Source organism: Poecilia reticulata, chromosome 21, assembly GCF_904066995.2.
Source record: "Poecilia reticulata chromosome 21, P_reticulata-male-v2, whole genome shotgun sequence".
Taxonomy (NCBI): Eukaryota; Metazoa; Chordata; class Actinopteri; order Cyprinodontiformes; family Poeciliidae; genus Poecilia; species Poecilia reticulata.
In genome coordinates, this window is record NC_088850.1 from 491,595 (window position 1) to 560,441 (window position 68,847).

The 68,847-nt window shown below is 49.1% G+C and overlaps 6 protein-coding genes across 12 annotated transcripts in view; 2 read left to right on the forward strand and 4 right to left on the reverse strand.

Annotated features, from left to right (window-relative positions):
* Positions 1-8,153: 8,153 nt before the first annotated feature.
* insm1a (insulinoma-associated 1a) lies at positions 8,154-10,406 on the reverse strand. The gene has a single exon (XM_017302161.2). The coding sequence runs from the start codon at positions 9,749-9,751 to the stop codon at positions 8,576-8,578; it is 1,176 nt and encodes a 391-aa protein (XP_017157650.1). The 5' UTR covers positions 9,752-10,406; the 3' UTR covers positions 8,154-8,575.
* Positions 10,407-10,911: 505 nt separating this feature from the next.
* On the reverse strand, positions 10,912-34,615 carry cfap61 (cilia and flagella associated protein 61). Its single transcript, XM_081602129.1, has 24 exons — positions 34,325-34,615; positions 32,863-33,022; positions 32,684-32,760; positions 32,543-32,610; positions 32,343-32,463; positions 29,711-29,843; positions 28,306-28,425; positions 28,133-28,230; positions 27,264-27,303; positions 26,715-26,851; positions 24,252-24,378; positions 23,652-23,729; positions 23,374-23,580; positions 23,175-23,303; positions 19,297-19,424; positions 18,109-18,201; positions 17,846-18,014; positions 15,342-15,519; positions 13,695-13,987; positions 12,702-13,029; positions 12,356-12,438; positions 11,545-11,750; positions 11,372-11,465; positions 10,912-11,246 (listed from the first exon to the last, which is right to left on the reverse strand). Exons 1-24 carry the CDS (start codon positions 34,456-34,458, stop codon positions 10,974-10,976), a joined length of 3,474 nt encoding a protein of 1,157 aa, XP_081458255.1. The 5' UTR covers positions 34,459-34,615; the 3' UTR covers positions 10,912-10,973.
* Positions 34,616-34,663: 48 nt separating this feature from the next.
* On the forward strand, positions 34,664-40,981 carry crnkl1 (crooked neck pre-mRNA splicing factor 1). 2 transcript variants are annotated; one of them, XM_008396950.3, is made up of 14 exons: positions 34,664-34,855; positions 35,782-35,934; positions 36,047-36,138; positions 36,295-36,453; positions 37,456-37,622; positions 37,898-38,076; positions 38,151-38,321; positions 38,394-38,585; positions 38,655-38,714; positions 38,788-38,868; positions 38,999-39,238; positions 39,444-39,545; positions 39,621-39,869; positions 40,359-40,981. In XM_008396950.3, exons 1-14 carry the CDS (start codon positions 34,808-34,810, stop codon positions 40,701-40,703), a joined length of 2,238 nt encoding a protein of 745 aa, XP_008395172.1. In that variant the 5' UTR covers positions 34,664-34,807; the 3' UTR covers positions 40,704-40,981. The 2 variants fall into 2 exon arrangements, with proteins under 2 accessions (XP_008395172.1, XP_017157783.1); XM_017302294.2 differs by lacking the exon at positions 38,788-38,868.
* Positions 40,736-43,027, reverse strand: naa20 (N-alpha-acetyltransferase 20, NatB catalytic subunit). Its single transcript, XM_008396951.3, has 6 exons — positions 42,896-43,027; positions 42,491-42,515; positions 41,818-41,908; positions 41,612-41,747; positions 41,389-41,534; positions 40,736-40,941 (listed from the first exon to the last, which is right to left on the reverse strand). The coding sequence occupies exons 1-6, from the start codon at positions 42,946-42,948 to the stop codon at positions 40,856-40,858; spliced, it is 537 nt and encodes a 178-aa protein (XP_008395173.2). The 5' UTR covers positions 42,949-43,027; the 3' UTR covers positions 40,736-40,855.
* A 631-nt stretch (positions 43,028-43,658) lies between these two features.
* Positions 43,659-55,410, forward strand: cd109 (CD109 molecule). Its single transcript, XM_081602789.1, is given in 23 exon segments — positions 43,659-43,820; positions 44,546-45,726; positions 45,804-45,832; positions 45,909-46,200; positions 46,202-46,293; positions 46,455-46,580; positions 47,372-47,411; positions 47,487-47,568; positions 47,642-47,735; positions 47,804-47,930; positions 49,614-49,723; positions 49,798-50,043; positions 51,471-51,663; positions 51,733-51,814; positions 51,882-52,110; positions 52,190-52,361; positions 52,432-52,622; positions 52,823-52,978; positions 53,265-53,330; positions 53,421-53,548; positions 54,063-54,219; positions 54,302-54,404; positions 55,137-55,410. Coding segments are annotated over 23 exon segments (4,170 nt in total). The 5' UTR covers positions 43,659-43,749; the 3' UTR covers positions 55,340-55,410.
* Positions 55,411-63,768: 8,358 nt separating this feature from the next.
* Positions 63,769-68,847, reverse strand: part of col12a1b (collagen, type XII, alpha 1b) — a 104,175-nt gene continuing 99,096 nt past the window's right edge. For 5 of the 6 annotated variants that reach the window (XM_081602127.1, XM_081602125.1, XM_081602123.1 and 2 more), the window contains 5 exons: positions 67,430-67,496; positions 67,153-67,341; positions 67,012-67,080; positions 66,430-66,600; positions 63,769-64,297 (listed from right to left, as the gene is read on the reverse strand). In XM_081602127.1, the coding sequence (XP_081458253.1) occupies positions 64,197-64,297; positions 66,430-66,600; positions 67,012-67,080; positions 67,153-67,341; positions 67,430-67,496 (597 nt within the window). In that variant the 3' untranslated portion in view covers positions 63,769-64,196. Of the gene's footprint in view, positions 66,109-66,429; positions 66,601-67,011; positions 67,081-67,152; positions 67,342-67,429; positions 67,497-68,847 lie in introns of all 6 variants that reach the window. The other variant, XM_081602126.1, reaches the window with a different exon arrangement.

The following is a 68,847-nucleotide window of genomic DNA, read 5'->3' on the forward strand; positions in this document are numbered from 1 at the left end:
TTGACCACGTTCAGCCTCCAGATGGCGCTGCAGGTCAGAGAACCAGAGAAGCTGCAGGTTTTACCAAACGGGCGAATTTAAAATTCACTTAGACATGAAAAAATAATAATTTTAAGCTTTAATGCAAAACAATAAAGCTGGTTCTGGTTCTGGTCCAGGTTCTGGTTCTGGTCCAGGTTCTGGTTCTGGTCCTGGTCCAGGTCCAGGTCCTGGTTCTGGTTCTGGTCCAGGTTCTGGTCCTGGTTCTGGTTCTGGTCCTGGTCCTGGTCCAGGTCCTGGTTCTGGTTCTGGTCCAGGTTCTGGTTCTGGTTCTGGTCCAGGTTCTGGTCCAGGTTCTGGTTCTGGTTCTGGTCCAGGTTCTGGTCCTGGTCCTGGTTCTGGTTCTGGTCCAGGTCCTGGTTCTGGTCCTGGTCCTGGTTCTGGTCCAGGTTTTGGTTCTGGTCCAGGTTCTGGTTCTGGTTCTGGTTCTGGTCTGGTCCTGGTTCTGGTTCTGGTTCTGGTCCAGGTTCTGGTTCTGGTTCTGGTCCTGGTCCAGGTCCTGGTTCTGGTTCTGGTCCAGGTTCTGGTTCTGGTTCTGGTCCAGGTTCTGGTCCAGGTTCTGGTCCAGATCCTGGTCCAGGTTCTGGTCCAGGTCCAGGTCCTGGTCCTGGTTCTGGTTCTGGTCCAGGTTCTGGTTCTGGTTCTGGTCCAGGTTCTGGTTCTGGTTCTGGTTCTGGTCCAGGTTCTGGTTCTGGTTCTGGTCCAGGTTCTGGTCCAGGTTCTGGTCCAGATCCTGGTCCAGGTTCTGGTCCAGGTCCAGGTCCTGGTCCAGGTCCTGGTTCTGGTTTCCAGCTAATGTTTCCTTCATATAAAGAAACTGAACATGTGGTCAAAGGTCATCCAGCACAATTACCCTTCAAAATAAAAGCATGACGTCCAAAACTCGTTAATGATCTTGAATCCATTCCAGAACCATCCATGTTTCTGGCAGCAGCTCCTCTGCCTTGTGAAGGGGGGGGGTGGGGGGGGGGTGGGGGGGGGGGAGGTCACCATGGTAACGATGTCTGAGCGGGAAGCAACAAGTGAACAAGAACCCAGAGCAGGAAGAGCTGGACTACTACTGAATGAATGAATGAATGAATGAAATACTGAATGAATGAATGAATGAATGGTGGTAATTAATTCATGTCCTGTTCTTCTTCACCTCTGCAATCAAACTGTTTCGGTTCCATGTTCATGTTGCTGCTGCTCCTCTAAAGACATCATTTGTATTTTTCATTTTCAGATTTGTCATCTATTTTACCCAGAGGATTCATCCATTCATCCATTCATCCATTCATCCGTTCAGCGACATCATCCTCTTCTATCAGTCATCACTGTGATTGGAGAGATTTTCCCAAAAAGATCCAAAAGGCTTTAAATGGATGGATGATGGATGATGGATGGATGATGGATGGATGATGGATGGATGAGCAAAGCTTTCAGTCGCTCTGCTCCCCACCTCTGGACTCATTACCACCTTAGAAACATAAAGTCATTATCACATTTTAAAACCAAACTCAAAACACACCTTTTAAGATCGGACCCAGACGGACCCAGACGGACCCGGACCCAGACGGACCCAGACGGACCCGGACGGACCCAGACGGACCCAGACGGACCCGGACGGACCCAGACGGACCCAGACGGACCCAGACGGACCCGGACGAGGATCCGACAGGGACACAGCTGGGATGAAATAGACGGAAAACCCAAATCTTGCCCCTCGCAGCAACCAGAATCAGTTCTGAGTGAATTAGAAAACATGAGTGAGAGGAAAAGTTTTCTTAGGTTGTAAACTAATAATTCCTCAGATCCGGTTCCAGGTTCTGCTGTTAAACATGCCGGACGCCGGGAACCAGAACCCACTTTGGGCTCCACTGGTCCCGACATTCAGCCAGCTGGTGTCTGAATGAGGCTGTTAGCTTTGGGCCCAACAGCTAACATGCTAACTTAGCAGGTTAAATATTTAGCTTCAAACTAAAAACATTTAATAGTGAAATAAATATGAACTGCCTTTTTCCCCCCGGTCCGTTCTGCGGTTCTGGTTCTGAAGCTCCAGTTAGAATGTAAACATGCTGCCTTCAGGGACCGTCGTCCTCCTGGTTGCCAGGCAAAGCCTCCAGGGCCGGATCTCCTCCTTTGCATAATCAGAAAACAAATTCAGCATTTTCTGATAAACCAACATGTGGCAGCTTTTACCTAAACGACTTTGTGGTGAACAGCAGCTAGCATGATTAGCATCCCAGGCTAATCCAAGAGCTAGCATGATTAGCATCCCAGGCTAATCCAGCAACTAGCATGATTAGCATCCCAGGCTAATCCAAGAGCTAGCATGATTAGCATCCCAGGCTAATCCAGCAGCTAGCATGATTAGCATCCCAGGCTAATCCAGCAGCTAGCATGATTAGCATCCCAGGCTAATCCAGCAGCTTGCATGATTAACATCCCGGGCTAATCCAGCAGCTAACATGATTAGCATCCCAGGCTAATCCAGCAGCTAGCATGATTAGCATCCCAGGCTAATCCAGCAGCTAGCATGATTAGCATCCCAGGCTAATCCAGCAACTAGCATGATTAGCATCCCAGGCTAATCCAAGAGCTAGCATGATTAGCATCCCAGGCTAATCCAGCAACTAGCATGATTAGCATCCCAGGCTAATCCAAGAGCTAGCATGATTAGCATCCCAGGCTAATCCAGCAGCTAGCATGATTAGCATCCCAGGCTAATCCAGCTGAAGCCACAAAACATAAAGACGTTTCTTAAAATTTGAGTTGATGGTTTGAACCCCAGAGCCGCCTCCTCCTCCTCCTCCTCCTCCTCCTCCTCCTCCTCCTCCTCCTCCTCCTCCTCCTCCTCCTCCTCCTCCTCCTCAGCTCCTCCACCCAGCAGGATAAACAGCCAGCAGCAGCTACCTGATAGCAGGATGCTGATGAAGAGAGAGAAAATGTCCCCCAGGTTCAATTAGCGAGCCGCCACAGGTACGCTCAGCCTTCATTAGCCGCCTGCGGCGCCGGGGGACGCGGCCCGACCGCAGGGACGCCCTGATCACAGAGCCGGCTTTCTGACAACTCAGAGCCGCTGCGGTGTGCTAACAGCCCTGGGCTAACAACCATGTGCTAACAGCTGTGTGCTAACCGCTTTTTGCTAACAGCATTATGGTAACAGCAGGTCTTAAGAACTCTGCTGTCCAGGTGATGCTGAGTCACTGGTTGCCATGGGAGCTGTGGTCCAGGTGGGGGGCGGAGCCAAGAGCTCTTCACCAGGCCGGTAAACAGAACCAAGAATTTAAGTAAGTAAGTAAGTAAGTAAGCTTTATTTCTATAGCACTTTTCACAGACCAGGATCAGAAAGTGCTGCACAAAGTATAAAAAATAAAACAAATTAAAAACAACATACAAACAATAAAACACAGTACACTAAAAAGCAAGTTTAAAAAAGTGGGTCTTAAGTTGTTTCCTGAAAGTGTCTATGCAATGTAGAGATCGAATGGTGCAAGGTAGCTCATTCCATAGGCGAGGCGCCACAGCTTTAAAAGATCTGTCTCCACGAGTCTTAAAAAAGGTCCGAGGAACCGTCAACAAGTTCAGATTCGACGACCTGAGGCTCCTAGTCGAAACATAAGGCTGTATGAGGTTCTTAATGTAGTCTGGCGTCTGTCCATGAAGAGCTCTAAAAGTCAGTACCAGGATTTTATAGTGCATCCTGTAAGATACAGGCAGCCAGTGCAGGCCTTTGAGGATGGGAGTAATATGTTCCCTCCTGTGGGTGCAGGTGAGCAGGTGAGCAGCAGAGCTTTGTACCACCTGCAGACGCATTAACTCCCTCTTATTAAGACATGTAAACAGACTGTTACAGTAGTCCAGTCTAGATGAGACAAATGCATGAATAATCATCTCAAGCTCACCAGATTTAAATCTGAAAACTGGAGGAGTTTAAATTCTGCATAGTCAGAACCTTCTGGTTTCCTGCAGGAGGTCCATCGGGTTCAACAGAACCTCAGTTCCTCCAGACGGGGATCTACTGGGCCTGGATGCGAGATTCTCTCCAAACTTCAGAGTGGAGATAAAATCCTGATTTTTCCGTCTCTTGGAAACGGAGCCGCTCCTCATCCTCATCTTCGTCTCCCTGGAGCAGGTAACATTGAATCTGCTCTGTAATTTGGGTAATGGAGATGGAAATGTGATTATGTGTGCTGATCCGACACCTGGGACATTTACCACCTCGGCTCTTTTAGCTGGCGATGGAGGAGATATGAGGAGCTGGCAGCAGACGGACCAGCTCTGCTGCAGAACCTGGAACCGGGTCGAAAAGCATCTCCTCTACAAGTTCTGGTCCGGATCTCCGTCCAGCTGCTTTGGACCTGCAACAGTTCACTTCACTGCTGTTGTGACCAGAACGATTCCTTCCTCCTTCCTGCACAAAAACTCTAAAATCAGTGGTGAGCACCGCTAACTAAAAAGCTAGCTGCGCTAACCCTGCAGGGCTAATCATGAACATTAGCTCCTCTAACGCTAAAGCACTACACCAACACGGTGTTTAGCAGGAGCTAACGCTAAAGTGCTAGCTCAATTCAAACTGTTTTCTAAAACTCGAGCCTTCCGAGCAGCAGCTTCCTGCAGCTCCAGATCTCCCTGCTGGGTTTGAACTGGTCCCAGTGGAGGCTGAAGCCCCGCCCCCTGCGCCTCAGATGGACGTCCCGTTTGAGGCCAGGCTTCTCGTCACGGTCTGCCATCGCAGTAATGCTCTGTGGATCAAGATGTCTGCGTGTGGGGCGTTAATCAGCCTTCAGACGACCTTTCCCCCCTGACCTTTATTGACTGCTCTGCAAGCGGCCGCACCCTGACTCCAGCTGTCCCCGGGGAGCCGGTGGCAGAGCGACATCCGGGTCCAGATCTGTGAACGTATCACCAATAATCTGGTCCATTCAGAGAATCACAGAGGAAAAACATTTAAAATCACATCTTATTATTTAATTATTATAAATGTCTCATATTTAGTTTAAACGTAAATAACTTGCTAAATATCAGGTGAAACTTCTCACCTCTAACGTGAAGTAATTATTATTTAGCTCCAAACCAACTATTTAGCCACAGTACCGGCGGGTCTCCCTGTCGTTGGGTCGTGGTACCATCAGGTACCAGAACCAGACCCGGACCCCCCGGGGGCTCGCCTCAGGCTGCTGTGTCGGCGTGTGCCAGCTCACTGCGGAGCAGCAGACGGCCGCTCGGCCCCACAAGCTGCTGCTGTCAGCCGGGGGCCCCAGGAGCCGCCGTCGTCCCTGGCAACCGCCCCCCCATCTCCGCAGGCTTTTCATTAGCAGCAGATCTGCTGTCAGTCGGATCGGTCCGCTCGTCACCAGATGCTGCCTGGAAGTCTGGGAGTGAAAGGAAAGATCTGGTCAGACAGGTTTCAGTTATAGAAAGTATCGAGTCAGACTGGGAAAGTTCTGGAAAGGAAGAAGGTTAGAAAAAATAAGATGCTGTGCAAAATAATTCAACCTGCAGGTCTGAGAAATAACAAAAGTTTTACAAAGTATCCTGTGTGGTTCATTCTTCAAATGGACTGATCACAAGGACACAAAGGAGGAGAAGCGTGTCAGACATAGCTGCTGAGGCTAACGCCAAGAAGCTAACGCCAACAGGCTAACACCAAGAAGCTAACTCATACAGGCTAACTCCAAAAGGCTAACACCAAGAAGCTAACTCATACAGGCTAACTCCAACAGGCTAACTCAAACAAGCTAACTCCAACAGGCTGACTCCAACAAGCTAACTCCAACAAGCTAACTCCAACAAGCTAACTCCAACAGGCTGACTCCAACAAGCTAACACCAAGAAGCTAACTCCAACAAGCTAACTCCAACAAGCTAACTCCAACAAGCTAACTCCAACAGGCTAACACCAAGAAGCTAACTCCAACAAGCTAACTCCAACAAGCTAACTCCAACAAGCTAACTCCAACAGGCTAACACCAAGAAGCTAACTCCAACAAGCTAACTCCAACAAGCTAACTCCAACAAGCTAACTCCAACAAGCTAACTCCAACAGGCTAACACCAAGAAGCTAACTCCAACAAGCTAACTCCAACAAGCTAACTCCAACAGGACGTTACAGTTCACCTATTTATGTAAACAGCTGCTAAAGCGTCTGGAAGTTTCATTAACAGACAAACAGCAGATATAATAAATGATAAAAAGTATCAACATCTCCATCATTTACCTGGTTAATTCAAAAAAATACTAAAATTTGAGTTTCCAAACATAAGCAGTAAGTTTGAGAAGGTAACACTGTAGTTTTGAAAGTACTTTATAAGTTCTGGAAAGTTGAAGAAACCAGGTTGGTTCCAAATAATAAAGTCAAAGTTACAGTAACCGGGTGCAGCAAGAAGCGCACCGTTGATTGGTGGGCGGGGCAAAAGCCTTTATAGGTGGGCGGGGCTGCAGGCCGCTGCGTCTTTGTTTCTCCCGCTGTTGCTACGGTCAGCGGCTACATGGCGGCTTGTGGGTTTGATCGACTCGTCTGCGATCTGTTGCTCTGATGGCGTTGCTCTGGGTGTTGCTGTGGCGTGCGGCTTCCGTCTGGTCCTCACCTGCTGACCCGCTTCCTCCCGGGTTGGGCTGTTTCCACCCCTGGATAAGCTACCTGCTATTTAGCTTTTGATTTCTGTTATCTGGATCCACAGTAAAGGGTTTTCTGTTTCAGGCACCTGATTGTTTGGAGCTGCAGCGCGTTGGACGCTCTGCTGTCCTGTCTTCCCGTTGTTTGTTTGTTTGTTTGTTTGTTTGTTTGCTCTCAGCTGTTGCTGGTTGGGCCGGCGGTGTGGGCGGGGCGTTACTCCTCTGGCCCCATAAAGAGCATTAGGAACCGGATGACAACGACTTGTTCCATTGTTTGAAGTGTTTTCTTTTACAGTTTGTATTTGTTGTGTATTGAAGTTACTAATTTGTTTCTTTTTGTTTTACTAGTTTCTTTTGCATGTTTTATTTTTTGGAATAACTGAACTTGTCTGTTTACCTTATTTGTTCCAGGTGGAAGTGGACCTGATCCTCGATTTTAAAAAAATGTTTTACAGAAATTAATAAAATATTGTGCACTGATAAATCTGTTAACTTTTATAAAGATCTAAACCTGCTGGTCACATTTGGTTGGTGAACTAGATAATTTTGGTGTTAGCATGCTAATGCTAACGACAGCCTGAAGCTTAATGTTTAGCTTGAAGCTGTGACATAAATAAATATATAATTTCTGACTAACTGCGCACGCAGCGCCCCCTAACGGAGGAACCGGAAATGAACGTAGGTCGTCACCTTTCGATCGTCTCTGACAGGAAATGAGGTATTGATGAGGCCGGAAATAACGCGGCATCGATCAGCTGCTGTTTTCTCCTTCAGCCAATCAGATCCATACCTGTTGACAGGTGGTTCTAACCAATCAGCTTCCAGCGCTGGACGAAAGGTCAGCTGATGTTTTCCATCATGGAGTAAACACAGGTTGACCTCTGACCTCACAGACCAGAGAGGATTATGGCTTTTCTGATCAGAAAACGGACATGATTCATCTAAAAACGTGATAAACTTTATTTTTCTCATCAAATGTATTATTGGAAGCTAAAAGTTTATTTTAAATATATACTTTTATGATTATTGTGATTTTTATTAATGTTCCTATGGCATAAAAATATTAAAATATTCGTTTAAAATTAATTTTCAGGTGAAAATGCACTTAAACTATTTTCATCTTCATACTTTTCACTGGAGCAAAAATGAGTTGAGTCATAAATTAGAAGGTTTTCTGATTTAAAAACCTTTGAATAAAATCAATACATTAGAAATGAGGAGCTTCAGAAATAAAAATCATTTTGTGATAAAGTTTCAATCTAAGTTATTGAATGACTGGAAATCTGAGAATAACGGCTGAAAACAAAAAGATCAAATATGAAAGTAGAAAAATCATCAAGATGAAAAACGGAGCTAATTATTAATAACCTGATTATTGGTGATTATTGGTGACAGGAAAATCCAACAGCAGAAAATCAGATTCAGTTTTTGTTTTATTGTTTTCTGGACATTTAGCAGAAATGAGAAACATCCAGAAGATGAAGATGATGAAGATGATGAAGATGATGAAGATGAAGATGGTGATGATGATGAAGATGAAGATGATGATTGCAGAAGCGGGCCATAACATCACAGATCGTGTAAAAGACACTTGAACGCACCAGCAATAACTTAACAGTGATAATAAATACAGTCATAAATAAATAATATGATTTAAGGCGGTTTCCCAGCAGGCAGCGCGGCTACTCTATGATCCACGGATCTGTTATAGCTACTCAGTGACGGGAACAGAACCGGACCGGACCGGACCGGACCTCTCTTAGGTCTACAGCTAATAGCACTTTAGATTCTACAGGTTCTAAATCTTCTCGACTCTCTGACTGAGAGCCCTTGAGCAAGGCAGAAACTTCCAGGACAAACTGGGAAAATGTTCTGGGATCACTTCCGGTGTGGTCCCGTCCGCACCGGACCGGACCGGACCGGACCGGACCGGAGCCTCAGCAGGCGGGGCGCAGCGGCACCTGCAGCAGGATCACCTGGCGGCTCTCGGACGGGTGGCACTTGTTGACGTGTCGGGTGAGTCCCGGCGAGCTGTGCAGCAGGGCGGGGCAGTGCTGGCAGGGGAACACCTGGGCGGAGTGCAGCAGCCGCAGGTGGCGCTCCCCGCCCCCGCTGCTGCTGAAGCGCTCCCCGCACACCGGACACGCGTGGCTGGGGCCCGCGCTCAGGTTGAGCGGCCGCAGCTCTGCGGGGTTGCGCGGGCCGCGGTGAGCCGCCAGGTGCTTCCGCAGGTACGCTTGGCGCTTGAAGCGCTTCCCGCACCGCGGGCAGTCGTACAGCCCGTCCTCGGAACCGGACTCGGACGGTCCGGGGCTGGAGGAGTCCCGGTCGCTGCTGTCCTTGGCGGGCTGCTCGACGTGCGGCTTGGGTTTGTGCCAGCGGCGGTGGGAGGCCAGGTTGGCCGGGCAGCTGAACACCTTGTCGCACTCGGGGCAGCGGTACTCGACCCGGACGATCCTGGAGCAGCGGTGCTGCGCCAGGGAGAGCGGGTCCGGGTAGGCTTCCCGGCACAGCTGGCACACCAGCCCCCCCGGCGGGGGGCACTCTCTCGCCGCCGGCCTCGGCTCCACCGGAGCCTCTTTGATCTTGAGCCCCAGGACCGGGGACGTGGTGACGTCATCCTCAAAGTGCAGCTTCCGGATGGCTTTGGTCCTCTTGGAGCTGGCACCTTTCCCCCTGCGCTCTGCGTCGCCCGTCGGCTGCTTGGCGCCCGCGGCAAGGGGCGCCCCGGCGGCCGCCGCGCTGGCCTTCAGGTCCGCCGGGCCGAACTGGAGCTCCAGTGCGGGGAAGGACTCCGCTGAGGCCGGGGATCCGAGGCTACAGCGTCGCTCCGGGGAGCCCTCATGGTCCTGGATGATGGGCCGGGTCGGGCTGTACAGAACCCGGTACACCGTCTCCGGGTTCCCGAACTGCACCGGCTTGGCGGTGGGGTCCGGTTCCGGAGCAGCGGCCGCCGCCCCGCAGGTCTGCGCGCGGTTCGGGATGGAGAAACACCGCTGCGGCGGCGGCGCATCGGCGGCGGCGGCTTTCCGCGCGTCCTCCTCCCCGGAGCGGACCCGGTAGGACGCCGGGGCAGGCTTCCGGTTCCGCTTCACCAGGAAGCCTCTGGGCATGTTCGGTCCGGACGGGGAGGCTCTGCGGGGGGCGAAACAAATCCACGCTGAGCCGCGCGTAAAGCCAGACGTCCGCCGCGTGGTTCTGATCCAGTCTCCTCACAACAACACTCCGCTTAAGACCACAGGATGACACCGCGCCGGCCCGCGCCTCCACCAATCAGGAGCCGCCCCGCGCCCCCCGGGGGGAGGGGGGGGGGCAGATGTACCTGAGGGGTTTATTGTGTTATTCACACACACACACACACACACACACACACACACACACAAACACACACACACTCACACACACACACACACACACACACACACACACACACACACACACACACACACACACACACACACACACACAGACACACACGGTTCGTGTCCGGGTCGGTTTGGACTTTTACAGAAATTTAATTTTCTTTTTTTTAATCTTCAAATAAAATCAAATTCGGCTCAGATTAATTCTCTTCCCGCTCAGATCCGAACCGAACCGAACCGCTGCCCCGTGCCTTAACTCCGTCACATCCATCCGGTCCGGTCCGGTCCGGTCCGCTTTGCATCATAATGACCGTCTCCAAATGGGCAGAGCAGGTTATAGGAGCAAATCAAACCGGATCGGAACCGGGTCAGAACTCCGGCCGGTTCTTCGGTGGTTCTGCCTGAGGTCCAACAGAAAGTACTCCTGGTTTGGTGTTTCCGCTGGTTCCTGGTTCCGGTTCTGCTGAACTAGATGTTAACAGGAGAAGAAGGACCAAGCAGAACCGGGCCGGTTCGCAGCAGGACTCCATGTTTGGACCGGCAGCCTGGACCGGTCCGGACATGTGCGTGGGGTGTGGGGGGCACACACACACACACACTCTGCTGAGGAAAGAGGCTGAAGCTCAGACCGGGTTCTGCCAGAACCGGACCGATCAGAACTTTATTCTGCTGGTTCTGAGGAACATCTGGATCATTGCAGGCTGCATCCAGATGTTCCAGCTGGATCCATGTTGCTTTATTGATCGTGGATTATTGATCATGGATTATTGATCGTGGATTATTGATCGTGGATTAAATCCTCTGCTGTGTTTGTGTTGGTGGATCTTTGCATCCCGGCGTCTCTGTTGGTTCTGTGGGTTTAAAGGTTCTACGTCCGTTAAAAGCTCAGAGCGTAAATACAAGACAAAAGGTCAAAGGTCACAGCTTTTTATTGAGCCTTTAGGTGACAATAGTTCCAGTGAAACCAGGAAGGTCAGATCTGAGCCGCAGGTCCGGACGGGTCGGTCGGGTCAGTCGGGTCGGTCCCGGTCGGTCCGGAGTGGTCGTTGTGTCTGAAGTGTCCGTAGTGTCCCGGGGAGTGGCCGAAGTGTCCAAAGGGTGCGGGTCGCTCCGGGATGTAGAACATGGGCAGCAGGTTCTGGTGGTCCACCAGGAAGGCCAGCGCTCGGTTCCTCAGAGCGACCTGGGTCTCAGCGTCCATCCTGATTGGCCGATGGAGGCTGAGGGACTCCAGGTCTCCGCCGCGCTGCAGAGGAGGAAACACTGGTTTCTACAGGAAGTTACCTTTCCTCCTCTACCAAACCGACTCTGAGGAAGAGGAGGAGGAGGAGGAAGGCCTCCTTCATCATCCTCAGCAAGGAGCTGACGCACCTTGAGCCGTTGGGCCAGCAGCTCCAGCGCCCTCTGGTGGAGGTCCGGGAAGCGGTCGTGGAAAATGGGCAGACAGCCCCTCTGTGTGAAGAAACTAGAAAAACACCAGGACAGGAGGAGACGGGTCAGAACCGGGCTCGCTTTGACCAGAACAGGTTTGGTTCCAGTCCCACCTGTAGAGGTCGGGCACCAGGCCCAGGCGGTACCGGTCCAGCAGCTGGCCCAGCAGCTCCTGGTGGCGGCCGAACAGGCTCAGGTAGTTCCCCACTGGGAGGGGCTTCAGGGACAGACAGGTGAGGCTCTCCACCAGCTGCAGGGGGCTCAGCTGGAGCCGGAAGTAATCCCCGCTCCGCGCTGCTCCCGTCACCATCACTTCATCCTGCGGCGCCACACGGAGGAGAACATGCCTGGTTCTGGTTCGTTTCCATGGCAACGGAACCAGCCGGAAACCCGACACAACAGAGTCAGGAGAAATCCGCTAAAGATGGCCGAACCTGTACAACCACTTCCTGTACTGTGGTTCTGCTGGACCAAACCACTGACCCGCTTTGGGTTCTGGAAGTAACTAGTTACATTTACTTTAGGTGTTTAACTTGGCTAACATTATCAGAACCATTAATATTACCAGGAAGTATATAGATATGTGCATAGCGGTTAGCACTGCTAGCTCGAAAGCTACCACAGTCATATTGCTGTTTAGCTACCCTAACCCTAACCGCTAACCCCTAACCGCTAACCGGTTAGCACTGCTAGCTCGAAAGCTACCACAGTCATATTGCTGTTTAGCTAAAGATAACATGCTAAATGCTGATGCCCACTGAATGAAGTCGGACATGATGAGAACCAACAATCACAGACTCATCACACAGCGCTTTTAAAGCCCTGAGCTGGTGCTGGTCAGGTAGATCTCCTCTGTGGCGGCTAATGAATGAAGTAGCAGCCGGTTCAGGTAAAGTGAACCAACCGGGTCTGACGGGACCTCACCAACTGGAAACGACGGCTGGTCTGCGGGCTGGGACTGGGTTTGGTCACATGCAGGAAGTGAAATCCACCAGGAAGAGTCGCTCCTGCAGACAGACGGAGACGCTGGACGTTAGTCCCCGGGACGGACAGGAGGCCCGAGCCGCAGGCCGGATCCAGGGCAACGTGGAGACGTTTAGCCGCTGTTTGGTTTCTGTGGCTGAATGACAGCAGCTGCAGCAACAGCTGCAGCATCCTGCGTGTTGCTGCGTGAAGCAGCCCCTAGTGGCGCTCTGAGCCGCCGGCGCGTGGGCGGCTGAGAGGCCGAGAGCTCGTTGTTCCCGCCCAACGCAGAGACCCTGAAACGGACCTCGGATCCTGGGCCGACAGTAGAGCGGGATGAGCAGCTCGGGCTCGGAGGGCGGCTCGACCGGCGCCTTCCAGGCCGGGTCCAGCTGCTCCAGCAGCACCGCCGCCACGTCGCGGCCCACGTCCCGGGAGCTGAAGTTGGCGTGCGACCATTCGTCTGCGTAGTAGCTGCAGGAGAACCTGGTGAGCGGGCCGGCGCCGTAGATGGAGGCGTCGCTTGTCAGGAAGCGGCTGTTAATCACAAGGCGGCCATCGAAGGGCAGGAAGCAGCCGCTGATGCTGTGGAAGCAGTCATAGTCCACTCCCTCACTGGACAGGTTGAGGAACACCTGCAGCAGGACGAGAAGAGCATCTTGATCCTTTCATTCAGATAATTCTGGATTCTAGTTCATGGAAACACAAAATTCACCTAAAGTTTAAGACTTACCCCAGAAAAATGTAAGATTTAACAGCAGCTAAAGCTGCTAACACCCTGAGCTAACAGCTGCTAACACCCTGAGCTAACAGCTGCTAACACTTTGAGCTAACAGCTGCTAACACCCTGAGCTAACAGCTGCTAACACCCTGAGCTAACAGCTGCTAACACCATGAGCTAACAGCTGCTAATACTTTGAGCTAACAGCTGCTAACACCATGAGCTAACAGCTGCTAATACTTTGAGCTAACAGCTGATAACACTTTGAGCTAACAGCTGCTAGCACCCTGAGCTAACACCCTGAGCTAACACCCTAAACTAACAGCTGCTAACACTCTGAGCTAACAGCTGCTAACACCATGAGCTAACAGCTGCTAGCACCCTGAGCTAACAGCTGCTAACACCCTGAGCTAACAGCTGCTAGCACCCTGAGCTAACAGCTGCTAACACTCTGAAACTTGAACAGAACCGTCAGAGCGTCCGGTTCAGTGTTTAAGCTAGTTCTGAAAAGCAAGAACCGGTCCAGGATCGGTCCAGTCCTGCTCCAGAAACGGCCCCTGGACCAGAGGAGAAACTCACTCCACACTGCAACCGGAGCGGCTTGGAGTCGCTGGTGAAGGAGACGCAGGCGATGGGATCGGGATGCTCGCCGTCATTTATCTGAGCCAGGACGCAGTTCTGATGGACCTGGACCTCGGCGCCCTTCATGGCCGCCGCCACGGCTCTGTCCACGCCCGTGTCCGGGAAAGGGGCGGGGCGGGTCACCGGGGGGGGCCGGACCAGGTGGATCCGGGATCCCTGGACACCGACGGAGAGCAGGGTCTGAACGGTGACGTAGGCGTCCAGGGTGTTTCCGTAGACGACGGCGTTATCTGGGGTCAGAGGTCAAACATCGGGGATGATTAAGAACCAGATTTATTCTTTGTAATTTCTGTCCAGTAAAACTATTAATCTATAATCAATAGACAGGTCTATATAAAGATATAATCCATGTTTCTGTCTCATATTTGTATGGCATTAAAAGGAACTTTAGTTTTTCCACTGAAAGCTCTGGTTTGCACAATAAATGCCACATGAAGTTTTATGGATGATGCTCTGATGTCCCATTCTCCTGAAGGCAGCACAGAGCTGCACCACCAGAAACCCTGAAGAGAAGAAGAGCTTTGATTAATGTAGTTACATTCTATCCATGTTTTAATGCTGCAGCTCAGTCGGTTGCTAATAGATCAGAGTTTAAACTGGCATGTTGAACATCTTTAATCTGGTCATTTAGTGGAATATTTAACAACTAGAAAATGGAAAAGAATAAGAATATATTCTCCACTCTGATTGGCTGTTAGGCCTACAGATTTTAACTTGAATGTTTGTTGCATTTTTTGTAGACGCCTGTGAAAATAATTTCTATTCTCGTGACTTTTTTGTTCTCTGGGAAATTATTTTTGATGATAAAAACAGAAACAAGCATAAAAATCAAAACATCTACAATAGTGATAGTAATAATAATGATAAAATAATAGTCAGGGCAAAGTAGCCTGCAAACTCTTTGGTGGTGGGGGTGGGGGGGGCTGGATGAAGGCTGGGGGGGGGGAGGGGGGCTGGATGAAGGCTGGGGGGGGGAGGGGGGGCTGGATGAAGGCTGGGGGGGTGCTGGGCCAAACAGGGTGAGAAACACTGGACTACAGGAAGGAAGCGGCATGGAGGACAGGATGGTCGCCGTTTATCGTGCTGCTAACGATCCGGCTGCTAGCTACTAGCTACTAGCTGCTAGCTACTAGCTGCTAGCTACTAGCTGCTAGCTACTAGCTGCTAGCTGCTAGCTACTAGCTGCTAGCTACAACATCGATGTCACGCACTTTAAAAACGGATTTAATGGTTTAATGCATCTTTGGATTTATTTTTAATATTGAATAAAAAACCTAAATAATCTGCAGAATGAACCATTTTTAAATCCAATTAATCATCAGGATAATCAATAACTAACCATTAGCTTCAGCCTCACTAGGCCGTCAGACGGTCTAGTTAAATCCCAGAGGTGCTGAACCAGAGCGCAGCGTCACCATGGCAACCACAGAGCGTTTTATTGAAACATTTAGAAACATCTGAGCAGAAAGTTTTTCTTTTGGGAACAGAGGCGTTGAAGCTGCTGATGTCATGACTCCGCTCAGCCAATCAGAGAGCATCTGATCAGGAAGCGGCGCGGCGGTCACACAGCTCAGCGCAACTCACCCTGCAGCTCCACAAAGTTGTCCTGCAACCAGCGGCGGGCGGCATCGGCGTCATGGAGGTCGCTGATGGTCAGCAGGTTGGCGGGGACCGGCCCCGTGTATCTGCGGCAGAACCAGTCAGGATCCAGCTGGCTGTTGGTGACCGGCTGGGAAACATCAACTCCGGTGGGGCAGGGGAGCTGCAACGGCAACCGGCTGGTCAGGCAACCAGAAACATGGCAACCAGAAACATGGCAACCAGAAACATGGCAACCAGAAACATGGCAACCAAATAAAGTTGCTGCTTCAGCACAAACTGGGAGCTATGAAGTGTCCCGGATGATCAGGGGGAGAGCTGGAGGACAATAATATTAATACTCATCATCTGGTTCTAAATACGCTCACGCTTCTGTCTGAGGGCTTCCAGCGGCGGCCTACAGGTGGCGCTGTGCTGAGAAAACAGGAAAACTCCAAAACAAATAAAAGTGAAACATTACGGAGCCCTGTAGGGGACAAAATGTTTCTGTTGCGTTTCCTCGCAGTATGTTTACTGCGATATTTGCTGTTGATTGGAAATCAATGTATTCGCTGCGGGTTTGTTCGTGTTGGTTGGGATGGAAACGACCCTTCAACCACTCAGAACCGTCAGATGATTTATGGTCCCGCCGCCATAATAACGCAGAAATAGTCCAAATAGCTTGGATGTGGTTTTATTCCTACTTATGGAAAGTTTCTGTTTGTATCAGAGGTTTGTGATGCATTTCTATCCTGAAGAAAAAGATATAAAACTTCAGATATTCCACAGCGAGATATTAAGAAACACGGAAAAACCTCATATAATAGCAGAAAGTACGATGGCCACCGTAAGAAAGGCTTACAGTTATAGTCACAGCACATGAGCTGATCAGGACATCGCTGCGAGGGAACGCAAAGGATAAACATTTCCCCTTGTCCCCTACAGGGCTCCGTAAAAAACGATGCAGCTGCAAAAAATGCAGCATGCAGCAAAACCAACAGAAACTTTGGAACTGGCTCCACTGGACGTTAGTCCTCCAGACCACCAGGGGGAGCCGACCGTTATCATCTGGGACCAGACTCAGGAAAGACGGGATGTGAGGAAGAAAGAAAAGGTTTCACTATGCTTCATGTCTTTTTCCGACTCCACACTACCCCTAGCGGTCTGGAGGACTACCGCCTAGCTAGTTTATAACGCTCAGAGCTGGAAACTGTCGCCAACCGACTTTTCCTGTGGTTTAAAATACCACAGAAGAAGTCGGCGGTTTCTAGCATAGACATAATATAAGAGTAGACCCCGCATTGGCTGCTCCGGCGCAGGAAATGCGGCGGCCATCTTGGAGAGGTCGTCCCTCCTACTTTGCTCAACCAAAACAGCAGAAGATGCCTCAGCACTGAGGATATTGTTGTTCTGATCGATGGACTATTGATGTGAGGCTCCACAGACAACATTTCACAAGTAAGATGGACATTTTACTGTGTATATATTGTGATTAGAATATTACTGTATTTATGTCCACCCGCGAGATACCAGCTAATATTAGCTACAGTGTTTGGTGTAATACGGGTTCAGCCGCTATGAAGGATAACTGAGATTCTGTAAATCTAAAATAATTAATTATTCTCTAACATTGACTTAGATTATCTGACACAAGAGTCTATATTAGAAATGAAACAATGTAACATATTATAAAACTTATATTATGTGTTATAACATTCACCAGCAAAGTTTACACAGGTGGTAAAGACTATTATTTATATGTAATTCTTTCACTAGTAAAATAAATCCCAAATCTTCCGTTTTTGTTTTGAAGGTTTCCTAAAGACACGATGTGAGGAAGAAGAGGGAGAATCTATAAAGAGAGACGGATTCACTGATGAATCTCACATCGGAGTTTGGACTCAATCTCAGCTGCTGGATCTCTGAAGAACTCGTTGGGTGGAAAAAACATACATATATAAACATGTATCCCATATTATTCAGTATTAATCATTATTTGTGTGTGTATAGTTATATAAATATGTATTGATCTTACTAAATAATGTATTAAATAAATGATGAACGGCTGTGTGCTTTGTAATCTGCTCATCATTCATCAATATCAGAATATTCCATTCCTATTCTATTGTTATAGCCACTAATATTTAAATATGCTGAACTATGTATTAAAACATATTAAATAATACAAATGTTTATAAATGTAGCTTTGATAGATGTTTGAATATGGTTTCCAGTAACAAAAAAGCTGTTATGATCGATTAAATGCTCTGATACGTCATTGAGCTGCTAAACACGTAACGCTGAGTGGAGTGGTGGACCGCTCCAAGATGGCCGCCCGCTCCAAGATGGCCGCCCTAAATCTCGTCAGCGACAACAGGCGAGAGCGGCCATGAGGGTCTATCCTTATGTCTATGGTTTTGCCTCCTTTAGGTCAGGGTTGATTTTGAGTTCCCATATTTCCCAGCAGCCCCAGCAGCATGCTGGTTCCTGTGGACCGGCGCCCGGCTCACCCGGTACTGCAGGCCCGTACAGAGGACCAGGAAGTCGTAGGCCACCTTCTGCCCATTTGACACCAGGACGTATTTGGATTTCCTGTCGATCCTCACAATCTTCCCCTCCACCACGCGGGTGCAGGACAGCAGGAAGGTCTGGGCCAGGTCTCTGCTGCTGAAGGCGTGGCTGCAGGACACGGCAGGAAGTCACTGTGATGTCATTTCCTGCCTCAGAAGGCTGCAGGAATAAAACCGAACTGGAACATCTCTGCATGCAGCACCTGGTGGACAGGAAGCCAACGTCCTCATGGTCGTAGTTTCCAGGGAAACCGTGAGTGGAGATGAGGGTGAGATTGTTGAACAGCAGATGAGAGCTGGAAGAGGACAAGCAGAACAGAACCGGATGGAACCAGGTCCAAATGAAGCAATGAGACATTCAGACTGCTCACTCTGAGACCAGAAGCAAAAACAATACAGCAGAAATTCTGACCAATTAATATTTATTGGTGCTGAGACTCCATGTTTAGCATCGACATGCTAATTTTGTTAGCATAACTTCTGACAGGCTCCGATCAGATCCGTTAGGAGCAGAAATGATCCGATAGAAGCAGCTGGTGGTGGATGTAGCAGCGCAGCAGATTTACAGTTGTACCAGAAACACAAGAACACAAAGGTTCCGGTGGGAACAAATCTCCGATTAAATGTGTTAAAATGTGAATAAGAAAATCTTTGATGGGAAAATGTCGGCATGATTAGCTAACATTCACTGCAGTCCAGACGTTGTTCTGTCCAACCCGAGACGATGCCGAGGACCGCCATCAGCTCGGCTGCCTGGTTCTGGTCTGGACTTCCAGAACCAGGCTCTGTCCTCTGCAGGTTACACCAAGTCTGATGTCAACCTGTCCTGTAAACCAGGAAGTCGTCTGCTGCCTCCATCAGGGTTGTCATGGAAACGATCCAGGCTCTGCAGGAGGAGCCGCAGCAGAACCGGTTCTGTTTGTTCCGTCTGCAGGTTCATTCTGAAACAGAACCAGATGGGTTCTGTTATCAGGCGACGCGCAGCGGGCCGAGAGGCTCCTTATCTGAGCGACCCGACCCGGTGATGAGGTTTGGGTGGAGCTGATAAGGCCCGGCGGGCCGGCCTGACCCGCCTCGGCAGAACTCTAACTGCCTCATTAGAGGCGGCAAACAGATCCAGCTGCTCCTCATCCTCACCCTGGTACCGGACGGCGGTATCATGGTTGCCTAGCAACTATCTGCAGCCGCAGCAACTCGTTGCTCCTGCTGCGGCGCCGCTTCACCTGCTGCAGCATCAACCTGCTGCAGCATCAACCTGCTCCTAAATCTGTGCTAAAGCTTTAAACGGACCTAAAACATCCGACCCGACCTGACCCGGTCACCAGAAACAACCGGGTTCTGGTTCTGGTATGAACAGCCGGGCGTTTTCACCTCAGAAACCTGAAACTCACCTGAAGCTGAGCTCCTCCAGCAGGGACAGGCCGGTGTCTGAAGCCCCCACCACCACGATGCTGGCGTTCACCCTGACCTTCGGCTCCAAGGTCAACTTCCTACTGATCAGGCTGAGAGCGAACGGCACCTGCAGGGGACAGAGAGGACAGCGTCTGGAGCTGGTTCTGGTCCGGCTGGTGGACTCTGCAGGCTGGGAGATAAAAACTGATTTCTGCTCAACATGAGAGCCGACTGATAGCGCTCCATTAGCCGTTCTGATCAGAAACACGTTTCTGCTGGTTGGACACAGATTTAGTCGTCCTCTCTGTGGCTGGACTTGGAGGGAGCCGTCGTTCGTCCCATCTGCTTCGTCACCCATCACACCTGACAGAATGACGTTAGCAACGCAGAGTCCCTGGGTGTAAAACAGGCTGGGTTACAGCAACATGCTAGTTAGCCAATGACCATGCTAACACGCTAACTTCAACCAGGCTGACCCCATCATGTCGGTAGAACCAATCAGAACGTGGTCCAAACATCACCACCTTTAGGTCTCTATAAAAGAACCAATGATTCTTTTATTTTGAAAGTTTTCCACTGTAGTTTCCTTTCAGGTAGCAGTTTGTAGATTGATAAGCATGTTTTTGATTTGCTGTTATTACCGAGATGAAGACAGATCTTAGAGCAGAGGCAGCAATGGGACTTCCTGATTGCCTGCTGCAGGGCAGCCAATGAAATGCCTGCATGTTTCAATGAAGGTGAGGAGATGATCGGATGAAAACTGATGTCTCATCTGCATGTGAGGTGGAGCAGCTGCTGCTGTGCAGAGGAGCGGGTGGTGTAAATCATCCTGAGGAAGAGGAGGCTGAGACAGAGCTCAGGATGAAGCTCTTATCAGCAGCTCTGCGTCACAGAGACGACCGCTGGGCGTTCTGGGCCTGAGTGACGTGAGCCGGGCCTGCATGGTGAATGTGTGGACAATAAAATAAATCAAAGCTGCAGAGACATCAGCTGGTGAGGAAGATTAGAGGAGACAAAGAGACACGTTTAAACATCAGGAAAATGGTTAATCTGGACCATTACAGACCACACAGTTCAGTCTACAGGCAGGAAATGACTCCAGTTTATTGAGCAGAACCCGCTCTGGAACGGCAGGGGACTAAGAAGCTAGCACCGCTAACCCTAAAGCACTACAATAAATGTTAGCAGCGCTAACCCTAAAGCACTAAAATAAATGTTAGCAGCACTAACCCTAAAGCACTAAAATAAATGTTAGCAGCGCTAACCCTAAAGCACTAAAATAAATGTTAGCAGCGCTAACCCTAAACCAGGGGTCCCCAAACCTTTTCCTGAGGGCCACATAACTTCTCCCTCCTCTGCTGGGGGCCGAGTCAGTTTGTAACAGAAAAGGTGTGACGATTGCAGGAGTGACTACATGTCAAAATGTATTGTTTTCCAGAAAGCACAATCAAATAACCCTCTCTGGGTTCTTCACAGAAAAAATCCAGGAAGTATTATAGTCCGTATTTTCCTAACTACGAGCCGCACCGGACTATAAGCCACAACCCCAAAGTTGCTTTTTAAAACCAACATACACATATAAGCCTCAGATATCTCTGCCGCTCCAGGTTTTCCACAGCGATGCAGCAGCAGCAGAGGAGGACGGACAGCCAACATCTGAGTCATTACAGGTCAACTGAATACCACATTTATTACGTTGAAAAAGAAAAAGTTGCCAAGTTTAGATTTAACTGAACTGATTACGGTAGTTTCTGAACTGTAACAGTCAAAGTGCTGATCCTTCTACTAGCATGAGCTAAACCAGTCAGTGCTCCCAACCTGTTTATTACCGCGGACTGGGGGGATGGGGGGAGGGAGGAGGATGAACAGTCAGATGAGGCTCCTGCATGTTGGTGTCCCACTAAATACTGAATATGCCCTATTTGGGTTGTCTTGGCCATTTTTCCTGACTGGGAACGAAAATCCAACCTGCTGAATGTGACGGCAGCCAATCAGAGCGCGGTGACGTCAGAGCAGAGGGGAATCCCAAACAGCTGACATATCGGAGATGATATGTGGAAATGTTTATTATTAAATCTAAAGATCATTATTATGTTTATTCAGTTAAAAATGTTAACTATGAAAAAACATTCACCTCCAAATCATAGAGCAGCAAATAGAGCGGCTGCTCCCGTCGTCTTTCATCCACCTCCTTTTCTTTTTGTTACGTCTTTTATCTCTTAAAATGACTCCACAAACTATCACTATTGCTTCTACATCGTCATCCGTGTTGGTTATTCTAAATTCCCGCCATGTTGGGGGTTTTACTGGATTATCCTCTGGAATCGGGATGTTCTGACTGGAATCGGTTCGTGTTGCTCCTGCCTTGGACACACGAACCGATCGAACCTGTTGGACTTTATCAGCTCTGTGGTCACAGAGGTTTGGAGAATCGGCCGACATTCTGAAATCTTTCTGTCTAAACCAGACTTAAGACTCACAAGCTCTACTCCTCTCCTCTCGACCCAAACGCTCTGACTCTGGTCGCTATGGTAACGTTTATATATCCCTTCAAAATAAGACACAGATGTGCCACAAAAACTAACATTTTTCTTTTGTGAACATTTTAACTCACGATACTGACTAATGGAGCCCTGAGCTTGTTTCTCTGCAACCAGACGGTTCATCAGGGAGTGATGGGAGACAATAACACCCGAAGTGTTGCTCATACCCACAGCCTGCTTGGTCTCTACGTGGTGAAGCAGCTTGAAGCTTCATTGCCTCATTAGCAGCCGGTTGCTGCATGTTACGCAGAGCGGCTTGTAATGTGGGACTCACCTACCGGTCCGGGATAAATCCATTCTCCTGTCTCTTCTCTGGGCCTTTTCCCCTTTGCAAAGAAACTTTCCAAAGACATCTGATCTGTTTCTTACTCATTTTGCTGCTTGTGGCCTCAATGGTGGAGTGCAAGTAACCAGACTTCCAATGATTCACTTCCTGCTAAAGAGCCCCCTGGTGGTTGAAGAAAAATCCACATATAAACGGCTTATAGTCCAGAAAATACGGTAAATGAAAAAAGAAATCTGAATGCTCTCTGGTATTGTTCAGGGGGCCGGATCAAATGTAGAGGCGGGCCGGATCTGGCCCGCGGGCCGTAGTTTGGGGACCCCTGCCCTAAAGCAATAAAAATAAACATTAGCTGTGCTAACCCTAAGGCACTAAAAATAGTCACTAATTCTGCTAATGCTAATCGCTATTCCATCTATCCATCCATTTTCTGCACAACCTTGTCCCTAGTGGGCTGTTCCAACATGTTAGTTAGGTGAAGATGACACTAAATTCAATCATGAACATGAACAATTCATTCATGTGAATTTCTGTGTATTTTAGTTCCCACCTGTCGTTTGCTCATTATTCTGTAAAATTAATTAAGTTTTATATACTTAACATTTGATGAATGAAAAGAAAAAGTGAGAATATGAGGAGAGGAAGCATAACTGTTGCATAAGCAGTCTTCAACCCCTTCAAAATAAGAGCATGATAATAAACATTAAACCTGAACATTGAACTATGTCAAACTGGAATTTCACAAAGCAACATTTAGGATTTATCAGAAAAAATAAATGCTAAGCTAAGAGTGGTAATCGAAACAAGCTACCAGAAGTTGTGCTGAGAAGTCACATGACTGTGTTGCACCAATGTGGAGCCTTTTAGATAAATCTCAGATCCTGAGGATGAAGGTGAAGCTGCAGAAGCTGCTGCAGGTTCTGATGAACAAACCACAACCAGAACTCCCGCTCAGCATCACCTGTCACCAGGCAGATTGAGAGCTTTTCATTTCCTGGTTTTTAACCCTAAGCAGTGTGTGGCGCCCCCTGGTGGCTGCTGCCCGGCCCACCTGTTCCTCTGTGATCCTGCGGGACGGGGCGTTCATGCCGAGCTCCTGCAGCGGGTACACCACCTGCTGGCGGGGCCGGACCGGCACCGAGTAGTTCAGGATGAACGCCAGAGGGTGGAAGCAGGAGGTCTGAGGGGAGGGGCAAAGGTCAACCAGGTTCAGAAAGGAGGTCAGGCTGGCCCGGTTCTGGTCCGCTCACCTGCTCTCCCAGCAGCGGTGAGTAGGCCCTGTGGTACAGGCAGGACCGTTGGGCCAGCCGCAGCACCTCCTTCAGCCAGTGCCGGGTCACATGGTAGCAGCAGGGCTTCAGCAGGAAGTGCAGCATCTGAGCGTGCTCCTGGTAGCCATGGCAACCAAAGCTGATGAAGCTGTCGATGTCGTAGTGAGCTCGGAGATACTCCACGTCCTGGAAGATGCGGCGTGCGGTGAGAAGGGGGAGACGGCGCGTCCCGCCTGTGGCAGAGGGGGAGGGGCTACCTGTTCGTCCCTGATGATCATCACGCCGACCAGCTGCCGCTCCACCAGAACCACGAAGGCCTGCAGAGGAACACCATCCTGACAGGAAGCACACACCTGGTCAGACGCAGTAACACTGTTCCCACCCAATCAGAGCAGGAGGCACTGCAGCTGCGTTTCACCACGCTAAACTCAGACGAAGGGTTCTATCTTTGTTTTAACAAATAAAATATCTAAACTGTTTAACTCTGCAATATTTGGCCTTGCGAGGATTTGCTGATTTTGCATGGATGTCCACAATAGTTCACAAGAAACTGGAGGGACTGAATGATATAATTTGGTGGTAAACAGAGAAAAACTGCATTGATTTGATTGACAACATAATGGTTAAGCAGTTAATGTTTAGTCAAGAATCTAGAGGGCCGCAAAAAAAGCTGTGGTGGGCCAGATTTTCCCCACGGGCCTTGAGTTTGACACACATGGGTTATAAAACCATCTCACTCATACACGCCCCCCGGTGGTCAGGAGGCGCACTACTGAGCCTTGATCCATACTCAGCAAGTGACTTCTTCAGAAAAAAGCAGCTAGATTTGTTGTTTCTATGAGTTTATCCAGACTCACCGGGTCGCTGTGGCTCCGGTAGAAAGAGCCCAGATCCTTCAGAACCGAACAGGTAAGATTCAAACTCTTCAGCAGATCAGAAACAGCTTTTCTGTCTTCAGGGACCGCCTGCCTCACATCCACAGTCCTTCAACAGAGACAAAATGGTTTCCACTAGAACACTGCTTATGGACCGTCAGAATCTGCTTCTAACCGTCAGAATCTGCTTCTAACCGTCAGAATCTACATCCGACCGCCAGAATCTACATCCCACCGTCAGAATCTGCTTCTAACCGCCATAATCTACATCTGACCGCCAGAATCTGCATCCGACCGCCAGAATCTACATCCCACCGTCAGAATCTACATCCGACCATCAGAACCTACATCCGACCGCCAGAATCTACATCCGACAGTCAGAACCTACATCCGACCGCCAGAATCTACATCCGACCGCCAGAATCTGCTTCTGACCGCCAGAATCTGCTTCTGACCACCAGAATCTGCATCCGACCACCAGAACCTTCATCCGACCGTCAGAATCTGCTTCTAACCGCCAGAATCTGCTTCTAACCGCCAGAATCTGCTTCTAACCGCCAGAATCTGCTTCTAACCGCCATAATCTGCTTCTAACCGCCAGAATCTGCTTCTAACCGCCAGAATCTGCTTCTAACCACCAGAATCTACATCCGACCGTCAGAATCTACATCCAACCGCCAGAATCTGCTTCTAACCACCAGAATCTACATCCGACCGCCAGAATCTACATCCGACCGCCAGAATCTGCTTCTAACCGCCAGAATCTGCTTCTAACCGCCAGAATCTGCTTCTAACCGCCAGAATCTACATCTGACAGCCAGAATCTACATCCAACCGCCAGAATCTACATCTGACAGCCAGAATCTACATCCGACCGTCAGAGTCTACATCCGACCGCCAGAATATGCATCCGACCGCCAGAATCTGAATCCCACCGCCAGAATCTGCTTCTAACCACCAGAATCTACATCCGACCGCCAGAATCTACATCCGACCGTCAGAATCTGCATCCGACCGTCAGAATCTACATCCGACCGCCAGAATCTACATCCGACCGCCAGAATCTGAATCCGACCGCCAGAATCTGAATCCGACCGCCAGAATCTACATCCGACCGCCAGAATCTACATCCGACCGCCAGAATCTGCATCCGACCGCCAGAATCTGAATCCCACCACCAGAATCTGCTTCTAACCACCAGAATCTACATCCGACCGCCAGAATATGCATCCGACCGCCAGAATCTACATCCGACCGCCAGAATCTACATCCGACCGCCAGAATCTACATCCGACCGCCAGAATCTACATCCGACCGCCAGAATCTACATCCGACCGCCAGAATCTACATCCGACCGCCAGAATATGCATCCGACTGCCAGAATCTACATCCGACCGCCAGAATCTACATCCGACCGCCAGAATCTACATCCGACCGCCAGAATATGCATCCGACTGCCAGAATCTGCATCCGACTGCCAGAATCTACATCCGACCGCCAGAATCTACATCCGACCGCCAGAATCTACATCCGACCGCCAGAATCTACATCTGACCGCCAGAATCTACATCCGACCGCCAGAATCTACATCCGACCGCCAGAATCTACATCCTACCACCAGAATCTACATCCGACCGCCAGAATCTACATCCGACCGCCAGAATCTGAATCCGACCGCCAGAATCTGAATCCCACCACCAGAATCTGCTTCTAACCACCAGAATCTACATCCGACTGCCAGAATCTACATCCAACCGCCAGAATCTACATCCGACCGCCAGAATCTACATCCGACCGTCAGAATCTAGATCTGACCGCCAGAATCTACATCCAACCGCCAGAATCTACATCCGACCGCCAGAATCTACATCCGACCGCCAGAATCTACATCCGACCGCCAGAATCTACATCCGACCGCCAGAATCTACATCCGACCGCCAGAATCTACATCCTACCGCCAGAATCTACATCCTACCGCCACAATCTAGATCTGACCGCCAGAATCTACATCCTACCACCAGAATCTACATCCGACCGCCAGAATCTACATCCGACCGCCAGAATCTGAATCCGACCGCCAGAATCTGAATCCCACCACCAGAATCTGCTTCTAACCACCAGAATCTACATCCGACTGCCAGAATCTACATCCAACCGCCAGAATCTACATCCAACCGCCAGAATCTACATCCGACCGCCAGAATCTACATCCAACCGCCAGAATCTACATCCGACCGCCAGAATCTACATCCGACCGCCAGAATCTACATCCGACCGCCAGAATCTACATCCGACCGCCAGAATCTACATCCGACCGCCAGAATCTGCTTCTATCCACCGCCAGAATCTACATCCGACCGCCAGAATCTACATCCGACCGCCAGAATCTACATCCGACCGCCAGAATGCAATCCCTCAGAATCTGCTCCTGGACCCGGCACCTACCTGAATCTGGACCTATGGGTGATGTAGAGGCTGGTGAGTTGCAGGCTGCTAGGACGGGGCCGCACCAGAACAAAGCTCCGTAACCACGGCGACTCTGGACTTGCAGACGGAACGAAGATCAGACAATATTCCAGGTCCTGCAGGAAGCAGAGAGTCAGCATGGAATAATGATCCAGGTTGTGTGTCGGTCAGCAGGAATCTGCTGTGGAAAAGTGAAACTAAAACACCCAGAGTGTCACTTCCAGGTAATTGAACCCTGAGAACATGGTTCTGTCGGTTCTAATTGGTCTCCAGTTCTGTGGTCATACTATCTTGAATTCGATGAGTAAACTGCAAAAACACAAAATAATAACCAAGTATTTCTGTCTAGTAATTCCTTAATATTGATGAAAAAGTTGTAGTTCCACTAACAGATAATGTCACTTATTAACATGGGAAAGTGTCTGTTATAAGTTAAATAATCTGGTTCTTTAAATCAATATTTGGTGATTACAGGCTTGAAACAAGATGGTGTCCTTTTCTGACAAGAGTCCCAGGTTTAATACTTACCAGGAAGAGCAGGAACATGTATGGCAGACCGTCTGTCGATCTGTGGACAGAAGAAGAAGTGAAGTGAGGTTGGAGCCAAGCTGAGCAGAGGAACAACTGGAGGAGCAATCTGCTGCTTCTGGCGCTCCGCGGCTCTCCGCTGGGCTCTGCCGCGCCGGGTCTCTGTGGGAGGCGGCGGGCCCGGCGCCGGGCCCCCTGGGGGGAACAGCTGGGAGGTGAGCCGCGCCGCGGGAGCCAGGTAACACTCCCAGCAGATGACTGGCGCTGGACGGCTGCCACCGCTGCTGCCAAGCTTCAGATGCAACACGGAGCCTCGGGACGGACAGCAGGAACGATGTCCACTGGGAAAGGACGGAACCAGAACCAGCAACACACTCCATTTTTATTATGATGTCACAGAGGAAGTCAGGATGGGGAGATAACGGGAAGCTACCCGGGAAGGGTCAAAGGTCATCCCAAGACCACCTGAAGTCCACCAGACAGAAAACAGGTCAAAGGTCACGACTGAACCAAGCAGCTCAGCACGGTGGTGAAGGAGAGTCAAAGTCCAAATCATGCAGCAGCTCTTCAGAGAGCTGAAGCAATGTTGGACGGAAGTGTTGGGTCAGAGCTCCTCCAGGAGGTTCTGATGGGTCAGGAGGTTCTGAGCCGCTGCTCCAGAAACCAACAGAACCGGGACAACACAGGAAAGTTAAAGTGGATCCTGACTGTGAACAGACTGGTTAGAACTTCTCCATGACCCAGTCAGAACCAGTCAGACCCAGTCAGACCCAGTGTTCCCAGGTAAAGGTCCCAGCCTGAGCAGATGTTTTTCCAGCTGCAGGAAACAGGAAGTGGGCATGGTTCTGGTTCTCATGGACGGCGTTTACCGGGTCTGGTGGTCCTCGTGGGATATGAAGTGCAGAATGCAGAAGGAGTTGGACTTCCGGGGAGTCTGGCGGCTCGATCCTCCTGCCTCCTCTTCCTCCTACCATCACAGGGACAGACATGGTTCTGGTTCTGGTCCAGCTGAATGCGGCTGTGTAAAGTGGAATTACAGCACCTTCTCTGGTACTTTGTGTTTGTAGAATCCATCAAACTCCTTGAGGTTAAAATGCTCCAGAAGTTTCTGGTCGTTGGGAGACGAGGTGGCAGCGATGAAGCCAACGATGCGTCCTTCATCCTGTGGAAGGAAAACCTCAGGAACCTTCACTTGTCGCTTCATAGTAAACATCTGAACTGTGGTCAGTTAGGCTGAATCAGCAACACATTTAGCAAAACTCAACAAAACAGGGTTAGGGTTAGGGTTAGGGAAAACAGGAAGCAACAACCTGGTCCAAAGAATTTCTTCCTGAGAAGCAAACGGTAAAGGTCAGTGTGTAGGGACAGATTTGACACAGTTGAAGGCGCTATGCTATGTTTGTAGCATGCTAAACTAATACAATAACAAAATGGTTGAAGTTAGCACTTTAGCATCGACTTCCACTAAATAACAGGCTAGTACAGTGCTTTAGCTTTAGCTTCCACTAAAGCCATGTTGGTGTAGTGCTTCATCTTTAGCATTAGCATTAGCTTAGGGTTAGGTTAGTGCCATGTTTATCATTAGCTTCCACTAAATGCCACTAAACGCCATGTTGGCGTAATGCTTTAGCATTAGTGGAACTGCTGGTTATAATAGCTGTCCTTGTTGTATAAATATTGATAAATCCTGGCAGATATTTCTGAAGGTGTTCCACACAGGAATCCCCAGACGGTCAGGCAGGCTGAGGTGAAGCTGACTGTGTGTTGTTGGTCTCAGCAGAGCTAACAGTTTTTATTCATTGCGTTTCACTCGAACAGAATGAATGGCTGTGTTTGTTTCCAGTGACGTTCCTCAGTATCCAGAAATGTTACTGAGGAAAGAGGAGCCATAGTTTATAATGATATTCAGGGTTTCGGGGGCACCAGCGCAGTCCTTTAGCACCCCACTGTGGTTGTGTTAAAAGTTACAATTCTAATATGCACGAGCCTCATCATAATTTGGGAACCAGTTCAATGCTTAATCTGTCTTTACTGGTAGTGGTGTATAAAAAGCCTGATTTTAAAATAAGCAAACTATGCTTAGCCTGGTGGGAGGGCCAAGTAAAGACTGGTGGCCCGCCAGGCTTATAATCCTCTGGGGGAAACCCTGATATTACTTCAGCAACATAAAAAGTACTGTGCTGTAAAAGTAAACTTTTCCATGAAGTTACTCAAGTAACTGAACTAGTTATTTAGTTACTTCCTTCTTCTGCAGCTCAGCTAGTATCACAAGCGATGAAATATTGTTGCTTTGTTTTAGTCTCATCCTCCATGCTCCTCATGTTTGGCCAAGCCTCAGCTCATCTGCACCATATGTTACCATGGCAACCAGATGCAGTGGGGGGTTGGTTCCTTCAGAACCGGTCGTGAAGGAACCAACCCAACAGCAGAGACTGACCAGGACAGACCTGGAGGACAGCAGCATGGCTCCTCTGGTGCTGGTACTCGATGACGTCTATCAGGGCGTAGGGCTCCAGAGGGATGGAGCGCACTGTCCTCTGCTTGTTCACGATCATCATGACGTCATCGTAATCTGCAACCCTGGAAGACAAAACGAGCCGAGCTCAGAGCAGCAGAAACAAGGTTCTGGTTTTGGAGAACTCATCAGAATGACTTCCTGTCAGACTGATGAGTTCACCGGAGAAGACCAAGAGGTGAAGTCTTCTCAGACTCCAGGAGCCTGAGAATCATTAGAGGTCAGCTGCTGCTGAAGCAACTACAAGCTGAAAATCAGAGAGCTAACCAAATGTTAGCAAGCTAAACAACCTGGTTGACCATAGACATAAGGATAGACCCTCATGGCCGCTCTCGCCTATTGTCGCTGACGAGATTTAGGGCGGCCATCTTGAAGCGGGCGGCCATCTTGGAGAAGTCCACCACTCCACTCAGCTTATGTGTTTAGCAGCTCAATGACGTATCAGAGCATTTAATCGATCATAACACGCTTTTTTGTTACTGGAAACCATATTCAAACATCTATCAAAGCTACATTTATAAACAATTGTATTATTTAATATGTTTTTAATACATAGTTCAGCATATTTAAATATTAGTGGCTATAACAATAGAATAGGAATGGAATATTCTGATATTGATGTATGATGAGCAGATTACAAAGCACACAGCCGTTCATCATTTATTTAATACATTATTTAGTAAGATCAATACATATTTATATAACTATACAAACACAAATAATGATTAATACTGAATAATATATATTGTATACATGTTTGTACACATATATATATATATATTTTTTTTTTTTCCAGCCGACTAGTTCTATCTTCAGAGACTCAGCAGCTGAGATTGAGTCCAAACTCCGATGTGAGATTCATCAGTGAATCCGTCTCTCTTTATAGATTCTCCCTCTTCTTCCTCACATCGTGTCTTTAGGAAACCTTCAAAACAAAAACGGAAGATTTGGGATGTTTCTTACTAGTGAGAGAATTACATATAAATAATAGTCTTTACCACCTGTGTAAACTTTGCTGGTGAATGTTATAACACATAATATAAGTTTTATAATATGTGTTATATTGTTTCATTTCTAATATAGGCTCTTGTGTCAAATAATCTAAGTCAATGTTAGAGAATAATTAATTATTTTAGATTTACAGAATCTCAGTTATCCTTCATAGCGGCTGAACCCGTATTACACCGAGCACTGTTGCTAATATTAGCTGGTATCTATTAGCCGGTGGACATAAATACAGTAAAGTAATATTCTAATCACAATATATACACAACAATATGTCCATCTTACTTGTGAAATGTTGTCTGTGGAGCCTCACATCAATAGTCCATCGATCAGAACAACAATATCCCTCAGTGCTGAGGCATCTTCTGCTGTTTTGGTTGAGCAAAGTAGGAGGGACGACCTCTCCAAGATGGCCGCCGTATTTCCTGCGCCGGAGCAGCCAATGCGGGGTCTACCACCAGAGATTATGTCTATGTGGTTGTCAAACAAAACATTTAGCTTGGAGCTAAATATTTAGCTTGCCACCTACATTTTATTTGCCAAGCTAAATAACCTAAATATATAGTTTATAAACTTAATCTAGTTTATAAACTGTATAGCTAGGCTATTTAGCTTACCAAGTAAACATTTAACCAAAAGCTAAATAACCTTCAATCCAAATTAATATTTAGTTTGAGCTAAATATTTAAATTCAGACTAAATATTTAATCAACAAGCTAGATATGTAAACTAAATAGTTTGAAACTAAATAGCCAAGATAAATAATTGCTGTGATAGCTGCTGTTCTCACATATTTTATAACCGACAACCTCTGACTAAAGCCTGTTAGCGCGTTGCTAACATGTAAACAATGCCGGTTCCGGTTTGCGACGGAAGTCGTGCCCGTAATTCACGCAAAGCCTCATGGGGGATAGGACTAAGGTTGATAGGTTATAAACTAAATAAATATTTAACTTTGAATGTCCAAACTAAATATTTAGCTTCCTAACTTAATATTTTGTTGAGACTGTGACATTTCTAAATTAATAAAATGGTGAAAATATGACTTTAAAAAACGAACCACTATTTTATTATTGTTCATTTTTGACTGTGATACTTTACAAACTGCAAATCATAAAGATCAACCAGGCCTCCTCATATTACTCAGATATCTGTTTAATTTTAACATCTATAGAAATAGAAAGGTCATCCCTCTGTCAGACGGCGCCCCCTGCTGGTCACCCAAACATTTTACTCACAGCTTCCAAACCAGCTCAGAGTTCTGCTGTTAGTTCTGGAGCTCTGGTCCACCAGGAAGGATCTGATCCAGCATGTTGGAGAAAACATGCTGTTCACAGAGCGAATAGCAGGAAGGAAAGTTTGGTGGAAGGACAAAGCAGAAAACTACAGGAATAACCTGAGCATTGATAACGCCAGGACCGGATAACATGCTAAACCTGTTAAATCATCTCACTAGCGCCTCCTGCCACCTAGTGGCAGACAGAGAGACCTGCTTCGGGGCTGACATGGGGAGCTGCCGGTTCTGGTTCTGGTGCTGAAGGTCCAGATGGGGAGCTCACCGGGCTCGGCGGACTTGCAGCCGCTTGCAGTGATTCTCCCGTCTGCAGATCCGAGCCGAACACGGCGCCTCGCCGTCGGCTTCCCAGTGCAGCAGCTGGAACGCCTTCCCCAGAACCGGTTCTGCTCACAGAACGGGTCGTCAGGGAGGGAGGGCGCGAAAGCAGAACTCAAGCCGGGCTGGGTCAGCAGCCGGTCTCACCTAGAGGACAGTCTTCCGGGCAGAGCAGCAGGACGTGCTCCAGGTCCGAATTGATGCTGAAGGCGGTTCTGTAGGAAGATCAGGAAGGTTCTGGTGACCCAGGACTGCTCAGAGTCTGGTTCTGGTTCTGGTTCTGCCTACCTGAGGATCTTCTCCAGGCTGGATTCAGCCACTCTGGGCTGAGACACGAACAGACGCAGGAACAGAGAGTTCAGCGGCTGCAGAGGAGAAACAGGCAGAACATTATGACCACCTGAGCCGGTGCTGACCCCGTTCTCACTCAGTGGTGAGAGGCGCCCTGACTGCACAGTATTACCCACAGTGCATCTGGCGGCGGGCCAGTGTGAGCGCAGGAAGGCCTCCCAGGCGGTGTGGCCGACCGCGGCGGCGGCGGTGGGGGGGGGCAGGTCGCTGAGGGAGGCGTGAGCCACGACGTTGCCCGACTGGCCGCCCACCGTCAGGGCAAGGGTGGCCTTCTCCCTGCAGGGACACAAACCCTGTAATAATCATGTTGGATCTTCATCTGCAGCCGAAAATGATTTGAACACCAACATGTGAAACGCTCATTAACATGCAGCTGATCTGGATATTAATATTGATTAGCTGATTAATAACTGGATAGCTAAACGTATTTCAGAAAAGATTCATATCCAGAATGTGAAGCTGCCAGAGCAGCTCTACAACAGATTTACAAAGTTTTATCTTTCATGCTAAACGCTTTTACTTTTTTTGCAGTTTTGACTTAATTATGTTGTTAATGTTGAAAGAATATGTTGTTCTTTCAGCAAATTACCTTTAGAGTCTGTGAACTCCAGTTAACGATAAGCAATCACTACATTAGTTGACAATTATTTAATTGATTAATTCATCACAACTGATCTGATTTATCGTTTCAGTCCAACATTAAACCTTAAACTTATACTAACTCCGCCCACGACCTTGATGGGTGACGCTGAACAGGAACCATGAAATACGGAAGCCTCCAGGGGACATGGGATTTTCTGTCTTTTCCGTTCCCTCGCAATAACCTACTGATCAGTTCATGCGGCATAATTGATACTGTAAGCCTTTCTGACGGTGGCCGCCGTACTTCCTGCTTTAATACAAGCTTATAAGGTTTTTCCATGAATGTTAATACCTCATTGTGAAATATCTCACGTTTTATATCTTTTTCTTTAGTATAGAAATGTACCACAAACCTGTGATATAAACAGAAACTTTCCCTATAGGAAAGAAATAAAACTAAACTATTGGGACTATTTCTGAGTTATTATCGCAGGTAATGAATCATCTGTTGTTCGTCTGAATGGTTTAAAGAGCTGCTTTAACCTAACAGACACAAACATGCAGTAAATAAATCGATTTTCAATCAGTTTTCTGCACCAAAGAGTTAATAATTTTATGCTACATTTAATTCATAATTTAATTATGTATTCAGTTATTTTGTCCCTTTTAGCCCTCCGTAGTTTTCTGGTGGGTGGAGGATTTTTCTGTGTGAGTGTGCGATCTATTTCAGAGAGGATCTTTGTTGAGCGCTTCTGTAATCTCAACGTAGTGATGCTCTTACTTTAGCGCCATCTTTAGTTGCTGTATCCACCTATTCAAGCAGTAAATGGCTAATTTGTCTGTGAAACCTTTGAATTTAGGAGGAAATGAGTCACTTGCATCATGTAAATAACAATAAAAGAAAATAAAAGTAGTTTCATGTGCTGACCAGCCCCGCTGCCGCTGATATAAATTATTTTCAGGAATAATACTGGAAGGATGGTGATTTGTTCTCACAGCAGATCATTGACATTGATCCTCCCGAAGACAGCCTGATCAGATGACTCCATCAGATTCTGGATCCACCAAGCGTCCGCTGAACGGCTCCTTCTGACGGTCAGATTTTCCTCCGCGCTCCAGCTCTTCTTCATCCTCTCCTGGGATTATTATTGGATGGAAACTCTGTGGTTTCTTCCTACCAAACCTCGGTTGGTCTTTTTTGATTCAAACTTTTTGACTTTAACTCGATAAACGGCTCTTTTCTGTCTCCTTATGAAGTTCAGTTGATTCCGTTGCTATAGCAACACCACGCCGTCTGCAACGAACACTCTCGCGGCACTTTGGAGCCGCGCGGCATTATGGGTGCTGTCATGGCGGCTACCTGCTGGTGTTAGAGAAACGTTTCAGAGTGTCTCCTGGAAGCTGCTGCAGGTGGTTTTGGGTGGTGTTATTTTCTTTAATAGTTTGCCAGCTACGGTACCGGTTGGAGTCACCGGCAACATGGCGTCTACAGCGGCGGGAAAGCAGCGTATCCCGAAGGTGGCGAAGGTAAGATTAGCAAGATTAGCACCTCGCGGCTAATGCTAACAGCCGCTAAAGAAGGGGGCAGATTTAACAATAGGTAGATTTTATAACTATACACTATGATTTATTTTACTCATCTATATACTATTTAAACTTTGTGGGGTTATTTAGGCTCAAATAATGTTGTTTTCTTCTTACTTCTATTGGTTTGTTCCAACAATGCTAACGTTAGCTTCCGTCTGGACTAAAGAGTTTTTCTACTGTTTATTTGTTTTTGACGTGGTTTATATTAGATAAATATCCGAAGTACATCAAACCTACATCAGGTCATTCTACACTTTCATCAAATTCCTTAAAACACAAAAGACCAGTTTTATTTCCCCTGTATTTTGATTTGTTTATTGTTCCGGGATGCTTCTTGTTTCCAACATCTTGAAGTGAGTGAAGAGAGTCCATCCATCTGTGTCTGTTTAGACATTTTATTGAATACCTGGTTGCAAAAATGTTAAATTCTGCAGCATCGCGACCACCTTCGATGCACCAAAACATCAGTAATTTGACCAGAAAAAACTGGAGTTATTCTGCAAAGTGATGAATGTTCTGTGTTTTTAATAACATCATTAGATGCAGTTATGCTTAAACAGCCGGTTCAAACGGTGAGCTGGGTTATTCTTCATGCTTCTTTAAGTCAGTTTGTGTTCACTTTAGTTGAAGGTAACTGAAGTATCTGATTTTATATTAATTACAGATGTTTTAAAGAACTTCTATGAACAGTTCAGTCCAGGACCACGTTGTCTAAAATCTGTGAATTTCAGTATTTTTATTGTGCTTAAATGATTGTTTCAAATCGGACTCTGAGAAGAAGAGAAGTGCTTTTACACCCACATCCACTACTTTGTGTTTTTCTGAAGTAGAGACAGTTTGGGGCTCAGGTGTTTGTGTCGTTTCAGGTGAAGAATAAAGCTCCTGCAGAGGTTCAGATCACCGCCGAGCAGCTGCTCAGAGAGGCCAAAGAGAGGGAGCTCGAGCTTCTGCCTCCTCCACCCAAACAGAAGATCACTGATAAGGAGGAGCTCAATGACTACAAGCTGAAGAAGAGGAAGGTCGGCTCACTCACCAGACACACTTTGATGCTATAAAACGGTTCAGATTTGCTTCTCATGAAGGAAACCATGATAGCTGCAGGTTCTGATTCTGTCAAACTTCCTCTGAAAGGGCTTTGAAGACAACATCAGGAAGAACCGGACTGTCATCAGTAACTGGATTAAATACGCACAATGGGAGGAAAGCCTGAAGGAGATCCAGAGGTATTCACCTGGTGGCTGGCTTCATTACTGACCCCTGACCCCTGCATTCATTTGCTTTACATTAAAGTTTATGAGGAGAAGCTTGACCTCATTTCCTCCGGTCTGAACTGTTGAGTGAGTTTCTAAACGATGCATTCAAGTGCCGTCTGCTTTCAGAGCTCGGTCCATCTACGAGCGAGCGCTGGACGTCGATCACAGAAACATCACTCTGTGGCTGAAGTACGCAGAGATGGAGATGAAGAGCCGCCAGGTGAACCACGCCCGCAACATCTGGGACAGAGCCATCACCATCCTGCCCCGGGTCAACCAGTTCTGGTAGGACCAGGACTCCCAGTACACGGGCGTCCATATTGGACCCGTTCTGCTTTCTAAAGCTGCTCCACTTTTGTTTGTTATTACAATATAATTCTAGATTTAATTTGTATTATTCAGTGTTTTAAATTAGTTCAGATGTCAGCCTGTTTATAAATGAGCTGATTGGTTAAACTGCTGTGCAGGTCAGCCAATCACGTTAGAGTATATGACATGTTTCCATAAATACTGAAATGATTTAATGTGATGAGTTCAGCACATCTATACAGATGTGTCTTTTATTAGTTTTAAACTATTGCATGTGTAAATATTAGGCCTGTTGTAAAGGAATATTATTTTATGAATAATCAGGTAATCGGATAAAAAAAGATCAAATAAAACATTGGTAAATCTATTATAACAGTTTGAGCTTCTCTACCAGTTACTTTTCTGCACTTTAGAAAACTAACCTGTAATAATAACGACTCACTTTCTAAGTTAACCTGAAGAAAAGTTATACAAAAATCTGAATAATATTCACTGTAATAACCAGGAGGCTCACAGAAAGCCTGTCTGTTGTGAGCAGGTCATTATAAAAATGTCTCCAGCTTTTGGTTTGATTCATCTCCAGTTTAACAGATGAACTCTGACCTGGCCAGACATTTACAGCTTTGTGTTCATGTGACTCGTCACACAGAAACATCTCAGGCGGCCGAACTCCCGGCATTTTAAGGAAGTTTATTGGTCCCCCGAAAACGATGAAAACTGGACGTCATGCCGCTAACACTTGGCTTTGGTCAAGCTTTCGTCAGAGCTCAAATAACACGGTTAGCTAAATAAAACACAACGAGGCTTCGAGGCAGGTCAATTTTCCTCCAGGAATTTTACTAACCGAGGAACTGGAGGAATCGTTTCAGCCCTAGTAAATCTTGTTTGGTACAATATTGTTACGTTGATAATGGTTTCAGACGGTTTAACGGTAACTTGGCTCCAGAGTCTGACGCTGAGCCTCTGCTGCTCCTGCAGGTACAAATACACCTACATGGAGGAGATGCTGGGCAACGTGGCCGGCTGCAGGCAGGTGTTTGAGCGCTGGATGGAGTGGGAGCCGGAGGAGCAGGCCTGGCACTCCTACATCAACTTTGAGCTGCGCTATAAGGAAGTGGACAAAGCCCGCAGCATCTATGAGCGCTATATCCTGATGTTTGGTTTGGTGATGTTTTAAAGCATCCCAGGGACATTTAGGGACAATTTTCAGCTTGTACCCCAGATTGGTGTAGGAGCTGCTCAGAGTTTACGGTCAGGGCGATTCCAGGATTTTCCATCCTGATTTGGTTGAATATTAATGTACCGATACTGCATGATCATGTTCACATCAGATTCTGTAGGTAGAGCACATGGAAGTGGTTCAGAAACCCATCCGAGCGCTTTCAGGTCCACAGCCGTGGTTTCCTTGACTCCTGTGAACTCGTGATGGTCCACCCCGAGGTGAAGAACTGGATCAAGTACGCTCGCTTCGAGGAGAAGCACGGCTACGTGGCGCACAGCAGGAAGGTGTACGAGCGAGCCGTGGAGTTCTTCGGGGAGGAATACGTGGACGAGAATCTGTTTGTGGCCTTCGCCAGGTTCGAGGAGACCCAGAAGGAGGCGAGTTCTGACAGCCGTGACCTTTGACCCGGTGACTGCTCCAGGGTTTTCCTGACTCTGTGTTCGGTCCACAGTTTGAGCGGGTCCGAGTCATCTACAAGTACGCCCTGGACAGGATCCCCAAGCATCAGGCGCAGGAGCTCTTCAAGAACTACACCATGTTTGAGAAGAAGTTCGGAGACCGCAGAGGAATCGAGGACGTCATCGTCAGCAAGAGGCGGTTCCAGTACGAAGAGGAGGTCAAGGTGGGCGAGGAGCCGCCGGAGGCCGGGGCCGACCCGCCGATCCACACTGACGCTCTGTTCGGCTAAACGCAGGCAAACCCGCACAACTACGACGCCTGGTTCGACTACCTGCGGCTGGTGGAGAGCGACACGGACGCCGACACGGTGAGAGAGGTCTACGAGAGAGCCATCGCCAACGTGCCGCCCATCCAGGAGAAGAGGCACTGGAGGCGCTACGTCTACCTGTGGATCAACTACGCCCTGTACGAGGAGCTGGAGACCAGGGTGGGTTCTGCAGCCGCTCAGAGCAGCCAGAACCAGCAGAACCGGGCCTAACCTGTTGATGTTTGGCAGGACCCTGAGAGGACGAGGCAGGTCTACCAGGCGTGTCTGGAGCTCATCCCTCATAAGAAGGTAACTGAGCACCTGGAGCCGCCTGTCTGCTGCCTCTCTGCTTCTGACGGTTCTGGTTCTGGTTCTGTTTCAGTTCACGTTCGCCAAGATCTGGCTGCTCTTTGCCCAGTTTGAGATCCGACAGAAGAACCTGCCAGGAGCCAGAAAGATCATGGTGAGAGAGAGCTGAGCTGGTTCCGACCCGCTCTGTGGTTCTGACCCGCTCTGTGGTTCTGACCCGCTCTGGTTCTGACCCGCTCTGTGGTTCTGACCCGCTCCCTGGTTCTGACCCGCTCTGTGCCCAGGGCTCGGCCATAGGCAGGTGTCCCAAGAACAAGCTGCTGAAGGGCTACATCGAGCTGGAGCTGCAGCTGCGGGAGTTCGACCGCTGCAGGAAGCTGTATGAGAAATACCTGGAGTTCAGCCCGGAGAACTGCACCACCTGGATCAAGTTCTCCGAGCTGGAGACCATCCTGGGCGACGTGGAGCGAGCCCGCGCCATCTTTGAGCTCGCCATCAGCCAGCCCCGACTGGACATGCCCGAGGTTTGGATCCCAGTTCTGGTTCTGATCAGCCCGGTCCGGGTCTCATCTGCTTTATTATTACTGTGAGGAACGTGGCATCAACACCCAGGAGCTCCTGTCTGGTTCTTTACAGAACCCGTTTTAGGAACAGAGAGGGTTTTTCTTCTTCTATGTGGTTCATCGGGTTTGTCTCTGTCCTGCTGTCTCTGTCCTGCTGTCCTCCCAGGTCCTCTGGAAGTCCTACATCGACTTTGAGATCGAGCAGGAGCAGTTTGACAACACCAGGAACCTCTACAAGAGGCTGCTGCAGCGCACGCAGCACGTCAAGGTGAGGGCCGCCGCGCTGCGCCGCGCCGCGCCGATGGAAGCAGGTAGAGCAGACTGACCGCCTCGCACTGCGCAGGTCTGGATCAGTTACGCCAAGTTCGAGCTGTCGGTGGACGGACCCGACCGGCTGCAGCGAAGCCGCCAGACCTACGAAGACGCCAACAAGAGCATGAGGAGCTGCGAGGAGAAGGAGGAGCGACTGATGCTGCTCGAGTCCTGGAGGGACTTTGAGAGGGAGTTTGGCTCCGACGGCACCAGGGAGCGCGTCCGGAAGCTGCTGCCGGAGAAGGTGAAGAAGAGGAGGAAGCTGACGGCCGAAGACGGGGTAAGAACGGCAGAAACCGGGAGAGACGGGAAACGGGCCGCTTGGTTCTGGAGCGTGAGGAGAGTCGGTCTCCAGAGCTGCAGGAACTTCATCCCTCATGGCTGTTCTCAGTTTAAAGAATAATTCATTACAGGAGCAAAGTCATAAAAAGTAAACCAGCGGAATAAAGACTTTCACCAGAAAGTCATAAAATTACAATAAAATCTGTTTTAATGAGAAGAAAACTTTGGTTAACAGATCTGGGAAATATTGAGATAGAAGAACCTGCCGTCAGATTATCATTCTCATTATTTTAACTAGTTTTTTTATTTTCTGACTTTGTAATTAAAACTATTTGTCATTCTGTAATGTTAAAACCGGACCCGTTTCCTCTCATGTGAAGATCTCAGATCAGCTGAAGATCCTCGAGCGACGCAGAGGAATCCTGTTTGTACTGGGAAGCAGCAGCAGCTTCTTCTTCTGTGGTTATTAATGCTGATCTTTCTGCAGTCGGACGCCGGCTGGGAGGAATACTACGACTACATCTTCCCTGAGGACGCCGCCAACCAGCCCAACCTCAAGCTGCTGGCCATGGCCAAGATGTGGAAGAGGCACCAGGCCAAGGAGGAGGAAGAGGAGGAAGAGGAGGAGGAGGAGGAGGAGGAGCAGCAGCATTCTGCAAACCCTCCAGAGGAGGAAGAGCGCTCTGAGGAACCGGCAGCGGCTCCTGACGAACCGCCGGAGGGCGAGGCCCAGATGGAGAAAACGTACGACGACCGAGACGACAGCAGCAGCAGCGAGAGTGAGGAAGAGGATGGAGGGAAGAAGCGGAGCAGTGAGGAAGACAAAGACTAGACGTTTCTGTATCAGACACGACTCGGACTCGGTTTCTGAAACAAATGTTCATTAGAATTTACAGCAAATTAAACGTTGAAGCATTTTGTACATCCAGCGGCTCTCTGAGGTCAGCGGGGGTCAGCGGGGGGTCAGGGAGCCGCGGCGCCGGGTTATTCGATGTCCTCCGGCCGGACGGGGTGCGGCAGCGGGATGATGGACTTCTTCTCCGTGTCTCTGGACAGAGCCTTCCTCATGTCTGCAGGGACCACAATAAAACCGTTTTCTACCTAAACGCATTTCTGACACGTTTGGACTTTCAGTAGAAGAAGAAGAATCAGCCAGGAAGCTTTTTAACCCAACAGGAAGTCAGGACAGGTTTATCACACAAAACTGGCTACATTTGGGTTTTTTAATCAATGTTGCTAGGCAACCGGGCTTTCTCTGGTCCTGACCACGCCCCTTTCCCGTTGGCCCCGCCCCTCTGGCTTGGCCCCGCCCATGTTGGAGTGTTTCTGAATTTGTCAGGTGGGGCTTAAAGAGCGCCCTCATGTGGTCACAGATGGAAGTTTACCTTACCAGGCGATTATTCTGATTTAAATGCTGAGTCAGAAAAACCTGTTGAGTTAAAACTGAGGTTCAGACTGATTCCAGTTCTGACCATCAGGACGAAGTTGAGCTGTGGCCTAGTCAAAGTAAGGCGTACCGTATGCGTCCTCGTCCGGCTCCCCGTTGCTGGCGGAGTAATACTCGATGACGGTGCGGTAGACGCTGTAGCCCAAACGCTTGTACATGTTGACGGCCACCTGGTTGGAGACTCTCACAAAGAGATCCACGAAGAACCCGCCCTTCCTGCAGGTCAAAGGTCACACCTTCAGGGGTCACACACACCCTGCAGAGCCTCCCTCCGGGGGTCAGAGGTCACTCACCTCTCTGAGATCTCCTCCAGCATCTCCATGAGCTTGGCGGCCAGGCCGAGGCGCCTGAACTCCGGGGCCACCGACAGAGCCGTGACGTGGCCGTGCCACTCCTCCCGCGCCACAGATCCCTCCGCCTTCCCCATGACTGGCCAGAGAGAGAGACGTGATGCTGCAGCAGCAACGCCGCAGCAGCGTGCTGCAGCAGCTGCACTTACTGTAGCCCATCAGCTCTCCGCCCGGCGCTTCAGCCACGATGAAATACTCGGGCCAGTGGGCCAGGTACTGCAGGTAGAACGGGATCCCATACTGCAGGCCGGCTGAGGAAACGGACACACAGGGCTGCACAGCCGGGGGGTGGAGGGGAATAATTCAAGGTTCTCATGGTAAAACGCTGAAAAGTGTGGAGTGCTTTTGTATTCAGCCCCTCTGGGTTTGGCCTCCAGCAGCTCTGAACATCTGAAGGTTTCCACTCAGGTTTCCTGAAGCTCCAGCTTCCAGTCGACTGACCTGCTTTCCTGTCCCACAGCATGATGCTGCCACCACCATGCGTCACTATTATAGCGATGAGCAGAGCTTGTCTTATTTTACCACTACAGGAAACGTTTCAACACTTCAGTTTTTAGAAGTAGTAAAATGATGAAGACTTTTTCCTTCCACTAAACTATACACGCCATGTTGGTCACGTAACACGCTTCTCAGTTAAATGGGGAAAAATGTGAATACTTTAGCAGACACTGCAGAAGTTAAAGGACAATATACAGAAAACAATTATTAATGTTTAATATATTAATAATTGTGCCTGTAAATCTTAAATTCTAAAATATCAGTTATATAAACATTAACATGAAAATGCATGAAACATAAAGAAACGTGATTGGAGAAGGATACAGTTTCTGTGAGAGGATCCAGGTTTCTGTTGAAAGATTGAAACATTTAATGGTTAAATTTACTTTTATTGATCACTTTGCTGCTTCTGGAAAATAATTATTGATCACAAATACGGGAGGAACCTGCCAGTAAGTCAACATGAACGAACTCTGAACATATTTGTGCTCAAATAAGATTTTACGTTAAATTAACGAGTTGAAACATCAGGCTGGAATCGAACATTAACCCAGATGGTTCCGATGGGCGTCACGGATAATTCGGCATCAGTTTGAAGGAAGCAAATGTTTGAATTGATCAGATAATCTGAGGTAATCCCAGGTATCTGACCGGGTCCGGGTAGAACCCGACGGCTGGGTTCGGAACAGACGGACGGGTTCTGCCGGAACCGGGCTGCTTCTGACTCACATGTTGTTGAATTTAAACAGATCGTCGCAGGTAAACGGCCGTAACGAAGTCATCTTCCTCCTGCTGCCGCTGCTGTCCGCTGAGGAAGAGGAGGAGCTCGAACACCAGCCACTTCCACCGGTAGCTCCCCCTGCTGGAACCAGCGAGCACTGCAGCCTCTCCAGGGCCATGTCTGCCCCCTGCTGGAACCAGCGAGCACTGCAGCCTCTCCAGGGCCATGTCTGCCCCCTGCTGGGCCAGAGCGGAACGACTCCACGCTAGTAGAGAAATCACAGGTCGGCCTGGGAGTTCTGGTGATCATCACTGCTGAAAATAAAGTTACTGCGAACGATGACATGTGGCTAAAGGTGACCAAACCATCAGACCCACAGGAGCAGTTTGAAATAAGAGGCTCTGGTTTCCAGGCTAATTCTGTGCTGACACGATAATCAACCCGGAGTCAGTTTAATGCAGTAGAAGAAGAAGGAAGCAGTAACTAGGATGAATAGAAGAATAAATAAATACAAAAAGTACTAACAAAAATAGTAACTTGCAGAAAAACAACCAATAAATAAAGTTTTATTTCTATTGTACATTTAAAGTTCAAAGTTCAGCTCAAAACAATAAAACGGGTAAGTGTGAAAACAATCCAGGCTAAAACGTTGTGGGTCTCCAGAACCAGAACCTGCTGGGTTCTGGACGGGTTAGAGGTCCAGCAGATCGGAGCTCTGGTTCCGCCGGAAGCAGCCTGTAAAGGGTTAAAACTCCTCGGACCTGAACTGTTCATCTGCGCGCTCAGCAGGTGTAGGGGGCGTGGCCACCGCTCAGGTGTGAAGGCTGCTCGTGAGCTCAGCGGCTTCAGACGAACTTCCGCCATGATGAAGGCTCTGCTGTGGCTGTGCGGAGTCTTCCTCATCCCCGCTGCGGCTGCGAGCAGCAGCGCCAGGTAACCACCTCACCTGGAGGGACCGGAAACCACCTGTAGGACTATTGGAATCAATTCATTTGATCAGTTATCTGTTTTTAAGATAATTACTAGGTTGTCTTTGAAATATTGTTTTAAATGTAACATTTTAATAACTAATTTTTATTTAATCACCAAATCATTTGAGTCTTTTTGCTAATTTATATAAAGTAAATAATTGATCTTTACTTTTTAACATTAAGTAATTAATATTTTAGATTTTCTTCATTTTTTATTAGTTTTTTCATTATGTAGACTGAATGTTATGTTCTCAGACCTTCCATCCATTTCTAACACCTGGAGCCTCAGTGGGTCAGGAGGAGCTGCTGCCTCTGCAGCTCAGGTTCCGGGCGAGAGGCGGGGTCACAGGTCACCTGGACGGGTCACCTGGACGGGTCACCTGTCTGTCCAGGGCATGTTCTCGGACCAAACTGGGGAAATGAAATGATGAGAATCAAGTCATAAAATTACGAGATAAATTTTATTTTACCAGAACAAATTCATAACATCGCGAGAATAAAATGTTTTTATTGATTCTCCCGTTTTAAGATTCATGTGTAAATAAATTACGTCACATTTCAGATTTTAGAGATTGTTCCGGTCGGTTTGGACCAGAAACCTTTAAACGGGCCGGTGGTTCTGAAAGAACAGCAATAAAAACCTGGAGGTCCGACCCGGTTTCTGATGTCCGTCCTCTGGTTCTCCAGGCCGGACGCTTGGAACGTCACCCGACCCGCCAACCGACCCAATTACCGACCTGACCCCGGGTCCGTCACCCGACCCGACCCAGATCCCACCAACCGACCCGACCCAGATCCCACCAACCGACCCGACCCCGGGTCAGTCACCCGACCCGACCCAGGTCCCACCAACCGACCCGACCCAGATCCCACCAACCGACCCGACCCAGATCCCACCAACCGACCCGACCCCGGGTCAGTCACCCGACCCGACCCAGGTCCCACCAACCGACCCGACCCAGATCCCACCAACCGACCCGACCCAGGTCCCACCAACCGACCCGACCCAGATCCCACCAACCGACCCGACCCAGATCCCACCAACCGACCCGACCCAGGTCCCACCAACCGACCCGAACCCGGGTCAGTCACCCGACCCGACCCAGATCCCACCAACCGACCCGACCCAGATCCCACCAACCGACCCGACCCAGGTCCCACCAACCGACCCGACCCAGGTCCCACCAACCGACCCGACCCAGGTCCCACCAACCGACCCGAACCCGGGTCAGTCACCCGACCCGACCCAGATCCCACCAACCGACCCGACCCAGATCCCACCAACCGACCCGACCCAGATCCCACTAACCGACCCGACCCAGGTCCCACCAACCGACCCGAACCCGGGTCAGTCACCCGACCCGACCCAGATCCCACCAACCGACCCGACCCAGATCCCACCAACCGACCCGACCCAGATCCCACCAACCGACCCGACCCAGGTCCCACCAACCGACCCGACCCTGATCCCACCAACCGACCCGACCCCGGGTCCGTCACCCGACCCAATTACCGACCCGACCCAGATCCCGTCACCCGACCCGACCCCGGGTCAGTCACCCGACCTAATTACCGACCCGTCACCCGACCCGACCCCGGGTCAGTCACCCGACCTAATTACCGACCCGTCACCCGACCCGACCCAGATCCCGTCACCCGACCCAATTACCGACCCGTCACCCGACCCGTCTCCGTCTCTGAACCGGGCTCCCAGCCGTCCTACCTGCTGCTGGCCCCCGCGGGGCTCCGGCCCGGTCTTCCCTTCTCGGTGTCGGTCTCCATCTTGGGCTCCTCGTCCGTCTCCGTCTCCGCTGAGATCGTCTATGAGAAAGAGACGCTGTCCTCCAACTCCACCACGATTAAAGGAGGTGTGTGATGAGTCCGGAACCGTTTTGGGCCGGTGATCGGTTTCGGATCAGAACTTTAACCGCATGTTTTCCCGCAGGATCCACCAGGCTGCTGACTCTGCCTGCTGTAAGCTCCGAACCCTCTGGTTCTGGAAACATCCGGGTCTCCGGATCATCCTGAGGTTCGCTCTTTATCTCGGTAGATCCACCAAGTCGGGTCCAGCCCCGGATGGACCTACACCCTGAAGGTCAGAGGTCGCCGCGGTTCGGTGCAGCTCTTCTCCAACTCCACGGAGCTGCATGTGGACCCCCGCGGCGTCTCCACCTTCATCCAGACCAACCAGCCGCGCTACCTGCCGGGCCAGGTGGTGAAGATCCGAACCGTGTCGGTTCGCTCCAACGGGAAGCCGTGTTCCGAACCGGCAGACGTTCTGATCCGAGTGAGGCGCCACTCCGTTCAATCAGAACCCAACAGAATCCTCCACACAGGAGAAACCAACACAAGGCGGCAGAGAGCCGGGAAAGAAATCTGAAAAGTGTGGCGTGCTTTTATATGAAACCCAAGGAGAACCTTTAGCCCAGGCTCAGGTCTTACTCCTTCCATCTTCCCACAGCATGATGCTGCCTCCGCCATGCTTCACTGAAGGGAGTTAGTGTTATTCTGTGTTGGAACAGGACATGTTTAGAAAGGCGTAGGGGTGTGAATACTTTAGTCCGGTTGGTTTTCAGTTTTGTGTTTTCTGATGCAGGATCCGAGAGGAAACCTTCTGAGACAGTGGCTGGACAAAGACGGCGTCCTGGGTGTGGTGTCCACAGAGTTCCAGCTGTCGGAGAACCCCCCGCTGGGCGAGTGGAGCATCATGGCCACCCTCAAGGTGGGCTGGGGCTGACGTTCATTTAACAGCAGAAGAAGAACCGCATGAACCTGTCGAATCAGAGCTGTTGAAACTATGTAAACAGGCTCAGCATCTCAGGAGAACTTTCAAATCATTTTACAGATTTCATTCTTTCTTTGATCTGAAAATTAATTTTTATATTAAAATAATAATAATTAGTAAACAAACATTTTCTCTCTGATTTAAAGTAGAAATGAGGATTGAAATGTTTTCTCAGTTTCTGTCCTCTGAGGCAAAAAACCATGTTTGACTTCCCAACAGCAGCAGAACCTGAAGCTAGCATCTCAGATATAATGCTAAACCGCGACATCACATTGTATTTAGCTGAAGCTAATGCTAATGCTAAACCGCGACATCACATTGTATTTAGCTGAAGCTAATGCTAATGCTAAACCGCGACATCACATTGTATTTAGCTGAAGCTAATGCTAATGCTAAAGCACGACATCACATTGTATTAAGCTGAAGCTAATGCTAATGCTAAAGCGCGACGTCACATTGCATTTAGCTGAAGCTAATGCTAAAGCGCTACATGAGAAATATTGCTTCATCTCATCTTTGTGCCAAATCAAACATTTCAACAATGTCAAAGATTCTCGTTAAGCATCAATAAAGTTTCTATCCAGATTCACACAGAAGCTCAAAATGGAGGCAAAAGGAGGAATTTTGTTCTGATCCGGGTTCAGAGCTGCTGACCGGACCAGGAGCAGGGAGTTAGCCCAGTCTATAACCAGTCCTCCCAGTAACTCTGCTGGTTTGTGTGTTTGCAGGGCGTTTCCAGTGTAAAGCGTTTCAGCGTGGATTATTATGGTATGTCTGCTCCACCGCTAGCTGAGCAGAACCAACCGCAGAGAATGACCCACTTCCTGTCTGACTTCCTTCCAGTTCTGCCCAAGTTCGAGGTCCTAGTCAAAGTCCCGGACGTGGTCCACTGGGAGGACGTCCTGAAAGGCTTCGTCTCTGCAAAGTGAGGCCTGTCCTGGTCTCTGAGGGACGTTCTGTGGTCCCCATGAAACTGGACCTGCCGTGTTCTTTTCCAGGTACTTCTACGGCAAACCCGTCCGCGGACGCATGGCCGTCACCTTCAGCCGCCGTTACCATGGCGACGATCAGACTCACAGCGAGGAGGCGGAGGTCAGGCAGCGAAGACCAGATTTAATGAAAATGTTGGGAAATTCTCCTAAAATCCAGTTTTCCTCCAGATGGACGGATCTGGGAAGTTCAGGTTTGATGTTTCTCTGTTTTCTGCGCCGTGGAGCAGAATGTTGATCCGGGACGAGCGGCCCGACGTCCTGAGCGTCCAGGTGTCTGTGACCGAACACCTGACAGGTAACAGCTCCACCTCACCTCACAGCCAAACGCTTCAGGACAACAACCTGATTTAAAAAGTCATTTCATTTATGAGGGAAAACGTTCAAGCTGTGAGAAAGGCCTCCGCAGGGTCAGAGGTCAAACGGCCTCCAGAACCAGAACCACTGCTGGCCCAAAGGAACACAAAGACCCAGAAACATCCTGGTGAAAGTATCCCGTCACATGAAGACAGAAACGTGGAGCGTTGGAGCCAGAACATGCAGTCGGACACGGTGGTGGCAGTGTGATGCTCTGGGCCTTCAGCTGCTGAACAACGATCCAGAAACATCAGCAGTTCGTTTCTGACGCGAATCTAATGCAGATTGTTTGGGCCGGGGGGGTGAAAACTTTCCACACAGGCTGGTTACCGTGGTTGCCGTGGCTACCGTGGTTACTGTGGTTACCGTGGTTGCCATGGTTACTGTGGTTACCGTGGTTGCCGTGGTTACCGTGATTACTGTGGTTACCGTGGTTACGGTGGTTACCGTGGTTGCCGTGGTTACTGTGGTTGCCGTGGCTACCGTGGTTGCCGTGGTTACTGTGGTTACCGTGGTTACTGTGGTTGCCGTGGTTACTGTGGTTACCGTGGTTACTGTGGTTGCCGTGGCTGACGTGGTTGCCGTGGTTACTGTAGTTACCGTGGTTACTGTGGTTACCGTGGTTACTGTGGTTGCCGTGGTTACTGTGGTTACTGTGGTTGCCGTGGTTACTGTGGTTGCCGTGGTTACTGTGGTTACTGTGGTTACCGTGGTTACTGTGGTTACTGTGGTTACCGTGGTTGCCGTGGTTACTGTGGTTGCCGTGGTTACTGTGGTTGCCGTGGTTACTGTGGTTACTGTGGTTACCGTGGTTACTGTGGTTACCGTGGTTACTGTGGTTGCCGTGGTTACTGTGGTTGCCGTGGTTACCGTGGTTACTGTGGTTGCCGTGGTTACTGTGGTTACCGTGGTTACCGTGGTTGCTGTGGTTACCGTGGTTACTGTGGTTGCCGTGGTTACCGTGGTTACTGTGGTTACTGTGGTTGCCGTGGTTACTGTGGTTGCCGTGGTTACTGTGGTTACTGTGGTTGCCGTGGTTACTGTGGTTGCCGTGGTTACTGTGGTTACTGTGGTTACCGTGGTTACTGTGGTTACCGTGGTTACTGTGGTTACCGTGGTTGCCGTGGTTACTGTGGTTGCCGTGGTTACTGTGGTTACCGTGGTTACCGTGGTTGCTGTGGTTGCTGTGGTTACCGTGGTTACTGTGGTTACCGTGGTTGCCGTGGTTACTGTGGTTGCCGTGGTTACTGTGGTTGCTGTGGTTACCGTGGTTGCTGTGGTTACTGTGGTTACCGTGGTTGCCGTGGTTACTGTGGTTGCCGTGGTTACTGTGGTTGCCGTGGTTACTGTGGTTACCGTGGTTACTGTGGTTACCGTGGTTGCCGTGGTTACTGTGGTTGCCGTGGTTACCGTGGTTACTGTGGTTGCCGTGGTTACTGTGGTTACCGTGGTTACCGTGGTTGCTGTGGTTACTGTGGTTACCGTGGTTGCCGTGGTTACTGTGGTTGCCGTGGTTACCGTGGTTACCGTGGTTACTGTGGTTACCGTGGTTACCGTGGTTGCTGTTGTTACTGTGGTTGCCGTGGTTACCTGGGGCCCTGCTGAGCTGAGTGTTTCTCTGCAGGTCTGACCTGTAACAGCACAGTCAGCGTCTCTCTGGCTAAAAGCAGATTCTCCGTTACCTTTGAAGACTTTCCTAAAGTCCTCAGGCCGTCTCTCAGCTTCAGCGGCACCGTAAGGGAACCAGAACCAGAACTTTTCTCCGGCCTTGACGCTCTGTGACCTGCCGCTCGTTCCTCCTCCTGCAGCTGAAAGTGTCGACGTATAACGGCGAGCCGCTGCAGGACCAGAGGAAGCTCCGCGTGTCGGTGAAGCAGCGGCGGAGCCGACAGACGGTGGACCAATGGAGTCTTTTCCCAAAGAACAGTTCTGATTCCTCATGGATGGATTGGGACGAGTCGTCCTCAGAGGACATGGAGCTGCCTGTCCCAGTGGACGGACTGGTCCCTCTGCACATCCAGGTCCAGAGGGACACACAGCGCCTCACTGTGGCGGTAAGAACACTGCAAATCATCATTAAACTCAGGAGATTCACAGAAACGACGCTCAGCCTTCTTTTTTCAGCATTTATTTTTTAATGTTTGAGCTTTGAAAAGATGAAACTTGCTTTAGAAAGGAAGTTACACTGTCAAAACTGAATAGCAACATTTTAGTTTATTTAGAGAGAAAAATGGGTGTTCAGTCATGTCGCCACCATGTCCTTCATACATTCATAAATGTCCCAGTTCCAGGCTGTGTGTTTAGCTTGCTAATGAAATATTTAGCTAGGAGCTAGCAGACTAAAGATATGTAGCTCCTCAGTAAATATTTATTTTCAGAACTAAATGTGACTTTGGGTCAGTCAGCAGAGAGCGTCAGAAAACCTCCGTCCTGCTTTGACAAAACCTTCACTCTGATAAGAATAAGAATTCACTGAGTGAAGAGCCAAAGCTAAAACAAAGCTCTGGTCTGGCCCCGGGAGCCGCCTGGTCTAGTCTAGTTAAGACACATTTCAATAAAATAGACTGCTTGGGGGAGAAATAATAAAAAAGGACAATTAAAGACACCCAGCAGCTCCCAACAAAAACACACAAATAAACCTCCCCTCCACCGGCCTCTCCAGCCTAAACAAAACAGCCTGGGGTCCAGGAACAGCAGGCGGGCTCCCAACCCAACCATAATCCAACCCAACCATAAACCAACCCAACCATAAACCAACCCAACCATAAACCAACCCAACCATAAACCAACCCAACCATAAACCAACCCAAACCAACCCAACAATAAACCAACTCAAACCAACCATAAACCAACCCAACCATAAACCAACCCAAACATAAACCAAACCATCCCAACCCAAACCATCCCAACCATAACCCAACCATAACCCAACCATAAACCAACCCAAACATAAACCAAACCATCCCAACCATAAACCAACTCAACCATAAACCAACCCAAACCATCCCAACCATAAACCAACCATAAACCAACCAACCATAAACCAACCCAACCATAAACCAACCATTAACCAACCAACCATAAACCAACCATAAACCAACCATTAACCAACCCAACCATTAACCAAACCAACCATAAACCAACCCAACCATAAACCAACCCAACCATAAACCAACCATAAACCAACCCAACCCAAACCAACACAACCATAAACCATAAACCAGTTTAATCGGTGATCAGAATTGATCCCACATCAGCATCAGACCCTCCTGACAAGTGAAACCAGTTAAATTGTCTCTTCTTGCTTCACTCCCTCGGCTCATCATCCTCCTGAGTGCTGATTTACCCATAAACATGGTTTGAGGCGTCTGGCTGCGGTTTCTGTTTGTGAGTTTGGATCGGTGCCGGCTGTGCAGACGGTGTCCAGGCTGGCTCTCCAGAACCGTTAGTGTCCTGGTTCCGGTCCGTCCAGCCTGTCTAACCTGTGTGTGCTGCAGGCGACCTGCTGGGCCCGTCCATCAGCGGTTTGGACTCGCTGGTCCAGATGCCGTTCGGCTGCGGTGAGCAGAACATGATCCACTTCGCTCCAAACGTCCACGTCCTGCGGTACCTCAGCGCCAGAGGCCCGCTGGACCCGGCGCTGCAGAACCGGGCCACTGACTACATGCTGAAAGGTATCACACCCAGAACCAACAGAACCTTCCCCAGACGTGAACCGGGTCGTGATGGTTCTGTTCTCCCAGGTTATGAGCGGCAGCTGTCCTACCAGCGGGCCGACGGCTCCTTCAGCGCCTTCGGCCAGCAGGACTCGTCAGGCAGCACCTGGTAGGATCCGATACCGGGACCGGACCAGAACCGGACCAGAACCTCCCCTGACCGACTCTCTGCGCAGGCTGACGGCCTTCGTGCTGCGCTGCCTACTGCAGGCGCGGCCGTGGGTTGGCGTGGACGGCCGGGTTCTGGAGAGCGCGGCGGCGTGGCTGGCGGCGCAGCGGACCGCGGGCGGCGCCGCGGCGGAGCCCGGCACCGTGATCCACTCGGAGCTGCAGGGCGGCCTGGACGGACCCGTGTCCCTCACCGCCTACGTCCTGGTCGCCCTCCTGGAGGACGGCTACATCAGGGTGAGCGGGTCCGACCCGGTTCCGGTTCTGTCGCGGCGAGCGGTGCTGACGAGCTGCCGCCCTGCTCTCCGTCCGCCAGGCGCAGTACGCCGCCCAGGTGACCTCTGCCCTCGCCTACCTGGAGGCCCGGCTGGACCAGGGCGTCTCCAGCAACTACAGCCTGAGTCTGCTCAGCTACGCTCTGGCCCTGGCAGGAAGCCCCGCCTCCCACGCCGCGCTCAACCGTCTGATTGGCCGAGCCGACCTGAGGGGTACGTTCATTGGCTCTTCGTCCCGACGCGGGTGGAGACGTCACTTCCTGCTCTGTCTCTCTGTGAGCAGACGGCGTCCCGACCTGGTCCTCACCTGACGCTGGCCTGTCATCGTCATGGCAACCTCGCTCGGCAGACATCGAGATGGCGTCCTACGTTCTGCTTTCTCTCTACGAACTGAACCGGGTCGACGAAGGTCTGAGTCTGATGAGGTGGCTGAGCCAGCAGAGGAACCACCTGGGAGGATACGGCAGCACGCAGGTCCGGAACCGGTTTAAACTGGTTTAAACTGGGAGTGAACCGGTTTAAACTGGGCGTGAACCGGTTTAAACCGGTTTAAACTGGGCGTGAACCGGTTTAAACTGGTTTAAACTGGGCGTGAACCGGTTTAAACTGGGCGTGAACCGGTTTAAACTGGTCTCGGTCCAGTTCAGTGCCTCTTCTCCCTCCCCTCTGTCCAGGACACGGTGGTGGCTCTGCAGGCTCTGTCTGCCTTCGCCGCTCTGCAGGGGTCACAGCGCTCCGACCTGGACGTCACGGTAACCAACGGGGACTCGGGCGTCGTCGCCTCCTTCCACATCGACCAGGACAACTTCCTGCTGCTCCAGAGTCGCCAGGTAACCATGGAGACGACGAACCAAACTACTGCAGTGAAGTTGGTTTCTAGTTGGATATTCGCTCTGCGGACCGAGACGCGACCGGGTCCGACTGAAGAACCATAATCTGGGCCACAAGTTCTGCCAAAGATCCGAGGCTCAATGTGGGACCGACTCTGGTCCCAGTCTGGTCCCGGTCTGGTCCCAGTCTGGTCCCGGTCTGGTCCCTATCTGGTCCCACTCTGGTCCCAGTCTAGTCCCAGTCTGGTCCCATTCCGGTCTTTAAATGTTTAATCTCTTTTTCCAGATTGATCCAGAACCGGTTCTGGACCTGCAGGTGACGGCGTCGGGTCGTGGACTCGCTCTGCTCCAGGTACCTGCTTGTCTCCATGGTAACGGCGCCCCCTGCTTGTCTCCATGGTAACGGCGCCCCCTCTTCCTCCTCACCTTCGTCTCTTTTCAGCTCAACGTGTTTTACAACGTCCGCAGCCAGGAGCTGCTGAGGATGAGGAGCGAAGAGCAGGAGGCGTTTCACCTGCAGGTGGCGCTGAGTGAGCAGCAGGACGACGCCCACCTGTTGATCTGCTCCAGGTCAGGAGGTCACATGACCCCCTGCTGTCACCTGACATCATTTATTCCTCTGACTGTAAAAACTCAAATCATGAAAAAAATCAGGAGATTTTTAATTTTCTGAATTAAATAAATAAAATAAAGCTGGAAACATTTAAATTTCCAGAAATATTTAAGTTTTTATTTATTTATTTTGTAAGTTTATTCAGTTATTATTTACTGGTTTTGTTTTAAATATTCATTTAATTTTTGCAAATGTAGAAAAATCGATTTAAATACCTAAACAAATAATAATCTTATTTTTTTTTTAATGTAAATTTCCTGAAATATTTCTGGAAATTTAAAACATTTTATTTTGGTGTAAATGTTTTTTATTATTATCTTTATTTAAAGTGTAAATTCTTTATTATTTTCTACTTTTCATAAATTCAGATGAATTAAATTTAAATGGAGTTTTTAAGCAGATAAAATGTTTCTGCTGCCTTGTGGCCCGGTTTGTTCGGGTTCTAACTGGTTCTGGTTCTGTGGCCCTCAGCCTGGCCCGCCACCTGGGCCTGAATGAGACCGGGATGGTTCTGATGGAAGTGGGTCTGCTGAGCGGCTTCAGCGCCCGACCGGACCTGGTACCGCTGGGCGGCGCCGTGAAGCGAGTGGAGACCGAGCCGGGCAGGGCGGTTCTGTACCTGGACTCTGTGAGCTGACACCTGATCCGGCTGGCCGGTTCTGTCTGGGCTCCAGAACCAACCGCAGTTCTGTCTGGTTCTGGTTCTGCAGGTGTCGACCCAGGAGTCGTGTCTGCTCGTCCCGCTGCTGGTGGAGTTCAAGGTGGCCCGGGTCCAGGAAGCCTCGGTCAGCGTTTACGACTACTACGAGCCACGTAAGGTTCTGATGGTTCTGCTGAAGAGCCGGGCTTGGACCCGAAAGTGGACTACCAAAATAAAAGCTGGGTCTTCTGAGCTCCTGCTTGTCGAATCGCTTGGTCCCGTTCGGAACCATCTGAAGCAAAGATGATCCGTTTGAAATCCAGACGCTCAGCAGCAGAGATCCGTTTACATGGAAGCTCCAACACCCAGCTTTTATTTTGACAGTCCACTTCCACATTTGCATATTAGCTTAATGTTTAGCTCAGAGATAACTAAATAGTTAGCACTCAGCTAGAAAAGTATTTAGCTAAATATTTAGCTAGCTCAGTATTTAGCTGGTAAATATTCAGTTTCAAACTGTGATATGAATAAATGAATGAATGACATGGTGAAAATCTGCGTTTTGCTCTCATGACAGGCTAAATGACTAATTATTAATAATTTCCCTCGGGATGTACTAATTTATGCATCACCAGAAATGTTGGTGTTATTGACATTATACTGAAAATGTTAAAATATGATTTTACTTGAAGTTCACAATATTGTTAAAATATTAAAAATATTCACACATCTAAAGATTTTCATGGGGTGTACTAACTTTCTCTCAGGAACCCCAGATTTTCTTCTGCATCAATTTCTGCTGATTTAAAGGCAAACGACTGAATATTAATGATTTCCCTTTAAATCTGAATAATCAGCTTCTTGATGGTGATAAATCTGATTCTGGGCTCTGGCGCCCCCTGCAGGGCGCAGGACGGTGCGGTCGTACCGATCGTCTTGGCGCAGCCACGTCTCCTCCTGCGTCTTCTGCGGACTTGACTGCAGCCGGTGCCGAGCGAGCAACGACTACGAGCTGAACGCCGCGCCGCGCTGCAGCCGCCACTTCCTGCTGCGCCACTTCCTGCTGCGCCACTTCCTGCTGCTCCTCTTCGTCACCTTCAGCGCCTGAAGGCCGACAGAACAGCGGCCAGCTGGGCTGCGACCTGCAGCGGGTTCAATAATAATGATCAGAGATTCTGAGTTCTGGCTCAATTTCTTCCTTCTTCGGGTTTTCAGGAATAAATCTAGAATAAAGTCTGAACCAGTGAAATCACGTTTCTGCTCCGTCTGAAGCAGATCTGGACCAGAGGACAGGCAGACATGTTTGCTCAGAGCTGAACGGCCTAATTAAAGCAGACAAACGAGGTTAAGGATGAGCCTTCAGCTCATACAGGTCACTGAATCTTTGGCTAAAAGCAGAAAATGATTTTAATATTTCATGTATTCATCAGGAGGCCGGTCCACATCGACCAGAACCTCCAGGACCGGCACCGCGATGCTGCTACGCTCAGCTTTTAGCTTCAGGATCAGCTGTTAGCTTCAGGATCAGCTGTTAGCTTCAGGATCAGCTGTTAACTTCAGAATTAGCTGTTAGCTTCAGGATCAGCTGTTAGCTTCAGGATCAGCTGTTAACTTCAGAATTAGCTGTTAGCTTCAGGATTAGCTTCAGGATCAGCTGTTAGCTTCAGAATTAGCTGTTAGCTTCAGGATTAGCTTCAGGATCAGCTGTTAGCTTCAGGATCAGCTGTTAGCTTCAGGATCAGCTGTTAGCTTCAGGATAAACTGTTAGCTTCAGGATTAGCTTCAGGATCGGCTGTTAGCTTCAGGATAAGCTGTTAGCTTCAGGATGAGCTGTTAGCTTCAGGATGAGCTGTTAGCTTCAGGGTGAGCTGTTAGCTTCAGGATCAGCTATTAGCTTCAGGATCAGCTGTTAACTTCAGGATCAGCTGTTAGCTTCAGAATTAGCTGTTAGCTTCAGGATCAGCTGTTAGCTTCAGGATCAGCTGTTAGCTTCAGGATCAGCTGTTAGCTTCAGGGTTAGCTGTTAGCTTCAGGATCAGCTATTAGCTTCAGGATCAGCTGTTAGCTTCAGGATCAGCTGTTAGCTTCAGGATCAGCTGTTAGCTTCAGGATTAGCTGTTAGCTACAGGATCACCTGTTAGCATGTGCAGTTAGCTACTATTTTAGCTTTTATTAATGCGTCCCTCAGCTGGGAGGTGAAGTTACTGCAGAACCTCTGAAGGTTCGGTCCAGAACATTAAAGCTCAAAACGTCTCAAACAGCCGAAAACGAAACAAATGAAACATGAGAAGATTAATCTGTCAAACTCTGATGGATAAATGTAGAATATTTTATTTATCTTAATTGAAAGTTTAATGTTTTGTTCATCCACGTGTTATTAAAGGTCAGGGGTTGAATATTTATCAGGCTGTCTCATGATGACCTGAATGGAGGTCCAGGTGAGTCCAAGCGCAGGTTCATCGCCATGGCAACGCCAATCCACCAGAACAACGACCTTCTTTATCTGCCTCTAAAACAGGAATGTGTTTTAAGTTCTCAGCTCCGCCGGCAGGGGGCGGCCTCGCTTCACAGATGGACCTTCATCATCATCATCATCACCCTGGTCGTTAAACCCGGTGCTGACTGATTATGGAGAAAATGATCAATAATATTCAACATGAAGTTTAATAAAAACTGATCAACTGATCCAGTTATCAATCAATTCATTCTTCAAATTAGCTTAAAAAGTTCATACCTATAAACAGCATCGAGTCATTGTCCCACAGCATCACTCCTCCTCCTGACCAGCAGGGGGCGACAGTGGGGAGGAAAAGCTCCATTTTAACAGGAAGAAACCTGCAGCAGCACCACCAGGTTCAGAACCACCAGGTTCAGAACCAGCAGCCATCTGACCCCTGGAGGGTTGGCAGCAGAACCAATCAATCAATCAATCAATAAAATGTACAGCTGGGTGATGTAGATCTGGGTGATGTAGATCTGGGTGGTGTAGATCTGGGTGGTGTAGATCTGGGTGGTGTAGATCTGGGTGGTGTAGATCTGGGTGGTGTAGATCTGGTGTCATGTAGATCTGGGTGGTGTAGATCTGGGTGGTGTAGATCTGGGTGGTGTAGATCTGGGTGGTGTAGATCTGGGTGGTGTAGATCTGGGTGATGTAGATCTGGGTGGTGTAGATCTGGGTGGTGTAGATCTGGGTGGTGTAGATCTGGGTGGTGTAGATCTGGGTGATGTAGATCTGGGTGGTGTAGATCTGGGTGGTGTAGATCTGGGTGGTGTAGATCTGGGTGATGATCAAAATAAACCAAAATCTGCAGAATATTTATTGGAGACTCTAATTATTAAACTAACTAAAATAAACCACAAACTGAAGAGAAAGTTTTACCTGTTGTTATGATGTGTAACCATGACAACCAGGTTTTGTTTTCACAACCAGGAGAAGCTCAAATGACACCTGACCTTTGACCCCAGAGGAGTTGAACAGAGGCAGAAGGAGGAAGTTAAAATGTTTTCCATCCTGACAGCAGCTGGAAAATAAAATGGCTGAACTTCAAACCCGCTCGGAGTTTCACATGATTCTGGTATCATCCCAGACTCCAACGTCTCCCAGACCCCAACGTCTCCCAGACTCCAACGTCTCCCAGACCCCAGTGTCTCCCAGACCCCAACGTCTCCCAGACCCCAACGTCTCCCAGACTCCAACGTCTCCCAGACTCCAACGTCTCCCAGACTCCAACGTCTCCCAGACCCCAACGTCTCCCAGACCCCAGTGTCTCCCAGACCCCAACGTCTCCCAGACCCCAACGTCTCCCAGACCCCAACGTCTCCCAGACCCCAACGTCTCCCAGACCCCAGTGTCTCCCAGACTCCCAACGTCTCCCAGACTCCCAACGTCTCCCAGACTCCCAACGTCTCCCAGACTCCCAACGTCTCCCAGACTCCCAACGTCTCTCAGACTCCAACGTCTCCCAGACCCCGTCTCCCAGACTCCAGTGTCTCCCAGACCCAGCAGGATGGATGTTTTCTTTCTGTCGGTGGTTTGTGAAGAGAAGACGGTCTGAGTGATGCTGGAGAGGCGGAACGCCGCCGCGCTTTATGAGCTGAATTCCTGGAGTTGGGAAATGTTGGGTCTGTTAGCGGTTAGCAGCAGATTAAGCTTTAATTAGCATTTCCCAAATATTCACAACTGTTTCTAATTTTCATAAGTTGCCACAAAGTTTATGGCACCAAACCCTCCAAGTCTGAACAAACGATGTTTCCTCAACTTTCAGAAAAAAAAAAATCTTCAATGTCTGGAATAAAATGAAACTGGATCTGATCAGATGATGATAAAATTACATCTTCATCTGAATGCACATCAAGAATCCAAAAACTGACCGGATGAACCGGAAGGTCGACTTTTATCTTCATAACAGAGAAACAGATTAAACCTCAGGAAGTGACTCCAGGCTTCTTAGTTTTATTCATCTCCATGTTAGAAGTGATGAAATCTGCAGGTCCAGCATAACACCGATCAGCTCTGGGTTCACAGGAAGCAACCAGAAACTTCCTGCCTTAATCAAACGTTTTACTAGATTCAAACTTTTTAAGCTGATTTTCATTTTGAAAAGCTGATTTTTGTCTCATGATTATTTCTGTTGCCCCGGCAACGTTAATCCGTTATTTCCGTCTAATTTGGTGAAAATGGAGCAGAAAAAAAACACGTTTTCAAACTTATAAAGGTGAACAATGACCGTCTTCCTGTTGCTCTGATTGGGGAATAAATCGGTTTAATGTTTTATTACAACAAATTAAAACTTTTAATGGCCCTGCAACCGACTGGCGACCCGTCCAGGTGACCCGTCCAGGTGACCTGCCTGACCCGTCCAGGTGACCCGTCCAGGTGACCTGCCTGACCCGTCCAGGTGACCCGTCCAGGTGACCTGTCCAGGTGACCCGTCCAGGTGACCCGTCCAGGTGACCTGCCTGACCCGTCCAGGTGACCCGTCCAGGTGACCTGCCTGACCCGTCCAGGTGACCCGTCCAGGTGACCCGTCCAGGTGACCTGCCTGACCCGTCCAGGTGACCCGTCCAGGTGACCCGTCCAGGTGACCTGCCTGACCCGTCCAGGTGACCTGCCCAGGTGACCTGCGTGACCTGTCCAGGTGACCCGCCTCTCGCCCGGAACATGATCTGGAGAGGCAGCAGCTCCTCCTGACCCCACTGAGGGACAAGGAGTTAGAAAATGGATGGATGAAAACTTTAGTCTTTTCAAAATAAAAGTACCTTTGATGCCTCTTTTCACAGATTTATGACAACATGAATCTCATCCTATGAAGACGGAAACATTTAACTTTTACTCTGGTGCATAAATCACTTTTATCGGTTATTAAAACCAAGTATAGAAAATCAGAGATCAGCCAGGAAACGCCTCAACGTGTCCGCAGGGTCAAAGGTCGCAGCAGATATTTCTGAGCCTGTCCTGGAACAATATTTGTATAAGAACAAGCGTTGATGGGTCGCCGCCCTCCCCTTCGGCCTGTTCTCCTTCTCGCTCCCCAGCAGGTTCAGATCCAGGAAAACGAGTCGAGACTCGAAACGCTGATGATTCCCTGAAGGAAAACAAGTTTTCAGCAGATTCTCCTTTTATCCTTCCATCAGCTGACGGGGCATGATGCTGCCACCACCGTGCTCCTCTGTAGTTCAGGCTGTTCCAATAAAAACCAACTGAAACTCAAAGTCAGACGATTTTTATTGTAGAAATGATAAAAACATAGAATGAATAAATAAATCTGGACCAAAACAAAGTTATTTATTCTGAAGTGGAAAAGTTTCCACATAATTCATATTTCATGTTTGACCAGGAGAAAGCTGCAGTCTGGGCCCAGCAGAACCAGTAAGACCAGTGGCAGCTGCTCGGCGTGCGGCCAGCAGGGGGCAGCAGAGCTTTCTGGAGGATGGTTTTCATTTTCCATCTCCTGACTGCAGCGGAGGAAGAGGAGCAAGATGATGAAGACTTTTTCCACCAACACATTTCAGCTGGAGGCGAAAAGAGAAACCTGCAGCAGGAGGCAGCGCTGGCTGTGTGTGTGTGTGTGTGTGTGTGTGTGTGTGTGTGTGTGTGTGTGTGTGTGTGTGTGTGTGTGTGTGTGTGTGAGCCTCCCAGTCGGCTCTGTTTGATCCTCAGACCTGGACTGGTTTCCATCATCCCTCCATGACAGAAGGAATGCAGCAGCAGCTGCTGCTCTGGGTCAGAACCGGGTCCGGAACCAGCAGCTCGATTCTGTAGTTCAGGCTTCACGAAAAGCGTTCTGGTTGTCATGGCAACCAGATTGTTAATTTAAAAAATGTTTAGTAATATGTTTTCATTCTTTGATTCTTCCTGCTGTGATCAGAAAAGGAAAGCTGCAGTTTCCTCTGTTTCAGGCCGGAGCTACAGGATCAAAACAAGCTAATCGGGTTAGCTTGACCTTTTAGCATGTCGGCTCGCCCGTCTGATCACCAGAGCAGAAAGAGCTACAACACAGATAAACATTTAGCTAAGGAGTTTAAAAATACTTAGCCACTGATTTTGATGAATATTTAGCTAAGCATTTTTAGCTAGCAAGCTAAATACGTAGCCTGGTAGCTTTCTAGCTAGATATTTAGCTTCAAACTTTCTTTAGCTAAATATTCATCAACCTAAATATTTTGCTAACAACTGTTAGCAAAATGTTGTTTTTCCTCCTTTGGCAGATTATTGCCTTTAGGTTTTGACTGTAACTGTAAAAATGGCCGCCGTACGGTTAGGGTTGTCGTGACGGCGTGTAGCCATAATGTTTTGCCTGAGCCAACACCTTGCGGTCTCACAGCAGAACCGGCCCAGTCTGGAGGAAGGTGCAGCGACTGGGTCCAGTTAGCAAACTAAAGCTGTTTATTTCATAAATGAGGAACATTAAAGCTCTCAATCATCGTGGCCCGCGGCGCTGCCCGATCTGCGGCTCTGCTCACATTAAGCTGCCTTTGTTCTGCTAATTCAGAACAAATGAAGAGAAGCACTGAGACCCGGCAGGCGGACAGGAGGCGGAGCAGCGCTGGCTTCAGGCTGATCGGTTCTGACAGAGTTATTGGACCCACGATGAGCCAAGCTGCGGTGGAACCAAGCTTGTTGAGTAAATCTTGTTCTTTAGAGTCTCGGTTATGAAACCAGGCTGGTCCACCAGACAGATGTGTTCGCTTCTCCACATCTGGACCCAATGATTCAGCTCCTCATCCACCAACTCTGCTGCGTGTGGCTTCAGCAACCATTTGCTCTGATTCACAAAGCAAATAGCGAAGCTGCAGTAAACAGCCGACCTGTGAAGGTCACAGCCATGACCTTTAGTCCAGCCAAACATGGAACGTCAACATGACAGATGTTTGGAAAACATGAAACCAGCTGGTTGTAAAAGTTTCCGTCTTCAAACGAAGCTTCAGAATCGGATCCGACCCGGGAACACGGCCCGCTCCGCCAGACGGCTCCTAAACACCGAGCTTGTTCACCTAATATTTAGCTAATATTTACCTAATATTTAGCTAATATTTAGCTTTGTAAAGCTTTTTAGTTTGCCAGACAAATATTAGACTTTCTAGCTCAATATAACATCATAATTAGCTCTGCTGAAATGATACTAGCTAATGCTAAAGCACCAAGTTCAACTATGCTGACATCCCCATGTGTGGGGCAGAGCTATGCCAGCACGTCTTCTGCCTACATCTCCCAGAATGCTGTGCGGTTGTGGATCGGAGTTCAGTAAAGTACTGAATGTTCTATCAGTATTATCTATTAATATTGATCGTGTGTCTATATGGCTATTGATTTGTTGCCCAGCCCTAAAAGTTTCTTCAAAACGAACCTGAGGAAACAGAAGTGCTGCCTTAACAGCCTTTGCACACATTTCAAAATAAGAGCATGAACATAAATAAAGTCTACCTGAAGAATTAAAAACTTAAACACTCAACTGAAAGTTTACACAGCAGTAAATTCCATTGGGCCCTTGGAAGGGCCCAATGGAAGGGCCCAGTGTGAGGGCCCAATGGAAGGGCCCTCACCCCAAATGATTCTGATTCAAAGAGAAAAAAAAGAAATGAGTCTGAAAACTGGTGAGGAAGTGCAAATAATAAAACCCAACAGACCGGAACCCCACCAGGGATTTAAAAGCTCTCTGAACTTCAGGCTCATTCAGTCTGACTAAAGTCCTGGAAACTCATGAGACTAAATATTGAATAATGAAGGAAATATAACCCATTTCTCCCTCTTATGGCTGAATAACCCAAAGTATTGCTGTTAATTTTACAAACAGCAGCTGAAGTTTTACAGTAAGTTCTGTTTGGATCACTTCATTTCTGCTCAATAAAAACAACTTTCCTTGAATAAAAGTTAAACAAATTCGCTCATTATTTTACTGAATTTATGAACATTCAGAACCAGGAGACGTTAAAATCTGATCAACCTGAAACTTTGTCATGTTTTCATAATTCAGCTCATGTTTAAAGGTTTTAGCTTCCTTTCTGATTAGCTCAGTGAGACGTGTGGCCGCCGTCCTCCGGCCAGAGGGGGCGCTGCGTGCTGAAACCCACATGAGTGGCGGAGTGGAGACCGGAGCAGGGCTGTTAGCGGGGCTATTAGCCTCCAACCACCGCGTGGCTCATGAGCCAACCCCGAAGAAGAGACTTGACTTCCGCCCTGGAACCGCGTAAGCTGGCCGGCTCTTCGACCAGCCGGCCGCACAAGGTATTCACTTCCGCTACGCTCAAGACTTTATGGTTCACCCGTTTACGTGCTGCTTTCACAATAAAAGCGCACATCCGGTCCATGTTTGATAAATAAATAATGTATCGGAAATAACTGGGGACATGATGCAATGCTGAAAAAGTCCGTTTCCAGTGATTCCTCAGTGACAGAGGGACACATCTGGAGGGACACATCTGGAACACAACCAGCAAAGGTCAACCGGATCTGATGTATAATTTCAAAATAAAAGACCCCCCAATTTCCCGTGCTTATTGCTTATTATGGGATGGAAAACGGGTCAGAAACCAGAGTTAAAGCCATAAAGATCAAATTTAATAAATGTAATATTTTTATTGAAACTGGATGTTTAAAATGTTCATAAAGTTTTAATAATAAAAGACATTTTTATACATGAGGTTTTATTTTGATAGTTTTCAGTGAAATGTAATCGAGTCCTGAACTGCAGACATGAATAAAGAAACATCCAGCAGATAGAGTGCCTGCTGCTGGGAGCACTGGGAGCACTGGGAGACCATGACGACCATGTTACCATGACGACCCAGAGCTGCAGGAAGTCGGCTGAGGGTCCAGATCAGCTGGAGGCGAGAAGATCCAGAACATCCAACCAGAGAAGAACGGATAGCAGACAGAACCGTTCATCCATCCAGGATATTCTAATTTCTCCATGACTGGTTTTAAGAACCAGAGACTGATGGGTCAAACGGCGTCCGTCCTCTGCAGACAGACGTCCTGGACGTTTGTCCTCTGGACGTCCTGAGCTCTTTGTCTCATCAGGAACCACAAACTCCACATGAGATTTTCAGTAGTTTTATTGAAAAATGCCTCTTCCGTTTTCAGAAATAAATAAGAAAATACGGCTGTGGATTTCACAATCTGCAGCTGAACCAATAAAAAGTGATGCTGCGTCTGGAAGGTTCTGACTCGACCCGGTAGAACCACAGGACGGTGAAGCGGCAGAATGAAGGCAAACTGATAAATACTAAGATACACATGAGAGCCGAGTTATACTGGACCTGAAGCTTTAACTTCACTCTATGCAAATATGTTACAGGCAGGAAAACGGGAAGCTCACAGGGTTTACTGGGTTTACTGGGTTTACTGGTCCCAAGCAGAACCTCCTCCGGTTCTAAGAACTGGGTCAAACACTCGCCTCCTCCAGTGCCGACACCGCCGCGCCAAACAGTATTGACAAACACCTTCAGGCGTTCAGCTGCCGCTCTTATGACGTCAGCCTGTCAGACGGCGTTCTGGGCAGCGACCTCTTCCGGCGCTGGTTCTGGAGCAGCTGGTTCTCCTGGGGGGCGGCGCCGGCCCGGGTTCCTGCTCGGAGACGCTGCGTTGAGATTAACCAGGACAGACGACCGCACGCTCTGAGCATGCTCAGTTAGTAAGACGGCACAGGTTAGTCACAGCAGGGGGCGTGGCCACATGGAGAGGGGGCGTGGCCAATGCGTCTGACGGCGGCTAGCAGGGAGAGGTTCTGTTCTGGTTCTGATCCAGACTGGACTAAAACTGGACTCACTGACAGAACCGGAGTTCTGATTCAAACCGGACCCAACAAGAAATGGTTTCATCTGGGGGGAACCAAAACACCCAACAGCTTCAGAACCAGAACGGGTCCACTGGGCCTCAACCAGAACCATGTGAGCCCGCCTCACTGCTCTGACGGTCGGTTGCCTTGGTAACGCCACACAGAACCAACCGCTGGTCTGAATGTGGACCAGAACACATCCCGGTTCTGACAGTGAATCCGACTGTAACATCAGCAGCAGCTCTGGGTTCTGCCGGGTCGTCAGCAGGTCGGTTCTGGAGGTTTCCACTCCTGGACCGACCCTGGCCCTGCAGAACCTTCATGTTCTGGTACAGAACCTGGAATCAGAACCTCCGGTTGTTTGAAAACGGACCAGCGCGGCCTGGCAACCAACACAGAACCAGAACAGTTCTGTTCAGTCCGGATGATTGGACCAGATATTGATTCATCCCAAAAACTAGCAGTGGGCACACTTCTGCTAATGTGCTAATAGCAGAGCTAACTTTTTGTTTGCTAACTTTGAAAATGTTTAGCGCACTTAGCTTCCCTCGTTTAGACATTTATGCCCTTATTTTGAAGGGGCTAAATGCTGTTTACCCAACAGTCTCATTTCCTCTTGGCGCATTTGAAGTTAGCATTTTAGCACTAGCTTCTAGTAAATACCTTGTCAGTACAGCAAATTAGCATTAGTGGAAGTAAGGTTATTGTTTTAATGCTTAAGTGTTAGCATTAGCTTAATCTAAATACTCTGTTGCTAAAGTGCTATAGCATTAGCTGAACTAATGTTTACAATTAGTGTTTTAGAGTCAAGCATTAGCTTTAGTTTAATACTATACTGGTTTAGCGCTTTAGCATTAGCGGAAATAATAGTTTTGCATTATTGCTTTAGGGTTAGCATTAGCGTTGGATAAATATGATATCAAGATAGCGCGTCACTGTTAGCGTAGCTAATATTTATGATTAGTGCTTCAGGATTAGCATAGCTTTCACTAAGTACCTCATTAGTAAAGTGCCTTAGCGTTAGCAGACGTAATGGTTTGACTGAGTGTTTAGAGCTGGGCGGCTAACGTTTTAGTTAGCGTTATGCACTTCTTCTAAAAATAACCCAGAAAGTTTGAGTCAATATCCAGAATTTTTGTCCTTCCAACAGATTTTCATTTAGTGCGGATGAGCTGTCAGATGCAGAGGCCACGCCCCCTGCAGGTATTAGTCAGGTGACCTGATCACACAGATTGAAGCGGAGTTGGTTACTGACAGAAACCCAGTTTAGGAGAACACAGAGGAAAGGTTCTGTGGATGGAGAGGAACCGGACCCTCCGGGGTCGCAGAGGAGCGGTGCCGGGTTACGAGTTAAAGCCGGGTTCAGGACGACCCGCCTCTGTTAATCCACCTCTGTTAGTATGGGCTGCGGTTCTGCTCATGCTCCTCCACTGAGCCGGGCGGGTCGGTGGTACCGGCGCCGCTGCGGTTAGTACGGCTCCCCTCGCTGCTGGTTAAGTGTTTCCGGTGGCGGTTTCCTCTAAGCGGTTCTAACAGTGTTTGTTCTGGCAGTCAGTGAAAGCAGCACAGGCGGCATTACAAGGCTAATTATACGGTGAACCTGAAACGGGCCAGACAGGATGGACCGGGTCAGAACCATCAGCTCAACACATGCACAAATGCTCAGAGTCTGGGTCCAGGTTCCGACCCGCCGGCTGCATGGGCGGGGCTTCGGACCGGACCGTCATTCAGAGGTTCTGCTGCTCCAGAATGGGTCAGAACCATTTCAGAACCGGTCAGGACGGGTCCAGTGAGGGTCAGAATTGAACTGGAACTGAACTGGGTCTGTGACCCGGTTCTGTGGTGTGGTTCTGATCCACTCCTGGACCCAGACTCGTCACCAGAGGATCGTTCCCACATCCCCATTCCTCCTCCTACGTACCTATGTATCCCTGGCCGTTGTAGGGAATCCCCACGCACTGCGAGGAGTCGCAGTAGCCGGGGGGCCCCGGGGGGCCGCGGGCCCCGGCGTAACCCGGACGTCCCGGGGGGCCGCGGGGCCCGGGGGAGCCTGAGGGGCCCGGGGTCCCGGTCCGACTCTCTCCTGGAGGACCTGGGGGTCAGAGTTCAGGTCAAACACTTCCTGGTTCTGTTTGGTTAGGAACAGGAGCATTTCCTGCCTCATTAGACAATAAAAGCCTCTGGTCAGTCATCCTGTCTGCTTTTCAAAATAAAAGCTACTGAGCTTTTATATAAATATTTCATTAGGATTTTGTTTGCTAAAGTTTTATCAATATTCTATAGAGAATAATTTATCCTTCCACAGAAAAATATACCTTCAAAATAAAAGCCTGATGGTATATAACATAATTAAAACCGGTCAGTGACTTTAGCCTTTCAAAATAAAAGTGTCATCTTAAAACATAAAATGAAAACAGATGTTTTTAATGATTCAGATACTTTTCAAAATAAAAGCTTTGCCTCCTTCCTGGTTCAGTTTTTACATAAACACTGATGCTGGTACCTGGCGGCCCTCGGGGTCCTTTCTGTCCGACTCCTGGGACTCCGCGGTCGCCCTTTTCTCCTGCGGGACCTGAACACACCGCGGGTCACATGTTGAGCCGTCCTCACCGGGTTCCGGTTCCGGTTCCGGCTCCGGACCTACCTCTCTCGCCCTGCTGGCCGGGTTGGCCCGGGCTGCCGGGGAACCCGTTCCTGCCTCCGGCACCGGGCTCCCCGCGGGGCCCCTGCCTGCCCGGCGGCCCTGGCGGCCCCGGGGGGCCCGGGCTGCTGCTGCTGCGGTAGTTCTCGTTGGGGATCTGGTTCAGCATGGTGTTGACCCGGCTCATCTGGTCTGAAACACAACAGGGAGTGTTCCTGAGCAGAACCGGCGGGGAGCGACGCTTAGCGTAGCGTAGCATAGCTTAGCGGCGGCTACGTACCGCTGACCAGCTGCGAGCAGACCTGGCGGGCGATGGAGCGCATCATGTTCTGGGGGGCGAAGTCGCCCTGCGGCAACACAGAGCAGCCGACTTAGAGTCTGATAAAATCACCATGACGACATGCTGGTGACGTTAGCAAGCTTCCTGCTACATGACGTATGCTAGTTACTACAGCAGAACGAGTAACCTTCAGCCTGTTGGGCCAGAGCGCGTTGAAACAGAAGACAACAGAAACAATGAATACATGAAGATGAACAAACTGAGGAAGAGGAGCGAAACGGAACAAAATCCCAAGACGACAAAGATTTCTTCTGATTGCAGCTTCCTAATCGAGAAAATGGCTAACTGTTCTGCTACATAGCACCTACTGACGGCACTAAACGACCTCGATCTTTTTACTCAGGTGTTTTTACAGTTTAAATAAACGTTAATCAACAAAAGTTGTTAACTTATCATGGCTCCTGCTAACGGTGTTAGCTCTACGGCTAGTGCTAACGGTGTTAGCTCTACGGCTCCTGCTAAGGGTGTTAGCTCTACGGCTAGTGCTAACGGTGTTAGCTCTACGGCTAGTGCTAACAGTGTTAGCTCTATGGCTCCTGCTAACGGTGTTAGCTCTACGGCTAGTGCTAACGGTGTTAGCTCTACGGCTCCTGCTAACGGTGTTAGCTCTACGGCTAGTGCTAACAGTGTTAGCTCTACGGCTCCTGCTAACGGTGTTAGCTCTACGCCTCCTGCTAACGGTGTTAGCTCTACGTCTCCTGCTAAGGGTGTTAGCTCTACGGCTCCTGCTAATGGTGTTAGCTCTACGCCTCCTGCTAAAGGTGTTAGCTCTACGCCTCCTGCTAACGGTGTTAGCTCTACGGCTCCTGCTAACGGTGTTAGCTCTACGGCTAGTGCTAAGGGTGTTAGCTCTACGGCTAGTGCTAACGGTGTTAGCTCTACGGCTAGTGCTAACAGTGTTAGCTCTATGGCTCCTGCTAACGGTGTTAGCTCTACGGCTAGTGCTAACGGTGTTAGCTCTACGGCTCCTGCTAACGGTGTTAGCTCTACGGCTAGTGCTAACAGTGTTAGCTCTACGGCTCCTGCTAACGGTGTTAGCTCTACGTCTCCTGCTAAGGGTGTTAGCTCTACGGCTCCTGCTAATGGTGTTAGCTCTACGGCTCCTGCTAAAGGTGTTAGCTCTACGCCTCCTGCTAACGGTGTTAGCTCTACGTCTCCTGCTAAGGGTGTTAGCTCTACGGCTCCTGCTAATGGTGTTAGCTCTACGGCTCCTGCTAAAGGTGTTAGCTCTACGCCTCCTGCTAACGGTGTTAGCTCTACGGCTCCTGCTAACGGTGTTAGCTCTACGGCTAGTGCTAACAGTGTTAGCTCTACGGCTCCTGCTAACGGTGTTAGCTCTACGGCTCCTGCTAAGGGTG

Coding starts and splice junctions, on each gene's coding strand:
- cfap61 (XM_081602129.1), bottom strand. CDS start 34,458: ATGAAGAAGAGCTGGAGCGCGGAGGAAAATCTGACCGTCAGAAGGAGC. Junction 29,844..32,342: donor CTGCAAGTCCGCCGAGCCCG/GTGAGCTCCCCA, acceptor TTTGTCTTCCAG/GGTTGCAGATTACGATGACG. Junction 27,304..28,132: donor CACGAGGACCACCAGACCCG/GTAAACGCCGTC, acceptor TTCTGTCCACAG/ATCGACAGACGGTCTGCCAT.
- insm1a (XM_017302161.2), bottom strand. CDS start 9,751: ATGCCCAGAGGCTTCCTGGTGAAGCGGAACCGGAAGCCTGCCCCGGCG.
- naa20 (XM_008396951.3), bottom strand. CDS start 42,948: ATGACTTCGTTACGGCCGTTTACCTGCGACGATCTGTTTAAATTCAAC. Junction 42,516..42,895: donor CTGTTTAAATTCAACAACAT/GTGAGTCAGAAG, acceptor ATCTTTCAACAG/AAACCTGGATCCTCTCACAG. Junction 41,748..41,817: donor CGGAGAGCTGATGGGCTACA/GTAAGTGCAGCT, acceptor CTCTCTGGCCAG/TCATGGGGAAGGCGGAGGGA.
- crnkl1 (XM_008396950.3), top strand. CDS start 34,808: ATGGCGTCTACAGCGGCGGGAAAGCAGCGTATCCCGAAGGTGGCGAAG. Junction 38,322..38,393: donor AGTACGAAGAGGAGGTCAAG/GTGGGCGAGGAG, acceptor GGCTAAACGCAG/GCAAACCCGCACAACTACGA. Junction 39,870..40,358: donor AGCTGACGGCCGAAGACGGG/GTAAGAACGGCA, acceptor ATCTTTCTGCAG/TCGGACGCCGGCTGGGAGGA.